The following is a 72089-nucleotide window of genomic DNA, read 5'->3' on the forward strand; positions in this document are numbered from 1 at the left end:
ACAACACATCACACATATATTTCATGCAACATCAACCAGATGAGAAGAAAAGGCATGTCCTCTCTAAGACACATATATTAGAAATATCTATTATACAATGAAGCCTCATTTTTAATTGTTAACAGTTGGGTATTTCATAATATGTAACAATAAGTGAGAGGAAGCACACCTCACTACAAAATTAAATCTCACAACGTACCTTTGAAGTAGGTCTTTTCATTCCCCTTTTACAGATGGATAACATGAAGCATAAACTGTGAGACTTGCACAGGGTCATCACTCAAGTCAGTGAAAGCACTGAGATTAAAAACCAAGGCCCCTGATCCTGCAAAGATTCATGCACATGCTTTAACTACATATGCTGTGAGTAGCCCCATAGAAGTGTTTAAAAAGAAACCCTGAAATAAAACCTACAATAAAAGAATATTAAGGTTGAAAAACCAAGCTCTTAAAAGTTAGGAAATGCTAGAATCAAGATTGCTGTGTGTTGCCTTAGCTCAGCTCCCTTGTGAATATCCATACAGTCTTTAACTACATGTTGAATGCTATTTTTTTCCACTGGATCCCTGCCTTGCTCAATGCACAGAGTTGACAGTGCTCAATGAATGGGCAACCAATCTATATTTCTTTTTATCATCATCATAATCATTCACTCTGTTATCCCACATCTTACTGACTGCAATTGTTGGAAATAGGCATGCAGCCATTCTGCAAAAAGGGCCATATTTTTGAAGTCTAATTAACCCATCCTACCTAGCCCCACATCATATATCATTTGAAATCTTATTTTATGCATATATAGATGAGGTATAATGTGGAGCTGTCAAGTGCTGCCATAAGCCTTCAGGCAAGGTGAAACAGTGGAACCCAAAATAAGAAAGTGTCATTGTTTTGTATGAAGTGTTGTTGTAGCTGTGTCGGTACCAGGATATTAGAGAGCCAAGGGTGAGGTAATATCTCTTATTGGACCAACTCTCTCCCCAACAGAAGTTGGTCTAATAAAATATATTACCTCACTCTCTACTTTATTTATTTTTGTACAATTACAGAGACACTGCAACAGGACTATGACTACAGCCTTTATTGTTTAATTTTCACACCTTAGTGTGCTGTTTATTTGTCAAAGCTACCAAATGACAATGTATTAAAATATTTGTATTGGTTTTGCAAGGGAATTCCCGCCCTCCCCCCAAAATGAATAAGTTGTTTGGCATGTGGCAAAAATGGCAAACAACAACATTTTGCAATATACTAACATAAAATGTTTTCACATGGCATTCTTAATTTTCAAAGTATCTCATTATAGGTTTCTATATTTTCAATTGCAAGTTGCTGACCAGATCAATCTCACTCTGAAAGCTGTGCACCAGTAGCAGTAGATTGCGTACCCATAATTTGTTCTGCATAGTGGGTAGATATAAATGTATGTGAACTCCTAATGTAACACTTCTCTATTTGTAAGCTTTTGTACATATGCTGTAGGATCTAGTCTGCCTGGTAGAAGGTTTTAATTTGTAATTGCTGTCATGCAGTACTAGCCTTTGAAATATTCTAGAAACTAAATTTTTTAATTCAGGTCAGTATTAGTGTCAGAGATGATTGTACAGAACTTCATATTATGAATATGCAAAAGCTATTACAGAAAGTGCCCTAACAATAATTAGTGAAGATAAATCCACAGACAAGTCCTTGTTTCAGCACTGAAGAGGGAAGAAAAGCATGTTACAATTCTTATCAATCATGTCATCAACAATATGACAAACCCATTTGACCATGAACCATATCCAGAGGTCCTTATCAACATATCTACTGGACTGTACATAAACACCAGATGTACAATAGTCTCTGCTGAAAATAGCAGATGTTGGTTCACTTGATTCTGATGGACCACATAGCTTCTTCAGCCCACCTGGCATCAAAACATTTGCTGATATGATCAAGACGACCAAATATAAGTCTAGCAAGGGAGGGACAGTCACAGCAACTATCAGTTCAGAAACTGTTTCCCACAAAGAAACTATTCTTAGAAACTCAATAGGACCTGTGCCTATGTCCATCTTCCATTTTGATGGAACAATGAGAAGAACACACAAAGCTAAATTAGGGCATCATCTGGAAGCTCAGGCTGAAAGAATCCATGAGCTAAAAAATCATAGTGCACATCAGAGATGACATGACTGTAATACAAATGATGGCTGGGGACAAATTCCATGCATTTGATGAATTGGCTGCTGAATACTCGAGGCAGATCCTAAAAAGATTTCACAAAGCTAATTCTGTAATCAAAGTCTGACAGACATGACAACATAACTTTGTGAAAATCTGCAGAAAGACAGCACCGGACAGGATTTAAGATTGGATGCAAGAAATACCAGGTGATTGGTGGACACCTTATGCCTCCATGGAAAATTTCTAAAAATGTCACCCAAAAAGCAGTTACTTGTAAAATTCCTCTATGGGTTCAAATTGCACCTGAGAGCATAGGACAGAATACTTCCTGTATTCTACACGGACCCAATGGCATCTGAGCTTCTACAAGATCTTATTTGTGCCTGTACCAGTAGGGGTTGCTGCACAACCAACTGTGTTTGTTCTCAGAACAATCTTCTCTGCACAGAACTGTGTACTTGCCAAGGCAATGAAGACTGTAGTAACTCACATAGTCTTCAACAGCAATCATAATGATGAATAAGGTGATGATATTGCCTAGAAATGTCACCATATCTATTACACAACAATAATACCTATAAATATTATTATTAGATTTTTTTTACCCTTTAAATTGTTATGATGAATTGAGGTCACAAATAAATCCAATGTTATGTCTTGAAATAATACATAGAGTCATTAAACTATCACAAGAATGCAAATATTTAAAGTGGTTATTTTAATGTGTTGATGGTGTCATCATTTAGTTCAGTTTCTATGGTAATGGCACCACTTGACAGCTCCACATCATACCTCATCTTAAAGTAGATATAATTAGCTTTCAAATAATGTATGATGTGCATCTGTGTACAGAGGATATAGTAAGTCAACTAAATATATGTTGTCTGCTGCTTGTTTGAAAAGTCCTGCTCAGCCCAAGAGTCCAGGGTTAGACCATGATCAGCTGCTCTGTGAGGATGGTGCAGCTGTTCAGTCAGAACATATGAGCTGGGAGATATGGAGTATGCTCAGTGAAGATGGACTCTCCAGAGAATTTAGCTGTCAAACTTTAGCAATTCTCAATTGAGCATGTGCGAACTAGGATTTGCAGTGGCATAAAAGTTGGCCAACTTTGGGTGAATTTCATGGGGACAGCAAAAGACTGATGTCATCACATTACAGCCCCACTAGTTCTACTCCCAAGGTCAGGTCCTTGCTCCAAAGTAAGGATGTGTTAGAGCTTCTCAAATGGTTGTAAGACTTTCTAATATGGTCAAAGAAAATATTTTCCCTTAACTTTGTTTTTGGAAAAAGCGGAACCATTCTAATTGCAATGGGCATAGGTGCCGACTCCGTGGGTGCTCCGGGGCTGGAGCACCCACAGGGAAAAATTGGTGGGTGCTTAGCACTCACCAGCAGCTCCCCGCCCCAGCCCCCCACCCCAGCTCACCTCCGCCTCCTCCCCTGAGCATACCGCGTGCCTGCTTTTTCCCCCCAGCTCCCAGCGCATGCACTGTGAAACAGCTGTTTCACGCGGCAAGTGCTGGGAGGGAGGGGGAAAGAGGGGGAACGCGGCACTCTCGGGGAAGAGGCGGGGCTGGGGCGGGGATTTGGGGAAGGGGTTGGAATGGGGGCAGGACAAGGTGGAGTCAGGGCAGGGCCAGGGGCAGGGGGGCACGAGCACCCACCGGTGCCAGGGAAAGTTGGCGCCTATGGCGATGGGTCATGGGCCTGGTCTGCTCTGCACTCAACCTACTGCAGCAGTGCCTGTCCCATGGGGCTGGGCCCAGCTCCCCACTCCAGATGTTTTGACCTGGCATATGGGTTTGCAGAGCCACTCAGGGCTGGCCCAGCTACCTCTCCATCAGAATGGAGGGCAGATGGTGCAAACAGGAGTGGCACTCTGACCCTGTGTGCAAGGTCACAACATCACTCACTCAGATTTGACCTGGCTGGCCCGTCATCAGGCTGGAGGAGCAGCCAATTCAAACCTGAGTGATGCTGTAATCCCATGAACCAGGATGCAATGCCTGGAACACCCTGTGGGACAGGAGCTACAGCTGTGGGGTGAGCTTGCTCTCCAACCCTACCCCAGGGGTCTTCCCTCTGCACTGGGACAGTATTAGGATTGTTGTAGTACCAGGGGAAAAGGTGTTGCTGCGAGTGGTCAGTGCCCCTTCAGCTGAGTGAGGAGGGAGAAGTTGACCTATGATTTTGGGAATCCCCACAAATTTGGGCTGTGGGTGGGTCACAAAAAAGAATTGTGTTAGTAAAAAAAAGTTTGTGAACCACTGATATAGTTAAAGCTGACCTGGACATCAAGTGATATCCCATTATATGAAATGTGACAGATCATATAACTGAACTGTCTGCAGACTCAGGCAGATATGACTACTTTGGTGATACTCTCTTCACCCCCCACCTCCTTTAAATGAAAATTGAGAGTCTGGAGCACAACTATGTGATAAAACATGGATTATGTGACAAATCTGGCAGCTATGGATTAATACAATACATGGAACCCTCAGTATAATCTAAAACTCTCCATTGCAAATCTGAATGTTTCTGTGTGGTCAATCAAAGAAAAACACTGACAAGATCATTCACTAGATCTGAAAAGTTGGCTTCAAATGTTTAGTTTGTTACTTTTATTCATATGTAACTGCTGTACTGTCAGAGTAAAATAATTAGAGTAAGAATGAAAGTAATTTTACTGCCTGTAATACGACAAATTCTGTTGTTCTTATCTTATGTAACAAATGGCAAAGGTCTTTATAAGAGAAATGAAGAGCAAAGTAAATCTCATGTATAGGGATTACAGAACTATTTTGTTATCAGCTGCCATCAGGACTACAGGGAATGAATTCAACTTCATATTATCACAATAAAATGCAGAATAAAATAAAATGTGCATTTATGAACCTTGTCTCTTGGTGGTTGTTTCATGTTAATGACTTTATTAGCTTAAGTGCCTTTGGCATTTTGGAGTAGTACTGCAATTACAACAAACTCGGAGCTGTAAGTGCCCAGCAATTTTATCAGTAGGAAAAGCTTTTTAAAAGTTATCATCTTAATGATTTCAGCCATTCAGTGGGAGTGAAAAATGATTCGGGGGGGGGCGGCGCATGAAGAGCAACTATTAATTATGTAGTTATGTTTTGTAAAATAGTTAGGAAAAAGCTCAGTTACAAAGAAATGAGAAATATTTTAAATTTAATAAAAATGTGCTTTCTCAAATCCTTTATAATCTCATTGGAGTATGGTAGCTGTGCAAAGCCTGTTCACTTTTAACAAAGAAAACAAAAGGTGACAAGTAAAATGTGCTTAATGGGCAGCTTATTAAACTAACGTAAGAATAGCAACACAATTGTACAACACCAGGCTAAGGGCTACAGCTGTTTTTTTTTTTTAGCAAAGGAAGCAAGATCATTCTGATTTCTGTAGCAAAGGAATTAACTTCATGATTGTCATTTTATTTGTCAATACCATTCTTTGTTAAGAAAGGCAGGCTTGGTAAAATGTGAAGAAAAGGAGATGGAACATAGAATATGTTGGCTAAAGAAGTTTTCTCAGATGCAGTAAGCTATTCTGGCCAAGTTCAGTCCTTGCAAATGGAACTTAATTAAACTGAAGGGAATTGCACCAATTTCTAGCAAAGCTGAATATGACACTGTGAGTAAAAATGAAAGTGGGAAAGCTATTTGTGGTGAATTCAGGCATCCCCTCCCTTTGGTCTCATCTGATTCACTGAAAACAGACTCAGATGAACACTTAAAGTCTAATCCATCAACCAGCTTTTGTGTGTGTGTGTGTGTGGGGGGGGCATTTATCCATGAAATATCAAATGGCAATGCTGCTGCATCACTTTCAGTATAGTCCAGCTGTAAGAAAGATCATTGTGATAGGGTGTCTACCTCACACAAAACACGAAGGGATTAAGGTGGCTAGGTAGGCCAATTATCCATCTATGCTGCACCTGGAGGAGGACCCAGGGCATAATAAGGGTTAATTAAAGATGAAGCTCAGCTGGCCATGAACAGGAGCGGCCTGTATAAATCCCAGTAGCTGAGTGAGGCTATAGTCACTGTTAGGGTGAGAAAGCAAGGTTGGAAGTAGCCCAGGAATACAGCGGTAAGGCTAGTACTGTGCAGACCATGACTGCTAGTTATAGGGTCTCTGGACAAGAACCCAGTGAAGAGGGAGGGCCCGGGTTCCCTTGGAGAAGTGGAGCCATTAAGGCGGCAGTGGGTCTGGAGAGACTTTCATGTATGTAATTTTCCCAGAAGGGGAAAGCCACAGTGATCTGGCTGAAGGACAAGCCATGAAGTGGGAGCAGTTGAGTCCTGAAAGAGGGATGGAGAGAGAGAGAGAGTGCAACTGCAAGAAGGGGTGTTGTTGCTCTGGTACAGCTAATCCCCCCGATGTGGCCAACAGACAGTGAGTAGCGCATGATTTGATAATCCTTAGGAGTAATAAAAAATACTTAAAGTGAGTAAAATAATTGAGGTAGGGGGAGGGGAAAAAGAACAGACTAGATAAATGAGCAGTGGAGCCTCTGTAGTGGCTGGAATCAGGTGCTGGAAGCAGGAACTGCTGCATGATAGCAAATCCACAGCCCAGAGGAGAGGGATAGGAGGAGGACCTGGGAACTAAGTAGTGTGTATGTGGCTTACTCTTATAAACACTGAGATCCCTGAAGAATTTGCTCCAGTGTTTGAGAGTGGGATGCTGAGAGAGATTCCCCGTGTGGTGACAAAAATACAAGCGCTATGGAAATCTCATTGGCAATGAGAGGGGAAGTAAGAACTGGACTTGCACAGCTGGTAATAATATGTTGTAGAGCAAAATTAGATGCCAGCTGATTGGCATAACAGTATAGTCAACATAATAGACTCAAGATAAAGATTCTTATAGCTCTGAATAAAGGAAATCAGACAAAATACAATCCTTCAAACACTTGTGCACAAACTCCTCTCAATGCTATTTGTGTAATGTTCAAGAATAGTGAATCAAAGCATATGAATGAACTAGAATTGGTCAGAAAAATGTTTATTTTTAAATGTCAAGTTGTTGGTTAAACTGAAAACAAATATTTTTAATCCTACTTCCATTAAGTGAAAAACAGATATTTAAATTCTTTTTTAGTCATAAACCTGATGTCCCGGGGGGGAGGGGGAAGAAGCTATTTTGACAGAATATTTTTTTTAACCAGTCTTTATGATACATTTAACTAGATATTTGGAATTCAGTCATATTTGTTGTGCAGACATTAAACAGTTGTGTTAGTGATACTAATTTTATGTCCTTTTGGTAGAAGATGTGGATTACTCTCACTCAACATTTAGGGCTGGTCCACACTAAGCCCCCAGTTCAAACTAAGATACGCAACTTCAGCTACGTGAATAGCGTAGCTGAAGTCAAAGTATCTTAGTTCGAACTTAAAGATACTTACCGCAGGTCCACACGTGGCAGGCAGGCTCCCCTGTCAACTCCGCCTACTCCTCTCGCGGAGCAGGATTACCGGCATCGACGGCAAGCACTTCCGGGATCAATTTATCGTGTCTAGACAAGACGCGATAAATCGATCCCAGAAGATCGATTGCTTGCCGCCGAACCAGTGGGTAAGTATAGACGTACCCTTAGAAAACAACTTAAGAAAACTGTTCCCCATAACTGAAGCACATTTTGGAATTTTTCATGCCCATTTACCTAAATGTTTAGGTATGACTAGTCAAACAAAACACTATATAAACTTATTTAACAGACAAATTCATAATAGAATGACAAAAGTTATGAGGGGTGGGACCTTTTATGAAGTGAAATAAGTCCTATGACACATTTTCTAGGATATTGTTAGTCAGACCTAACAACTCTGGTGTAGATTGAATCAGATTGGGTTACCCTTTTCTGATATCTGATCATTTTGTTACCCTATACCAGGGGTCGGCAACGTTCGGCACGCGGCTCGCCAGGGTAAGCACCCTGGCGGGCCGGGCCAGTTGTATTTACCTGCTGACGCGGCAGGTTTGGCCGATCGCGGCCCCCACTGGCCGCGGTTCGCCGTCCCGGGCGAATGGGGGCGGCGAGAAGCGGCGCGGGCGAGCGATGTGCTGGCCGCCGCTTCCCGCCGCCCCCATTGGCCCGGGAGGGCGAACCGCGGCCAGTGGGGGCTGCGATCGGCCGAACCTGCCGCGTCAGCAGGTAAATACAACTGGCCCGGCCCGCCAGGGTGCTTACCTGGCGAGCCGCGTGCCGAATGTTGCCGACCCCTGCCCTATACATTCCCACGTAGTCATTCGGTGACTTATATCTTGGAACCTAGATCTAGTCATTCATTTAAACTATTACTAGAAAACAAGATCACTCATCCTTTCTAAAAATCAATCACTATGCCAACACACACAGAAGACAGTAGCTATACAAACACAGAACAAATGGGTAAATGCATTGATTGTATTAGTGCTCAAGGCAACAGTAATTAAGTGGAAAAATACATCTATTTAATTTGAAGGCTGAGACTGACTTTATAAACTCCAAGACAATTGCTGTTGAAAATCATGTACTTTGCATAAACATATAGGAAAAAATATATTGATCTGTGTAGATGGAACATCAAGGCCAATTTAATGTTAGCTCAACATATTTACTTTTGTTTGCAGTTCTAAATATTTTATGTATGCATGGTCTGACACTCACTGATTTGAATGGGTTTTGGAAAAGGCTATTAGAAAAGATAGAAACTCAAAGTAAAATAGACAAGTAGTTATGGAAAACTTTGTAGTAATGATTGGGGGGGGGTTGGGAGGGTGGATGTGGAATAGATAAGATAAAATTTTATATTAAGAAACTAATCCTAAAGTTTCAGTATACAATGACCACCTTACTGCCTTAGCTATGTTGACAAATGTGAATTTCCTACATTTTATATAGTAGTGCTATATGTATATGTCAAAATGCCTAAACTCAGTCTTTTGTACTATTTATTCTTATGCTTTTATTTTTTTACTCAATTTTATGTTTTAGAAAATTCAGTCAAATCAATGGAATGGTGGAGAGGAATGTGGGCCAAATTCATCCTCCATTATGCTCAATGGAGTTGTGCTAGGAATAAATCTCAAATCGTAGTTTTATGCTGTTATGCTTTTATGCTATTATGTTCTCTGCCATTCAGTGAATTCTCCCTTTAATGACAGGCACAAGGGCTTCAAGACAGCAGAAAAGCAGAACACGGAGAAAGCAGAACACTGCATTTTTGGGCTTTAAAAGAGCTAATTGTTAAAAATGAAATTATAGTTTCTGCAGAAAATTCTGAGAATGAGGAACTAAGTTATGTACAACTTTGTGAACTTGTGTAGCACTGATTTAATCTGAAACTTTTTGGAACGGAGGCCTGTTCCTAAGGAAGTATTTTTAAACTGTGAGAAAACATCACTTCTCCATGTAAATCCTGTGAACTTATGTGAAAAGCGAATGAGGGTTCTCACGCTACTACTTGTCTCTCTGGGCAGATCATAATTATTCAAATACCTAAATTATTTCTTGGCAACATTTCAAATTAATATAGATAACCTCCTATTCTGTTGAGCATAGTCCATTGCTCTTTTTCTCTGATGTTAGTTTCTGTGTCATGGAGTCTTTTGTACGTGTAAAATCAAACACAGGAGTAGCAGAAAGCTGAAACATGCTGCATACTCCAGCATCTGGTACATAATTACTGCACATGGATATTCTTTGAATTGTGATATGACTATGCCATCTGTAACCACATCCATATGTGACAATGAATAGATGACATATCAGGCATAGATTCCATCCAGTTGGATTTCATCTGTGGTGATAAACTTGTACAGGTAAGATGACCGATAAATCAAACCAATGTGGTTTAAGCAGAGTTCATCCTAAAAATATATATTTATCTAATCAGCTTGCTGTAGTGTAAAAATATTTGTAATTACAAAAATAACAAATTCACAATGCTATAATTTTAATATACTTTTACTGACACCATTAATGGAATGGTAAATTATATACCACTAAGAAGAGCTATCAGTTTGGGAGTGGGGGGAATTACAGTTGTTCCTACATCTCCAAATTCTCCTGATGAGTTTGGTAAGCAGTTGCTTCCAGTAGTAAAACTGTCAGCTGATTTTTAGTAGCCTATTGAGAATACAGATACACATTTCTCTTTTATTGCTGTGATAAAAATGTCAGAGAAAAAAGCATGCAGCCTTAAATAGTCATTAGAGACGGCCATTCTTAAAGCACCAAAGGCAGCTGCTTTCATAAGGTAGGCATCAGCATTCGTAGTTAATCTAAAATAAACTTCTTATTGAAATGTTAATAGTTACAGGGGGAAAGGATTTAAAAAAAATACTTCCAGAAGCTGAAAGTGGGGCTCATCTAGAGATGGACTCATAATAACTAAATCATATACACCAACCACTATATTGTCACTCCAGCCTCCCTCATGAAGTGTGCAATTATTTTGACATGCTAAAGGCACTTGCAGCTGTATTTATGGAAAGACTAATAAACTTGATCCAGGTGTGTTTTCCTCTTGGAGGATGATGGGGATCCTCCACATCAACTTCTAATAAAATGTGCTTCTAACTATTCAAGTAGGTGTCAACTAGCTGCTGCATTCAGTGGATGCTTACATAAAGCAGATGTACTTACTACACTTGTTTCCACCACTGTGATGTTCATACACATTCTTTACTAAGTGTGTGTTGAGTTTATATGTACTGAAACATTCTGACTACAGTTTTTTTCCTCTAGCCCCCAAAGACTTCTCCAACAGTGGCATATAGCTGGAGTGCAGAGACCACCCCCAGCCCCATGCCTACACTAGTGGTTGTGGAGGTGGGATGGAGTTTTTGCAACCACTTGGTGAATTTCCTCTACTATCAGGGTAGTCCCTGATGACCAGACCCTCTGACGTAAGGGCCACTTTCTACCTCTAAAGCAGGATAAAGGGGCCAGAATGCAGCAGGTAATTTGTCCATAATAATCCTATTGCTTATTACATGTTAAGCATAGATAACATATGAGACAATTGCTGCCCTGAAAAGCAGACGGTTTAGGACTCAAACTAAACAAGCACACTGGGAGGCCCAGAGGGTGGTGTGCTCTCATGCATAGAGAGAATGGGAGCGGTGATATTTTGTTGACATGAGTTATCTTTGATAGGCCTAGTGAATGAAATGTGTTTTCAAGCAGGGTGAATTGTAAAATTACTCATGTTTTCTGTGAACTATAAAATCCCATAGTTTGGGAGGCACCCAGGTTATTACCCCAGCATTGCCACTGATAACTTCAATATTCTAATTCCTATTTTTAAAATTCTGTGCAAATACTACACACAGGGCCGAGAGTAACATAATTCTAAGGAGCTTTGTTCCTGAAGCAAGAGCACATATTTAGTGAGCACATCTACATTAGGTAATTGGCATGCAGGTGAGTATTTATACATGAATGATAAAATCTTTTTCCCTCTTAAATCAGTTTCTAGCTGAATTTTCATATGCCTTAAAATACATTTTAAATGTGCATTGAGAGAGAATAAAGAGAAATTTCCTGTCAAAGATATAAAGGAATGAAATAGGGCATGTTTTTTTTTCTTTATACAATATTGAGGGAAGAAAGCTAATTAAACATTTAATGAATAAGATCATATCTTTCTAAGTGTGTTACTAAATGTCAATGTATAACATAGATTTGATTACTGAGGGGTAAAAGAAGAAAAACACTTCTATCCTCACTTGAGTTGAGATGTTTTTTTATATGGGATTTACATATGTTTGGGACCAAATCAGAACAATCCATGTATAGTAGGAGAGAACAGACTTTTCTAGTGTCCCCAGGGAGGAGATGACTATGATGTACTCCCTGATCCAAAGTCCATTGAGGTCAATGGGCTTTGGATCAGATATCTTTTGTCAAAAGTGGCCTTGCTAACATCACTGATAGGACTGCTCTCTCCAAAGAAGGTCTGGAGAGGATGGAGATGGTCTAACAGAGGTAAATAGTGTGGGAGGGCACTGTATTTAAGACCTACTGTGTAGAAATTCTTGCTGCTGCCTATAAGTGAAAAGGAGAAAGTGAATGGAGTGTTTACAATTTGCATATGCATGGCATTGGAGTAATTACGATGTTTATGAGCAGGGTATTTTGCATTTATTCTGATCTGGAGATTGGGAAAAATTCATTCTAGTCGTCAGAAGTTACAAAAAGTGTTAGCAAGATGAAGTCTTGAGCTAAGGGGGATTTTGCCATCATGTGGGTGGACAGTGGATCTGCTTCTCCAATATGTTAGAAGGATAATAGCAAGGGGAAGTTTGAAAGGACTAAGATGACTGTGAGAAGAACAGGATCAACCTGGAGTATTTGCGAGTTCCTGAGGAAAAATGAGTGGTGCTTGTTCTAGGATGGACATTACTAAAATGTGCTAGTAGGAACTTTGTATTTGAGGTGGTTAGGAAGGATTTCCTATTGTGATACTGACTCAAATAACAGGGTTTTTAAAAGGAATTATTTAGGAATTGTTAAATTTTAAAGCTGAAGTTCCTCTAGCATATGGTTTTGGAAGGATGCTTGTTGAATAAAGTAGGTATGTTATGAACTTGGCCTTGTGGTTAATATAGTTCTTGCAATGGTTTCAGAAACTCTTGCTCTGGGTATACTACTAATGTAAAATTGTCTCTTGCATATACTCAGACACTGATGGGAAAGAAGACTACCCAGCTTTTGTTACATTTTGTTATGTTTACAGGCCTGATTTCCTAAATATTGTAATTCTGTTACAGCTTTCAGTTCATAAGTACCTGGGTATTCTGCTGATATGGCACCCTTCCTAGAGATCTGCATCCTAATGACTTCATGCTTTGAGGAATATGTGTATGACATGAGAAACAAGCTTACCTTACAATAAATGTTACTCTTCCATGTACTGTGTCCTAGGTTTCATGTACAGTAGCCTCATGCAATAACAGATTCTCAGGTGCACGATGGAATTAAAAAACCTTACACTACAGGAGTTAACACTAAGATGACTTGTGTGTGTAGAACTGTGCAAAACTTTTGTTAAATTCTTACTACTTTTAGTTTTGTAATGAAATCTAACTTGCCTGCTAGGTCAAAATTAAGCTGGGCTATTTCACAGAATTTCAGCTAAAACCAGGCAAATTTGACTGCATCAGTTGATTATTTAGCTTCCAGTTTATGGGGTTGATTCAGCTGTCTGGGAGGTTCTTCAATTATATCAGTAGTTTTACTAACATTTTCTCTTCTAATGAAGACCTGTAGAAATACAGATGTTAAAAACAAAATAACTTTGTAAATCTACCTCTCAACACTTGATCCAGTTAAGTGTGCTGAAGTAATACAAATACACTGCACTACAGAGGTAAGATGACTTATGTATTCCGGAAATGTTCTCCAGTGTCTCAATTTCAAAAATCTATGCTAAATTAGAAATGATCCACAGAGAACACTGGCAGAGCACCTCCTACAAGGAAGAAATGAAATATTATCGTGGGAGGAACAAAGTACCTAGTAGCTAGCCATTGGCTAGCGTATAAAGTGTGAACTGAAGGACATTGGTCCAAAAGAACAGTTTTTATTCTACAAAGCACTTTCTAAATGTAATCCTGTTACACATTTATCACATGTGAAGCAAAGGTGAATTCCTTTCATATTAAATATTCATATCTTATGTTTGATCAAATCGCCACTTCACAAAAAGCAGCTCTTCCAACTGACCCTAGTTGGCAGTCTCAGCACTGAGTCTATGGATTGAATGAATAGGCATAAAAATGCTGTAATATTCTGTATTTCAAGTGAGGTTTGTGGCTCATTAGTGTTGTGATGCTTCTATTGTTACTACCCAAACGATGTAAATTCAGTGGATAAATTCTGAATACACACTGAAATACTGAGTACCCCCGCTATTAAATATGTCACTTAAGTCCATACCATTAACTGACATATACTAGTGAACTTGTACAATTTTTTGTCTCTTCAACCACAAGATGGTATTTCTTTTTTCTCTACACCCTCTTGCTTGAAAAGTGGAGATATCTGAGGAATTTGTCATTTTCTTTAATGGAACAGCAATATATTTTCCTATGCTAATAAATAAATTATGGCTTTCTGGCTGAATGCTGCTTTGACCTTTTAATGTTTTAAAGCTCTAAATTGCGTACAGTATGTATAAAATAAACATAATTAACACAGTTTCTAAAAAGACTCAGCCTACTGTTTTTAAAAGCTTTTAAAGCAGTAGGCTATGTATAACTACTAAACAGCTGAAAACCATTGTGTTTAGCTCAAAATCTAAGATTTCCTAAGAATATACTTCAAAGAAATAAAACTAGTAAAGCAAAAAAGCTTTCTCCGTGTTGGGTCAGATGCTATGAAAACTAAATAGATATGAGTGTCTTACTAATATGAAACATACATAAATCAGCAGGAACAATACCACCTCATCAAAATACCATACATTCTCTTCAGGGTGCAATATTACAATCTCTATCCTTAATTGCTACTTTATTCAAATGGGAATATTCTTCTATTTCTCAACAAAACCCATCCCTCCTCTACTCCCAGGAATAGGTGTATGGCCCAGAGTCATGGGTAGTGGTGGGGAGCAGGGCAGGACCCAACAAACAGCCATACTGTATACGCCTCATGGCTGGATTGGCCATGCTGTAGATCTGCTGGGACCTTCCGGTCACGACAGAGGGATGCTGGGCCAAATTTGAGTGAGTGACATTGAAACCTGGAGCATGGGGTTGCAGCGCACTCAGGTTTGGCCTCCATCAGGATGAGCAGCTAGTCCAAGCAGATCTATACCATAACCAGCCTGCCCACAGTGGGAATACTGTGTGGCTGGCTGTTCTTCTTAAGGCAGCAAGGGCCAAGCTATTTTTGGCAAAGGCCCTGCCTGTTCCTCCAAAGTGAAGACTGGTCTTGGATCATCTTTTTTTAAACTATTTTCATGATCAATATCATGAAATTTGGATTCAGTAATTCTGAGACTAAAGGAGTTACTGCCCACTGAGGGCAAAAATCTTCCTCCCCATAATACTCAATGAGAATGCTCCCACTGACTTCAATAGGGCAAGGCTTTGGGGCTCTTGTTTCAAGCCATAAAACTATGAGTTGTATTTTGATATGTACCCTCCAAGATTTTTTTTTTTTTTGGTCTCTTGGAGATGCTTTCAGCATTCGGGTAACTAGCCCTCCTGTGATGGAGGAAGGCAGTTGAAGTTCATCACTTCAGAATCTCATGGTACTTTCTGCACAGATCACCTGCATAAAGTTTGAGTGAGCCTCCTCAGCCAGTATAAATGGATGAGGCTCAAGAATAACATCCTTGTTCAGTATGTCAGATAAATCCCAGAATGAGCTAAAAAAATCTCTTGCAAAGACAGATACCCAACATTAAAGTGAAAGAATTAATCTGTCAATTTACCAGAGTGAAATAGGTCTCATGGAGGAGAATGTAACTTAAAACTCCTGTCAAGTATCAGGGGGTAGCCGTGTTAGTCTGTATCTACAAAAACAACAAGGTGTCTGGTGGCACCTTAAAGACTAACAGATTTATTTGGGCATAAGCTTTCGTGGGTACAAACCTCACTTTGCCCAAATAAATCTGTTAGTCTTTAAGGTGCCACCAGACTCCTTGTTGTTTTTTTAAAACTCCTGAATTCTTAAGTCTACATTTTGCTGGCTTATCTCATACATAGGTCAAAAATCCTGAACTGTTTATACAGTAACTGTTTTTGTACAATTTGCAAACATGAGATAGTGTCACTTGTTTTGCGTGGACAGTTTTTCAAATGTTATGCTTGAGTTGCCATCTGTAGTTCACACCCCAGTGCATTCTGGCTGTAATTAGGGCACAAATAACAGGAAGAGCCTTAGAGTGTTGGTGGAGCGGGGAGGAAATGAATCCAAGTAGGATGCAACACTCAGTTTGGAATGGACTAGGACAACAATTGTAAAGGTCATCAGTATTACTGAGAGCACATGCTGAAAGGCCTATGCTCTCCAGTAATAGATTCCTCTAAACCCCTAATACCAAAATACACACCATGGGCCAAATTCTGCACTTAGTTACTCCCATGCAACTCCATTAGCTTGAGCGGCATTTCATTGTAAAATGAGGGCAGACTTTGGTCTAGTTTCATTTTTTTTCCCCCTTGAGGCTTATTGAGGCTAAAATCCAAAGTCTGCTTGTTTACCATTGTATAGCTTGTGATGCATTTTTAAAGCATAATTAGTACTGATCATTTTTCTGACAATGTACCTATACTATCATGAAATTAGTACCTATACAATGTGTGAATGACTTTTTTTTTTATTTCAGCCTCCTTTGTCTTTAAACTGTTTTGAAGAAGCCATTTAAATGATGGTCAGAGCTGTAGGCACCTATATAAAGGCATTTCTCTTTACCACTAACCTCTCAGTCTCTTCTATCATAGGTTATATTGATCTGCACACCACTGAATCTTCCTCTTAGGCAGAGTGCGTTGTGCTTTAGGTGGACTTTGATCTCATTTTAATTGATTTGTCTAACTCAAAGGACTGATTATTGAGGTTTTTGCTTTATCCACATATATATATACACTGTAGTTTTTAGCTATCTTACCGCTGCTTTGGAAGTGGTCATTCACTCGGATCTACAATAGAAGTGCTACAGTGGCACAGCCACAGTCCTGCAGCTACACTGCAGTAGTGTAGATGACAGTGATGGAAGGAATTTTTCCATAGCTTAGTGAGGCAGTAGCTAGGTTGATGGAAGAATTCTAGCTGCATCTACAAACACTATCATAGGAATGATGATGATCCAAAAAAGAGGTAATGAATAAATATACTCAGGAAGCAAAGTTAAACAGCCTCTCACCTGGTACATGTGCCAGGAATCTTCATATTGTAAATTTGTTAGCAATGCATTGCTGAAACGGACCTGTAACTTCAGTTATGTACTGAACTAAACACAGCTCTGACTGTATACTTCCTGTGGGTTGTATTAAAAGTTACAAGGTGCATTCATGTAGATGTAACGTTCAACTCTACTTTTTATGCTGGTGTTGGGGTCCACTAGGCATAGCTACCAGGTAACTCAGGGGAGTAGAAGGCCAAAGAGCCGATGAAGCTCTTCTGCTCTGGGCCTACCTGTGAGCCACAGTGACTCCATCTTGTGAACTCTCACCTATTTCTATGCTAACTGCTTACATGCTGAAGCAGAAATGTAAGGGTCAGCTTTTCTCTAGCATACAGCTGCTGTTTTGCTCAGACTGCTGTAAACAGGCCTTGCAAGGCCAAAAGATAAGCAGACGAATGGGAACTTTTCTAATTGTAACTGCTAGAGGAGGGAGGGTGGGAGGAGTGAGAGGGAGTAAGAGGGAGTAACAGAACAAAGGCTTACACAGAAACAGCTTGGAGTATAAAAGGTAAAAGTTGTTTGTATTTGTTGCACTGGATTTGAGACATGCTGGTCTCCTAGTGCCATTTCAGAGCTCTGAAATAAACTTGGCTTGCTTTCTCCCCTCGGTGTCTTTATTGGTGCCAAGCACACTGGGCGACGGACCCTGTTTGCCATATCTCGAGGCCTTTTAGGCAGGCAACACTGGTATGTTTTTTTTTTTTCAAATGTAGCAAGGGTCATCCTTCTCACTAAGGGCTATGGATATACTAAGTCTAATCTCCCCCCCGCCACTTGAGTTATTTGATCTTAAATGAAAACTCAGAACAATTTTTCAAAAGTACAGCATATATTGTTCATGCTAATCACTCAAACAGCTAAACCAATTTTGCCTCAAACTTGCTAGCAGAATTAATCTTTGAGTTTGCATCAAGCATGTGAAATTTCAGTCTGAAAGGAAAGTGGGTGTGGGGTTTTTTGTTTTTGTTTTTTTAAGATAGAGGTGTGAATAAAAAGGTGTTGGCTATTTTCTATTGTCTCCTTCTCTAGGGAATTCACTACCCTGATGCGTTTTCTGGAAGAAACTATACAATGTGTCCACAGGTTATAGGGCTTAGAAGGCCAAGTTGAGTTATACCCTTTGCCAGTCATCTTGACAGGTTTACATAAGGATAAGGCATCATTATTGTATTGACTCACTCCCATTTCTTAGTCATGCTTCACTTAATTCTTTTTATCCAATGTTTGTTCAATCTTATCTTTTAAAGAATGTTTCAGTATCTAACCTGAAATTGACAATTGTGTTCACCATATGTCCCTCATACCACTATGAACAACTTCCCCTGAGGTTTTGTCATTTTAGCTGTAGCTTAAGCAAGATAAGATAGGCAAATGTGGCATTTTAAAGGTCTAGTAAAAAGAACAAAGGATGTTCTAGATTAATATTTGTCTGCCATAGATATATTTAACTTGTAGGCAAATATAAAGAAGGCCCAGATGGAAATGGAATAAGGAATTCTCTAATTTTTTTTTCATTTAAGTTACTTGGAAATATATTGGGGAAACTCCAAAGCAACAAATTTACATGTATTGTGTCCACCCTCCCAGTTCATGTGTTCAGTGCCTTCTGTGATATGACCTCCAGGATTAACTTGTAGCCAGTAAGTGTGTTCTATGCCATAAACTTCAAGAAATCTCAGTCTCTGGGCTAAGTGGGGTCCTGCTCAAATGGCTTTCCTTTTGAAATGTACACAGTGATCCCAATTTATCTCCAGCTGGAGCCAGTTGGAGTTGGCTGTGACATAAAAATGGGAATGGCCAATAGTGGTGAACAGTGCCTTCTTAATAGGGAGCCTTCATCAATGTTGGTAATACTTAATCCTTAACATATTCAAAGCACTATGGTTGCTTGTGGGTGCTCACTTGAACCCATCCAAAATTAAAACTAAAGTAAAGCTAGTTCTGAAACACTGTCTGAATCTGGATTAAAACGAACTTCCCAAAATGTGGAAAAGGTATATATTTGATATTTTTCAATCCAAGACCAACTATTCTCAAGGCTCTGCATCACTAGCTTTGTATTTGAAGGGTGATATACAGTACACCAAACTGTACAAATGAAAATAAAGTTATAGTATATTTGGGGAAGAAAGATGGCAGCTGTTACTCAGAGGGAGTAGCATTAAGATTTCCAAAGTAAATAAAAATTAGACTGGGAGCCACTTAACAGCCTAATCTAGTTAAAGACAAAGCATGACAATGACAAATATACATGGTTACACAAAAACAGAAAACTACAATGCGATGAAAGATCAATTCTGCAATTACCTACAAACTCTGACAATATTACCAACCATAACATCTGCTAACTAATGAGGGACTAATAGTGCCAAGGTTGGGGATAAGAATGCAGAAAGCAACTGACACAGTCTTGGTTCCCAAAATCAGAATGGTGATCAACTGGTATAGCTGTGCCTGGTATCCGGGTCCATAACTGGTGGAACACACAGATAGCCAAAAGTAACTTGAAATTCTCCAGACAGTCTCCAGGAACCAGACTAACCATTATGTTTTGGAAGGAAATGTAGATAAACTCTTCAGGACATTGGAACATGTAGAGAAGCAATTCCAGAAGTGATTGCAACTTATGTATGTCAAGACTTAAAATTAAACTCAAGAAAAAACAACTCCCCCCAAAATTGACAAGATGTTACAGAATCAGTCCACCACACCCATTAAAAAAAAAATCAAATGTCATTCTCCTTTCTGCATGAACAGATTCTGTAATGGATTCTGCAATAACTGTAGTTTGCTTCCAGTCAAGCAAACATGAAGTCTAGATAAGTGAGCATAAGTGGAACTGTGTAAAAGAAAAACAAGCCAAAGAAAACATTAACTCATATCTCCAGAAAAAAACACCAATCTATATAAAATAAAGAACAAATATTAAAAAAGCAGAGTGAGAAGAACAAAAGGAAATGCACATGGATAACATTGCCAAAGAAACTTAAGTGGCTGCTGAAAGAACCTTTTCTGTTAGTAAAACACTAACTGGGAAGTATTGTTAAAAGACACAGGAATACAAGAGGGGAGCCAATTCACATACCTGGACAGTAGTGCCCAAGCCAATGGGGATATTCAGAAGTAAATAAGATCACAAATTGGCAAGGCATCACTTGCATTCACCAGCTCAAACAAGATTTGGTTATTGAAAATGTCAATTTAAGGTACATCTACAGTGCAATTTAAAAAAAACAAAACATGGCGCTGAGTCTCAGCCAGAGTCAATTGATTCAGGCTGCAGGGCTATAAAATCTGTGTGTAGAATTTGGGCTCGGGCTGGAATTCAGGCTCTGAGATCCTTCTTCTTTGTGGGATGTCAAAGCAGTCTCCAGCCCAAGCCCAAACATCTACATGGCAATTTTATAGATCCACAGCCTGAGCCCTGCCAGCCCAAATGTGCTGATCTGGACCATTTACAGCCATGCCAAGGGGCTTCATGCAGTATAGAATTACCCTTCAAGACCAAACTACAAAACTTCCACTCAAACATTATTTCTATTTTCACCTATGGATGTGAAAACTGGAAATCCATCAAAGGAACAAACAGAAGTCTAAATGCCTTCAAAAGCAAATGCCGCAGGAAAATACTAGGTCTTAAATAGTGTGAATTTAAGCAAATACCTTGTCAGACTTCAATAACTGCTTAACTTCAAAATTATCCAAAGAGGATGGAAATATCTGGGACATTAAGAATGTTGCCAGAGCCTCTGTCATGGCAGGCATACCACTCAGCAACTGGAGGAACACACAAAGGGTTGACCAAAAGTATCCCTCAATTGAACAGCACTTAGAGAAGGAAACTGTATGGGACTTATGCATAGAGGACATGCAAAAAGCAACCCAGCATAGACAGGGATGGTAGAGCCTTGTTTGTGCCCACTGCCAAAGCAATATTTGACAGTATGTGAAGGATTCAGATTCATACATCAGAGGGGTGGACGAAAGGGGTATACAGTAACTAGATGTTATCAAATGTAATTGAATTAAAAAATATGGGCATTGTTAAGTATGCAGTCAGGGCCGGCTCCAGGCACCAGCGTGGCTTTTTTTTTTTTTTTTTTTTTGCTGCTTGGGGTGGCAAAAACGCTGGAGCTGGCCCTGTATGCAGTGTAAGGTAATGGTGTTCCTGATGCATCAGCCATCTAAAAGTGGACTGAAAAATGGCACTAGAAAATGTGCTCTGTGGAACAATCCTGTACTGGCACACAAGATGACAAGAGCTAGTTAAATAGTAAAACAACTCCTTCACAATATTTGTGTTTTGCTATAATTCATGAGGTCATAGTATTCATTATAGGTTAGCATTCTGAGGACCCTCCATTATTTATGAAAATATCCACAGGTTCTGAAAGTGTAAACAATGTTAGCACCCAACACAAATTAGTCTTGAAATGTCATTTAGTGTCTCACTTTTAAAACTTCATCCCAACAGGAAGCAAAGCTTGCACTTTTGCCCCAACTAAAGCAAAATGCTAATGAATGTTATTAAACTGGGGCATATGTAATTTGGCCAGACACACACAATGAATAACACAATTTGCAAACACAACCTGTAGTTGAAAATTATTGATCAATGTTATTCAGTGACTGCTTAATGTATAGTAATTTATATTTCCTGAAATCCAGATCAGTTTGCAAATGATTCACTAACCACAAGGGGGCTAAATTCATAACCACTATCATTCACCCAGCTCTAAAGTTGTGTTACTTTTATGTATCAACTATATCCAAACACTTTGTTTGTAGCGCTGTTGAGTGCTGGGCTTTTGGTTTCGTGTTTATTTGCATTTAAGTTACACCATAAATACTATGGAGCAGGGTCTGTCTGCTTGTGTTACAATTACTGCCACAATGGGGATTCTGATCCTGTATAAGGTGAGAAGGTGGTGGGATTGCATGCTGTAAATAAACTATACTACTGGATGCTCAAACCAGATAGGGAGCAGAGGTAATGGACTAGCACCAGGAGCAGATGTGTTCCTGCTCATCCTAACTAGTGCAGACATCTGGCCTCAGTATACTGCTTGTTAAACCCTTATTAGCAACTTAACCTTCAATTCACCTTCCCAGTCATGCCCACTAAGAAATGAGGCAAGTTACTTATGTCAAGCCAGGCCTACGATATGTCCATAAATTACAACAACGGCTGTAATAGTAGTGAACAAACAAGTCCTTCCTCATTGAGGGAGGTTTGGATCCAATTTGAAGGTATGCACTACTGAATATAGAAAAGATTTGGGAAAAAATGAAGGCTCTAAAATAAAATAAACATGGGATTACTTCAAACGAATAGGGTAAACCAGACTCAGAACTGCATCAGTTGTGGGAGTGATATGTCATTACTATAACTACAATAGATACTTGTGGGATGTTGAATAAGCTTCTCTATTAACATCGATAGATTCAGGGATAAAAGTCAAGAGCATGCTTCCAGGTAATTTGTCAATAACAAACCAATAAATCCAATTTGTCTGGGAACATCATATATTTGATGTATATGTTAAACCTTTAATAGATATTTATAAAAGATTTATCCTTCAGGAAAAAATAGGCAGAACTACCCAAAACTCTTTTATGAAACTAAGACAGGAATGTCATGAAAATTATTTCAAGGATCAGAAACATTCTAACTAGACTAGAGTGCAAAGAGGGGCATTACATGATTAATGCAGTAACTCTTGTCTTCAGTATTATACAATGTAAGCTGATACTCACGCTTATATGAAAACATCATTAAAATACAAAGATAAAATAATGAAGTAATTAACAGGACTTGCTCATGTGGAAGCAAGTTGCCCAACAATTCACTTTGTGCAATGTATTCTGGAATCCGCAATAGACTACATAATCTAATCCTCCTGACCCCTAACTTACAACAATAATAATTAAGAAAAGGTATTTACAAGTTTGTTTCCAGGATCTGAGAATACTGCATATACCTGTAACTATTCCCTTGGGCTTCAGAAAAATTGTGTGACGTTTTAGCAAACTTGAAACTCATACTGATACATTGCAGTAAAGACAGCATGAGGGTTATGGCACAGATTAATGCAAGGAAATGTATGTAATCTACAGAGAATCCTTTCAGACCCATGCCCAACAGGGTGTCAATTAATGCCTTTTTATTTAACTGATCGAGATGATACATTTCAGTTTTTACAATTAAGTCTTGCTTTTGTAGGCTTGCGCTGTACCCTTAATTTTTTTCAATTCAGCTTTTTAAAAGTGTGACTCTAATCAAATGAAAATTCTGAATCTTGTCATTCCTTTTGACAGTAATATAATGAAGGCAGCAGTTATATTTCCTGTGTTAAAGGGTTTCCTGAAAATATTTCTGGTGAAGTAATATCTATTTCATTTGAGAACTACACATATATCACTGCATCAAATGTCTATATATAAAATTGTTATAGTTGACTGTACATAAGACAACATGGCAGAAGTATGGCTATGAGCATGTGAAATGCACAACATAAACTTGGTGAGCTCTCTGGCTATGAACAGATCAAATACTTAATTAGATTTAGAAAGGATGACATTATCATAAGATGTTGGATCTTGCATACAATTCTGCACTTTTGACCTAAGTTTATTGAAGTCTGACACTGCACCCATATTCCTCACCATCATATCATATACTAATATCTCTATGGCATAATTCTGATGCAAGATAGGTCATGTGAGATAATTGAAAAGGTTATGGTTTACTGAATATTTGTATGCATGTATCATTTTTGTATCTGAAGTTAGGAATATTGTTTATGTATCCATTACAAATGTGTTTGCACATAGAGAAGGCCCACTAGGCAGAATGTACTCAGTCTAGATCAGGGGTTTTCAGGACAACATTTTGGTGGCCGTTCTCATACTTTTTCCTAACTTATTTATTGCTAGCTAGTAAGTCTGCTGTGGAAAAGTGGTATAAACAAACCTACAAGTATCACTTTTCATAACAGACTTAATTTGTCCCCGGGGCAGGGCTGAGTAAGCCCCGGATGGGGGATCGCAGGGTGCTGGAGCCCAAAGCCCCATGGCCAGAGCCCTGCATCCGGAGCCTGGGGCCTGCCATCGTGCAGCTGGAATCTGGGGATGGAGTCTGAAGCCCCTCAGCCAGAGCCTGCCACCCTAGGGCTGAAACCGAAAGCCTGAGCCCCTGGGAAGGTGGGAACTTACCAGCTGCCTGGTTCGCCAGCACTGTGGTCAGGTGTCTCCAGAGGGTGGCAGGACCCAACCCTGCAGGTGGCCCCAGCAATCAACACCAAGGTGGTGCATCTAGGAGCAACAGGGAGAGGGAAGGGCTGCTACTTTTCCCCCTCTCCCCCAATCACAGCCCAGGAGGCTGTGGCCACAAGAAAAGCCCCTGGTGGCCTCATGCAGCTATGGTGGCTGCATTTCAGAAATGCTGGTGTAGATGGCTAGCTGGACCAAGTTAGTGAACCATTAGGGAGAATGATAGGCCTTAGAAGAAGCTTATTTCCCACCTGAAAGCCTTTCTAAGGATGCTACAAACAGCCTCTGATGCATGGCTGCTATGATACTACAGACACATGTGACAAGGTCACCAGGTGCTGGACTCTGATGGCCACTGATTGGCGGGGAAACCAAGCTTTGAAACAAAGGGGTTCCGGTCATACGCAAAAGCTATATAAGGCAGGGGAGTGACATCATCATGGTTCTTCACTGACTTCCCTGCCAGAGAGACTCCTGGAAACACCTGAGGAACAAAGACTGAACTGAGGGAAGTGCTGGACCCAGGCTAAAGGGATTTTTAGCCTGTGAATGTAGCACCTAGAGATTCCAAGCTGTTAGTGCATCTTGCCTCTTAAGAGCCTGCTGCCTGCTTGGATCATCATTTAGGGTGAGTATTTGCTAGTCATCTCAATCTGTGGTATATTGAGCTTAGTTTGCATGTTTTGTGTATTTGCTAGGTAATCTGGGCTTTGATCTGTTTGCTATCACTAGATTTTAAGTGATATCTTTTGTAGATAATAAACTTGTTTAATGCTTTGTCTAAAACCTGTGTGTGTGTGTGTGTGTGTGTGTGTGTGTAAAAATCATAACTCAGGGCAGAAAGCTGTTGTATATTTCCTCTCCACATTGAGGGAGGGAGGCGAATTTCATGAGCTTATGCTGTACACTCCTCTGTGCAGTGCAAGATAGAATAATTTTGGGTTTACACTCCAGAGAGGAGGTGCATCCCTTAGGAACTAGGTGTGCCTCCCCATACAGAGCTGATCACAGCATCTGTATGTAACTGCAGCTGGGTGTGTCCCTACTTGTATCTGTGCTAATAAAGTGCAGGATGGATCCTGGGAGAGAGCTTGGCAGGCTGGTCACAGCAGTACAGTGTAAAGGAAGCCCAGGCTGGTAGGTCAGGGGGGGCTCAGTGGCAACCCAGTTCCAGGTGGCACCCCAGCAGGAACCCATTACAAAGTGTAAGCTTTGGCTCACGCTCCTCATATAGCTTCCTAAACACCCTACTGGTTTGTATGTTCTGCAGTCAATATTATAATGCTAGTTACATATAATCAAAGTTTCTTTCAGGTATGAGTTAATCCAGGCCTGCCAGTGCTGATACCGGTAATGAGAAGGAGAAAAAGGGAAAGGTGACTGCACTTCAGAATTCTACCTGCTACAGCAGGCTTCCCTGGATGAGATGCAAATTGCTAATGCTTGGCACTAGGGCATTATGAGCACTAGGCAGCTGCAACTTCTTTAACTATTAGACTGTACCTCGTATGTTGTTGTGAGGTGCCAGGTGATAGGAAAGCAGACCTGCTTTCCTAATGCTGCCTTGAGTGCTCATTTAATATACCTTATGTATTCTAGCTCTTCAGATAGCTAGCCCCGCTTTCTTTCTAAGGGCCTGAATCTGCCAATGTTGTGCACATTAGGTAAAATTATGGGCATTTTGAATTCAATGGGAGTTTTGTTATTGGCTCCAGTGGGGCTGACGATTTCACCCATTGAGTAGTATCTTATTTAGCAAGTAGTCCCATATTTATTCTTTGTGAATACAGGTTGTACAAATTGGTCTTAAGGGCAGGTTTCAAAAGAGCTCAGCAGCCAGATTTGGGAACAGATTCGCAAAAGAATTTAACACACTGGGTTCTGATCAATTTTTGAAATCAGTCCATAAGTGTCATAAAGGAAGCTCTTGAGTACTGAGTATTTCAGAAAATATGGTTCTTATTTAGGTGCCAATCTGGCCCCAGTTGTGAGTGTTTAGCACTTAAAAATATGAACCTTAGTTTATTTGAAAACCTGTTCCTGTATAAAATAAAGGGAATAATTTTACAGACTAGGTTGAAATTCTAGCCCCATTGACTTCAGTGGAGTCCCTGACTTAAATAAAGCCAGGATTTCATCCATTATTCTTCTGAAAATGTTCTTGCAATGGACTTGTAAGAAATGGATAGGGTCACATTTCAAGTTGAACAGGGCCTAAAAAAATCCTAATATATAATTTTTGGAGCAATCCATTCTCAAATAATTATGCCCTTTTAATAGTAAATATTTTGGTATGTTTATATTAGTCTGTGTATTATTTGTAATAAAGGCCCTGATTCTGCACAAGATCTGTGGTGATGGATTCCTGCACCTATGCAGAGCCCTGTTTAAATCAAGGGTCTACCCTTGTGGAGTTCATTGCAGTGTCAGGACCATACTATTAGCTGTGAAGAGATGGTATATATAAATTTTCAGCAATTATGTATTTCTCCTAACTATTTTGTTCTGTAGAGCATTAAAGCATGGCTTAGATAGACTTCTTTGAATGTCAAGTATGCTTATCTTAATCTAGCCTGCATGGGATTCTTTTGTTCATTTCATTTTTAAATGTTTATTCAGAAAATCTTCACAATCCATGACCTCCAAGTGTTGTTCTGAAAATCAGTCTAATAAATATTCTTGCTACTTCATAATCCCTATTAGGAAGCAAAAATTCTAACTAGATGGGTGTACTTGACCAGTCTAACTGATATACAGGTAACTACATTAGTTCAATTTCTTTCTTCTTTTTTCTTTAAGATAGAAATGGAAGGGAACATGAACACTGAAAGCCTAACTGCATGTATTCAGTACCCATCCAGAGTAAACAAAATGTCTGATTCTGCCACCCCTACTCGTACTGTATACAATCAATGAGTAGTCCTGTTAATTTCAATAGTACTACTCAATATGAGGAATGGGGGTGGAATTATTCCTTTAATGAGCAGAAATAAATAAAAACCTAGTTTCCAAACAGAAGAACTGATCCATAGAAGTAAATGTACCAGTATTAAATGAATGTTCGCTCAGGAAGGGAAGCTGTACTTTTAAATAAACCAGACCAGCTAGGAGAAATGAACACGCAAATCCTACTGTATGTCAAACGAATATCTAGCAAAAGGAAACAAATGCCTCATGAAAATAATTGACTAATGCTGATTTCATCACTGTCTATAAAATGCAACTTAATATCAAACATTGTACTTGAATCCATCATACTAAATACACTAGCAGACAGCTCACAGGATACCAGTTCAAAATCTAGGGCCAGTTCTTCGACTGGGGTAAACTGGCATAGCTCCATTTGAGACAATTATTCTGATTTACCCTAGCTGACAATCTGTCCCATAATGATTATTTCTGAATGGTGTCATGAATGGTGTCTAAAATTAAACCATAATAACCATAAATATGAATCAGATATTTTATAATACAGTATATGTTACCTTTACACGGGAATGTTCAGCTAATAATACTGCTTGCTTTGGCAGAGCTTTACACTTGAATCTATATTTACATGTGTCTCTCTCCCTACTTCGTCCTTTCTTTTCCCTTGGAATTTTAGGCCCATTGACTTTTGTTAAGCTTTCAGTGGACAATCTTTTGGTGTTTCTTTTAAATGTATTTTATATAGTTTTAATATGGTGTAGAGCATCCCAAGTGACTCACGAGGATGCTTTCCAAATATATTATTCTAACACCTCTATTTGCTATACTATATTCTATTGCACTCTTTTAATGTCTAAACAAAGGGATCTTACAGGATTATAATGTCACTAGCATTCATATACCAGAAAAGAGAGAATGCTGACAGATGTGACACACAAGGGCACAGGCAATGATTAGTTACTTGCAAGGGATCAGATTTCCAAAATCAGTCATATCAATCCATAATGTAGGAGTAGTGCTGGGTGCCCTGAGGAAAGCAGATTTATAATAGGGTTCCAGGCTTCAAGTAAAGCAGTAGTTCTCTCCAAAATCAGAATGCAACATGCTGAGGGACATATTCCTTAAAGTACAGATCCACAAGTAGCTGAAGTATTCATATAAGAAAAGCTGTCTTTTGCATACAGCTGGGTGAACTACTTGATTTCATAACACATAATTTGCAAATCTGTGAGGGAGGGGAGTTGAATAAACAGGTTGCTTGCTGAACTCACGTTGGATTAATAGTGAGGTAGCTTAATTGAACTGAATGTAAGTAATCTTGATTTACTGAGGGGTATGAAGGAAGTGGAGGTGATCGGGGTGGGATTTACAGGGTCTTTGATTATTTCAGGAAGAGGGTGGTAGGTTTTTTTCCTGGTAGTAAGAGGGGAGAGGCCAGCAGAATTAGGAAATTTTGTGGACTTTAAAAAAATATTCCATGGTATCTGACACAGACTTTCCAGGATATCACAACTGTACAAATACTGCTACTATAATATTACACTCTGGGATAATATTTTAAATTGATATGTGCCCAACATCTCTCTCTCTTTTTTTTTTTTTTAAACAACCCACAGTGCTGCTTCTCTAACACTATGGATCCACAGGAGGTCAGAGCCATCACCTCCAAGCCCCAAGGGCTCCATACTTGCTCCACCCACTGCATGGAGCTGGTTGGGAACTTTGTCAGGAAGGTTTTTCAGGTCCAGGATGGAATTTCTGTTGAAAACAAGAGCCATCCCCAACCCTGAATTCCCTGGTGGCTAGGGCACTTATGAGGGATATCCCAATCCAGCATGAACATGGGCTTTGCCTGATTGAGAACAGGGACTTAAACTTGGGTCTCCCACATCCAATGTGAGGGCCTTAACCACCTGAGTGAAGTTTAATACAATTGATCTATTTCTGTTGAAAGTTTCAATTTCAAAAAATAGGCATTTTCTGATTGAAAAAATATATATCTCTAAAAGTTCCCATCCAGATCTATAAACTTTTTCTCTCAGATTTAGCCATTGGAGTACAATAAGGAATTCATTTTTATACTATCAAAGGGACTTAGAAAAATTGTACCTTATTATTTCTCATTTCCATGATAAATGGCTATTTTAGCCAGGAATCTGTTGAGCAATTACTTTACTATTCAAACCTTTCGTGAATAGACTCTTATTTGGATATCTTAGAATGATAAATTCCTTTTATTCCTTCTTCCTCTTGTAAGAATTATTCATGTTCATATTTCATGAATACAGACCTTATAAGAATGGCTTTAAGCATTATAAAGCATATAAAAATGAACCAGTTCACCTCATTTCTTATGTGTGGCCTGTGTAGTTGCAGTGATAAATGAATGTAGTTTTTCAAACAATTATTTTCTTTCATATTCAAATTGCAACTCCAAATTTGTATAGTCTGTTTTTCGTCCATTACCCACATTTTGCAATCTGACAATTGGCATTGGGTTTTTTTTGTTTTTTTTTACTTGCAGTTGATTTTGTCTGCAGCCTGTGACAATTCTACTCCATAGCAAATGACTTGGTGTGTGTTCAGTGCTACAGAATATGAGCTGTGCAATACAAGAGCAGATGACTGATCTGCTAAGACCCACCCCCGCAGCTTAATATTTATACAAAGAAATGTAATTGGGGTCCAATCCTGCAAATACTTATACAACTCCTGGTGTCAGTGGAATACATGAGACTCTAAAAGCACTGCTCCTTGGTGCTGCTGTGAAGGGAGACTGCTTGGGTGTATGTCAAAGGAACGGTTCACTGATGGTCACAGTCTGGCTCTTAGTACTCATTGGAGTCAATGTCACGTCTGCATTCAACACCTTTATTAGCTGTCTGAGCACTAAAACTGACTGGGTGTGGAGACTGAACCATCTTCTCACACACAGAGATGGATCCTGTAGGAAAGATGGATTCATGGGAGAGGCATATGCATATAAGGGTAGATTTTCATTCTCTAACATCTTATTGAAACCTTAGCCCTGGTCTACACTACGAGCTTAGGTCAAATTTAGCAGCGTTACATCGATTTAACCCTGCACCCGTCCACACGATGAAGCCATTTTTTTTATTTAAAGGGCTCTTAATATCTATTTCTGTACTCCTCCCCTGATGAAGGGATTAGTGCTGAAATCGACATCGCCAGGTCGAATTTGGGATAGTGTGGATGCAATTCAACAGTATTGGCCTCCAGGAGCTATCCCAGATTGCTCCATTGTGACCGCTTTGGACAGCACTTTGAACTCAGATGCACTAGCCAGGTACACAGGAAAAGCCCCGGGAACTTTTGAATTTCATTTCCTGTTTGGCCAGCGTGGCAAACTCAGCAGCACAGGTGACCATGCAGTCCCCCCAGAATGTTTCTACATTCCCCCTATCATCTCCGTCCCTGAGGTTATCGAAGATTAGAAGGCAAAAAAAACGCATTCGCGATGAGATGTTTTCCGAGCTCATGCAGTCCTCCCGCACTGATAGGGCACAGTGTAATGCATGGAGGCATTCAGTAGCAGAGGCCAGGAAAGAATTGCTATGTTTGCTTAACGGCAAAAGTATCATGTCTCGCTAGCGATCCTGGCTGATCCAGGTCGCTGTGTCAGCCTTGGGTGGGGGCATGACCGCTTTGTGAGCAGGAAGGCCATAGATATATACATTGCATTAGGTAGCTTCTGTAGCTAGAGAAAACATTCCTGCGCATTTGGCAAAGTCTGTCGCAAAAAAAGATAAGCCCCGTAGTGTAGTGGTTATCACATTCACCTAACCCACGAAAGCCCTGTAGTGTAGTGGTGATCACATTCACGTAACACACAAAACATCACCCGTTCAAAACCGGGCGGAAACAGGTCACTGTTCCTTTTTCTGACTCCCCGCCTGCATTTTTAGTCTTAGAACAGAGAATGACCTGGAGTCACTCCCATTTGGTGCTCTAAGAGGAGGATAGTCATGTCTGTCCAGCTGAGTGGGGCTCAGGGCCAGCTCTGGCTTTTTTGCGGCCGGGGGGAGGGAGCCGGGGGGGAGGGCGGCCGGATGGGAGGGCGGCGAGCCCCGGCGGGGGCTCGGCTCTCCCCCCGACCCCGGCGGCCAGAGCGCCGGGGGCAGGGCCGCGAGCCCGGCTGTGGCCCCCCGCTCCCCGGCGGCCGGAGCGCCGCGCTGCCCCCCTCCAGGTGCCGCCCCAAGCACCAGCTTGGGTGCCTGGTGCCTGGAGCCGGCCCTGGTGGGGCTGAGTGGGACCCCAGCTGAGCAGCTCACCCTGTTGCCAGTGTGGGGCTCCGTCTGCCAACCCACTCAGCCCACTGCCTGCCTAGGGTTCCGATCATCCAGGCAGAGAGCGGGCTGAGAGGGTCTGGTGGACAGGACCCCAGAAAAAAGGCGCGAAACGATTGTCTGCCAGGGCGGTGGGGGGGGGGGCGGCATGTACTCAGAACCACCCGTGACAAAGTTTTTGCCCCATCAGGCATTGGGAGCTCAACCCAGAATTCCAATGGGCAGCAGAGACTGCGGGAACTGTGGGATAGCTACCCACAGTGCAATGCTCCGAAAGTCGACTCTAGCCTCAGTACTGTGGACGCACTCCGCCGACTTAATGGTCTTAAGTGGGGACACACACAATCGACTGTATAAAATCGATTTCTAAAAAATTGACCTATAAATTTGACCTAATTTCATAGTGTATACATACCCTAAGTTAATCATTTTCTGGTTTCGGTGGCAGTCAAGGAGCCAGACAGGGATGTTGCTGACAAAGGGCTTCTCAATAGTGCAATTTCTTCAGATGCAGGGAGACTGCCAGAGGCTAAGGTAGCTTGTTCATTGATGTTGTGACTTTCTGACCCAGAGGTCATCAGTCTTTGGGTTATGGAATGTTAGTCTTTCCTTCAGATGTCTTGCCGATCCAAAAGGCAAGGCTTCTCAGCCTTACCCATGATGCTTATAATGTGTGATCTTACTGTGCTTTGCAGTGCCTCCCTGGAAGGCCTTTGGACAAATGAGGAGTGAGTCCTACCTTGAAGCCATGGAACTTAGTTGAAAAGGGTTTCAGTTAGTACATCTTTAGCTAGTTCTCAAGTCAGCAATTTTTTTAAAGAAGTGCTTGATGTTTGTGCACCAAATAGACTGCATGTCTACAACCCCCTTCCTCCCCCCATAATATCAAAAATAGAGAACACAAGTCCCTGGGCCTGTCTGGCTGAAAAGGTCTTGAGATGGTATGTCACCAATTTACAAAAGATTTGGCAGAAAGCTCTATTAAAATGTATTTAAAAGACTCTATCAATCAAAAATCACCCAGCATTCATCAATATATTTTTAATTTTGCTGATGGAACTTATGACAAGATCTCACAATTGTCTTACAAACAAGACAGACAATCTAGTCATCTCTGTTTAGGAACTGCATAATAAGTCAAACAGCTTTTCTTTGGAAGTTTCCATCTTGAAAGAATAAAGCTACTTTAAAACTTGTAGAATAGAATCCTTTTATAACACAAAATGAGGTCTGTATTCCCATATGTACTAATTCTCACACATATAAGAAAGACGTTTAAATTCTAAATGGGAAGAACAAAGTAGGCTAACAATACAGTTTAACCTGAAGATTAAACAAGCAAAGGTTACTTTTAGCTAAAGGCACCCCCCTTCCCCCGCCCAAGTCCCCCCACCCCCCCAAAAAAACAAAGGGTCACTGGATGGCTTTCAAAACACAAGAAAAATGAACAAGGAACAAAAATTATGTATTGACTGCAAAAAGACCTATCCTTCATTAATTTATCTAATTCTTTTTTTAACCCAGTTCTATTTTTAGCCTTCATGACATCCTATGGCAATGAATTCACACAATGCATAGTCAACCTGTGGAAGTTCTTCCTATTTGTTGTTGTTGTTGTTGTGTTTTTTTTAAACCTACTGCCTATTTTCACTAGGTGACCCATTGTTCTTTATGTGATGGAGTAAATAAATACTGTGTTCATTATTTTAAAGGCCTCTAAGATAACCCTTCAATAATCTTTTTTTCTAAGATGAACAGTTCACCTTTTTAAAATTTCTCCTCCTATGGAAGTTGTTCCATATCCCTAATTATTTTTGTTGCCCTTCTATATACTTTTACAAATTATATATATATTTTGAGATGAGGTGACCAGAACTGCACATGGTATTTAAGGTGTGAGCATACCATGGATTCATATAGCATTATATTTTCTGTTGATCTCTTTCCTAATGGTTCCTTATATTCTGTTAGCTTTTTTGACTGCCACTGTACAGTGAGCAGATGTTCTCAGAGGCCTATCCAAGATGACTCTGAAATCTTTCTTGAGTGGTAACAGCTAATTTAGAACCAATAATTAATTATATATATAATATACACACACACATGTAGTTGGGATAATTTATTTTTTTTCCAATGTGCATTTCTTTGCACTTATCAATGTTGAATTAATCTGCCATTTTGTTGACCAGTCATCCAGTTTAATGAGATCCCTTGTAACTTTTAGTCAGCTTTGGACTTAAATATCTCAAGTAATTTTGCACTGTCTGTAAACTTTGCATTGTCTGTAAACTTTGCCATCTCACTGTTCACCTCCTTTGCCTGATTTATGAATATGTTGAACAGCATAGGTACAGTACAGATCTTTAGGGGACCCCACAACTTATCTCTCTCCACTGTGAAAACTGACCATTTATTCCTGCCCTTTGTTTCCTATATTTTACCCAGTTGCTGATCCATGAGAGGATCATGCATCTTATCCCATGACTTCTTAGTTTCCTTAAGAGATTTAGGTGAGAGACTTTCAAAGGCTTTCTGAAAGTCCAAGTACACACACATCCACTGGATCATTCTTGTCCACATGGTGGTTGACCCACTTAAAGAATTCTAATAGATTTGTGATGCATGATTTCCTTTTACAAAAGCAGTGTTGACTCTTCCCCAACATATCATGTTCCTGTGTGTCTGATAATTCTGTTCTTTACTAAAGTTTTTGACCACTTGCATGTTACTGAAGTTAGGCTTACTGACCTGTAATTATGAAGACAGCCTCTGGAGCCTTTTTGATTTTTAAAAAAATGTTAGTTTAGCTATCCTCCAGTCTTCTGGTACAGAAGCTGATTTAAGCAATAGGTTACATACCACAGTTAGTAGTTCTGCAATTTCATATTTGAGTTCCTTCAGAACTCTTGGGTAAACACTGTCTGGTCTTGGTGACTTATTACTGTTTAAATTATCAGTTTGTTCCAAAACCTCTTTGGCACTTCAATCTGGGAGAGTTCCTTAGATGTCAGCTAAAAAGAATGGCTCGTTTGTGGGGAGCTCCCCCACATCCTCTGCAATGAAGACAGATGCAGAGAATTGATTTAGCTTCTCCATAATGGCCTTGTAGGGTTCTGCCCCATGCTCTGCAACTGGAATGGGTTCTAGTGTGTTATAGCAGGGGGGTTGGGAGTCCAGAATCCTGGGTTCTATCTCCTACTTTTGGAGGGGAGTGGGGTGTAATGGGTTAAAGCAGTCAGAATTGCCAGTGCAAAGTGGTCAGCTTAGGGGGAATCGGACAGAGAGAGCAAGTGGCAGGCTGAGCCAGAGACTGCATGAGAACCAGGGTCAGCTGGAAGCAGGCTACAACTTGGTTCCCCAGAGATGGGGAACACTAAGGCTAAGTCACATCTACCTAGAAATTTAAGGGGAATACCACGTGAGAATATACTTTGTTTCAAGCCACTTCTGTGAATGGTGTGTACATCTGGGGCAAAATGTATCATACTTTGTCTTGGAAAAGCTGTTTGTTACATACTATCACTGTCCACCAGCTCCTGAAAGAGAACTCTTGTAGGTACCAAGTCCATTGGGCCTAGTAGGTATTACGGTGGGCTATGGAGGGGTGCAATTCAGACACCCAGTCAGGGAGTGGTTGGGCTATGGGATCCTGGTCAAAAGAGAGGTGGAGGTATGGGCCTGTCACTTGAAAGGGTTGCACTTGCGGGATTGGAAAAAGGAGTGTCAGAAGGGGAAGCCTGCCCAGGGACAGTGACATGTATCTTGTCTTAAGTTCTTTGGGGCAGGGACTGTCTTTACGTGTTTGTACAGCTCCTAGCATTATGGGGACCTGGTCCATGACAGGGATGCTGCTACAATATAAATACTACAAATACCTACGAGCCCTGATGGTTCTGTCATTAGGGTATCTGGGACATAGCCCAGATGTTCTGAGGACATAGCTCAGAACAAGAATAGTAAATCAAAGTTAAATAAACATAGATTTACCATTGACATCAGTGGGGTATGAAAGAGCCCCATAGAGAATTGAGGGCCAGTTTCAAAAGTGGTTTTCTAAACACAAGTCTAAGACTTATTTTCACCAGGTTTTAGACTCAATTTATTTGTATTCTTTTCCAGAGTAATTACCACACATGAAAATATTCAGATCCTGATTTTACATGCACATTAGCTAGTACTAGTCAATGCTTGTCAACTCCATTCTCTTTAAATTGGAGGCATATGCAGAGTGTTTCTCAGAGAGAGAGAGAGAGAGAGAGAGAGAGAGAGAGATTAAGGGATTTGTCACTTGTTTCTGTGTTTAAAAGTTGTAGGACATATGGAATAAATACTGCCGTGAGCACTTCACAGTGATTGATTGGTAATACGGTGGCTGTTTTAATATGTTCTCCTTTTAAACACAGTGCACATTTACTTCAAACATTTTGCTGTCAGTTTCTGATTTGTGTTCTGTTTGTTATGGCTAGAAGCAGAACTTTATGGCCATTAGCAAAACCAGAATGAGTGCAGCCTGTTATCGCGCTCAGACAGTGGGTATGACATAAGTAAAGCAAGTATTAGAAGTATGGACTGCCAAGAGAGGACAAGGTTGATATTCCTTTTCGCAGTCAAGGAATATTAACATCTGGGTAAGCAGGAATTGAATCCAGAATTGAAAACACAAAGTTGGCAGTGACCTTTTCAAATCTTTGGCAGAAGAGAATTTGTTTATTTGAATGTTTTCTGTGTATCGGAGAGCAAACAACTTTGCATTACTGAGCCAATGAGAGGATGAAAATTGAAATGGTAGAAGCTTTGAGCTGTAGGTTGTGTCAGAGCCCAAATGAACAAGAATGGAAAGGATTTGCCTTCAAGGTACCATTTTAACTACCTTAAAAATGCAGTGTAGTCCAGACTTCAAAAAATACCTCAAGTACCTGTAAGAGGTTGATTTAACTCTTCAACTCTCCAACGCCAAGTTTAGTAGGCCTGTGTGTATGTTACAATGGTGTGCATCTGGTATCCACTGATAGTTTTAACCTTGAATCCTGGGTAGGCTATGAGTTACGGAAAGTCGTAGGCAACACGCTATGTAGTATGAGAAGATTTAAAATGTTAGCAGCTACTAATGCTCTTCCAATTAAATGTTTTATATTTCAGATATTTTATATGGTTAAATATTATGAATGATGCTTTGATGTTCAGCTGAGAGCAGTAAGGTGGTATCTCCCTTCCTGCCCTGCAATTCTGAGGGCCTTCAATGCTGTTGTGCCTCACAGCCCTGATACCAACAGCCAGCATGCAAGCGCTCAGGTCACATTGTAGCTTCCACTGCCCATGATATATTTTTTTTTTATTTTTTTTTTTTTTGCAGAGTGATCCCAACAATCCTCCAAGTCCTGAGTTTTCCCAGACTGAACACTCAGAGAAGCTATTAAATTCATGGCTCTTTTTAAAGAGTCGGTACACTACAGCTTATTAACTTAACTGAGGTGTAAACACCCTTCCTTTCAAAAACACTACTGAATTGGTTCAAAGTAAAAGTAAAACAAGTTTACTAAAGGAAAAATGTCATAGGTTTAAGTGATACCAAATAGAAGGAGTAAAGATAGATAGTTATAGCAAACAAAAGTAGATATATGCTTCTAAGACTAAAACCGGCTTTCATAAATTAGTGTCTTGTTCAAAAAAAAAAAAAAAGTTTTCACCAACACTCTTTTCCAGCATAGCTGACCAGATCCTCTGGCCAGGACCCAGCACATGGAGCGCAAAGTGCTGGGCTTCTTTGACTACTCAGGTGAAGGATAACTTCAGGGTTTTTTCCTACTTTCTTTGTAGTCCAGTAAGCCTTTGAAATGTATTCTTCTGAAATGTATCCCCAGATAAAGTTCCTTCCCCCTGCTGGGTGTGAATGCCATGCTGTCTCTCCCCCCATGCCAGGTGATTTTTGAAATGCAAGTAATCTCTTCCTGCAACCTCCTATACAAATTTGGTCACACCTGGTTTGAGGTGTCGGTCTCTATCTTTTGTCTGAAAAAAACTGTTTATCAACTCCCCCAGCATGCCTGGTTTAAACAAATGTTCACATTTCCAGCATATATCTATAAAATCCTTTGTAGATTACTGTACATATCACACAAGAATATTAATGATCAATGAGTTAGTTTTCCAATGATATATGCCACCTTTTGGGTAAATATAAGGACAACAGTGTGCCAATTGGCACTGGAGAACTCTTACGATCATAGGTCCCAGCCAGATTTGGAGCTCCATTGTGCTATGTGCTATGCAAACATATAGCAAGAGATGGCTGCTGCCCCATAGTCTACAATACAATACATCACTTAAATAAACTTATCTTTAAATTGTTTTATTTGAGCTATATTTCTTTTGGAGGGAAGAAAGACATCTCTAAGTGGCATGGTAAGAGGAAGTAGAAAATATCAGCAGCTACAGTAAGTTTAAAAAAAAATTCCATTGGAACATGGGGAATAGGCTCTTCATAAACAACTGTGGCGGCCTCTATCCCATTTCTGTAGAAATAAATTTTGGATTTGAATTAAATAAGATAGCTGTGGGTAAAGGAGAATGATTGTACATAAAATATTTTCTCATCACCTGAACCATTAAGTGATTTTAAAGATAGGAACAAATAAAAGATTGGTTAAACTATTAATGTAGATTTGTCAATTGATATTTAGAGGAGATTGAGAATGTGATGTGAGTTTCTGATGTTGAAAAGGGAGTGAACAACATTTTTAATAGAACTTAAACAGTGAAGATTGAACATGTATGATACATATAATAAATCCACGAGTAAAAAAAGAAAAAAACATTTATCTTACAGGTTGAAGTGTGAGACAAAGGAATTCATAGAAAGCTTTTAAAGAAATATTTACAAAAAATATATTGTGGGTTTTTGTTATAGGGATTGTAGGTCTGTCTGACACTTAATACCTGGTAAATTTCCTATAGTAATTAGAAAATCATTTGATTGGTGAGATACAATAGATACGTTGTTAAATCTGGGTAAGCAAAATAAAAGGATGACTGGTAATATTGCTACTTCTGGAAATTTCTAGCTTTTCATGGTTTAAGTTACTGTAAACAACGAAGTGCCTGTCTTCTCATTGTTGCATGTGGGAGTTATGCAGGTAGCTCAGATTAACAAGAATGGAATTGATTGTATACATCTTCAATGCATTTGTATCAGTTGGCCCCTTGAATAACATTAGCTCAGAAATTGAATTACAGGAGAAGTGATATTTCTTGATTATTAGCTTGTTTCTCTTCCCTCTTCCCCCTCCCCACCTTCTCCCCCACCATAAACTGGGATGATGGAGTAAACAGAGGGATGACCCAGGATCCCATTCCTTCTCTTAAAAAGCTCATGAACTAATATATCTTTCAGCATGATGAGTCTCTGCTTCTCCCACCCTGATCATTAATTTAAAAAAAAAAAAAACATAGATAGCAAACATTGAGATGAGGGGGTGCTGCCACTGACAGGTGGCATCCCCTGGTCCCTCTTGCACTGCAGTATTCAATGAGTTCAAGAAGTTTGCTGTTCATTTCTACCTCAACATTTGTGAAGTTGGAGGAAATATCTAACTGGATGACCTGAACTCATGGACTGTTAGGGTGATGCATAGCCCCATGATGAATCCACCCAATCTTCAATTTATTCTAGCTATGGGCTTCTTCTTGTTGAATGCTCAGCACATCTCCCAACAACATTCCTCCAAGAGACCATTTATCATATGTGGTAGCTGGGCAGGGCAGAGTCAGATTCCTCCCTAGTCAAAGGGCAGAGTAGGGACACCTTTTTTTGTAAGGGTGACCTAATCTTTCTTTATATGCTTCTGAAAGGATAGATGTTTATGTTTGGGGCATCCTGTGCCGTATCTGACACCCTATACCCCATATTCACCACTTTTATATGGTTATATTTTGTAGAAAGTATCATTTGAAAACTCAATCTGTTGAATATTATTATCCTGTTGAAATGTATGTGATACTGCATGTGAAATTGTGAGAAATTCTGTGATTTTGCTCTGATTGTTACCCAGAATTATTACATATTTCATAACCCAATTCCTCAAAGATGAAGACCCACTAGCACACCAGCAAAGTGCCAAATAACCATTACCTGCTTAGTCAGAGACTCACCAGCAGGGGTGTTGTAAACAGGATGTTTTATAATTTATCTGAAAGCCCGTTTGGAACTCACATGTGCAATGAAACTGCCTACTCACAGGACCCAGGAAGGATTTTTCCAGAACACAAGGGTTGGGGTATAAAAAGGTGTGGTGGGGGGAATGCCTCCAGCCACTCCTCTCTCCTCCTTCCATCTCTCTGCTCATAACAGCCACTCTCAAACTGAACAATTAGGAGGCATTGGTCCCTGACTGGAAAGGGAGGCAGCCTATGAAACTTACTGCATTTCATGGTGAGACAAATCTTTTGCTTTTAAGCCTAATAGCCTGATAAAGTTTAGGAATTAGCTTGCATGTTATCCTTTTATTTCTTTTGTAACCAATTGTGACTTTTATGCCTTGCCACTTACATTTTAAGTGATTATATCTTTCTTTACTTAATAAACTTGTTTTGTTGTTTTATCTAAACCAGTGTGTTAGAAGGGACCTGGGAGATGGGTCAGAAATAGGAGGGAGTATGGGCTATAATGGCAGAGAGAAAGGAGGGTCAGGGCAAAACTAGGAGACAAGATCAAATCAGTATCGTAGATGCCTATATACAAATGCGAAAAGTATGGATAATAAGCAGGAAGAACTGGAAATGCTAATAAATAAATACAACTATGACATTGTTGGCATCACCAAAACTTGGTGGGATAATACACATGATTGGAATGTTGGTGTGGATGGGTACAGCTTGCTCAGGAAGGATAGACAGGGGGAAAAGGGAGGAGGTGTTGCCTTATATATTAAAAATGTACACACTTGGACTGAGGTTGAGATGGACATAGGAGACAGAAGTGTTGAGAGTCTCTGGGTTAGGCTAAAAGGGGTCAAAAACAAGAGTGATGTCATGCTAGGAGTTTACTACAGGCCACCCAACCAGGTGGAAGAGGTGGATGAGGCTTTTTTTAAACAACTAACAAAATCATCCAAAGCTCAAGATTTGGTGGTGATGGGGGACTTCAACTATCCAGATATGTTGGGAAAGTAACACAGTGGGGCACAGACTATCCAATAAGTTCTTGGACTGCATTGCAGACAACTTTTTATTTCAGAAGGTTGAAAAAGCTACTGGGGGGAAGCTGTTCTAGATTTGATTTTAACAAATAGGGAGGAACTCGTTGAGAATTTGAAAGTGGAAGGCAGCTTGGGTGAAAGTGATCATGAAATCATAGAATTCACAATTCTAAGGAAGGTGTCATAAACATACAGCTAAGGGTAGCATAAAATCCCTCTTTACCCTGTAGAGGGTTAATTCCTCTTTTACCTATAAAGGGTTAAGAAGCTCAGATAAGCTGGGTGGCACTTGACCAAAAGGACCAATAAGGGGAGAAGATACTTTCAAATCTGTGGGGGAAGGTTTTTTGTCTGTCTCCCGGAGTCAACAAGGAAACAGGGCAGTGAAAATACATCTCCCTAAGCCATATCTGAACTAAGCATCTAGTCTTGCAAAAATAGTAAGTAATAGCAAAGAAATGCATTAGATTACCTTTTATTTTAGCTTGTGAATTTTCCCTTTGCTAAGAGGGAGTGTAGTTCATGGATGGCTGGGAGAGCATTCATGCCTTCAGCTGGGAGTGTTTTACATGCTAGCGGCTGTAAATGAGCAGACCTGGAGGGGTTGCTAGTCACTAGCAAAGCATCCAGGCTGTAGAGCTAAGGGGAGGCAGCAGTTCAAGCTGCACCTTGGGCAGTGTCATAATGGCCTGAGCATGTTCTCAGATCACATTTTCATTGGGGCTTTGCAGCTAGAGAGCCCGTTGGCTGGAGAGGTCTCTGGAAAGGAAATTAAGAAGCTTAACTTTTTTATTAATTAAATACTTACTATAATGCAGTGGTCCCCAAACTGGGGTGTGCCCCCAAGGGGAGTGCAGAAGAACATTCAGGGGGGTGCCATGAGACCCAAGCCAGTCCCTCTAGGAGGCAAGGAGGGAGAGCCACCCATCCCACTCTGTCCCCAGCTCTGCTTCAGCCTCAAGCCCTGACTGTGGCCTGGACATGGCTCCGCTCTTGGCCACTGCCTTGGCCCCTAGCCCCAGACCCAGACCCTGCCACAGTTCGGCACCTGGCCTGGCCATGGCTCCAGCCCCAGCTTTGGCCCCCAGTCCTGAGTGCAGGCCAGCTCCAATTGTGGCCCTGCTCCATCTCCTGGCTTCTAACCTTGGTTCCTGGGAGTGGGGCAACTTAAGTTCAGGCAGGGACCACTCTAATGGAAGAGGTTGGGATGACAAATGTTTCATTCTATTAGCCATTTGTTAAACTCTCTTCAATACTGGACTACTGCCATTAGTTTCAAAGTCTTATATTGGCAGAAGTGCCCAGTGTTGTTGTCAAAGCTGAATCTCCACTCTGTCACTCCAAGTCAGAAGTGGGGGCCCACAAGGATTTTAAAAATTAATACTGGCCACTCCAGGCTTGTATTACACTCTCAAAGTTACAGCTTTTCCTTGACCTTGGCTTGGTAAATGCTGCCACCACACAAATGCAAAAAAAAAAAAAAAAAAAAAAACACCTTTGAACCCAGGAAGGAGCACTTGGGAATTTCTCCCTGTGGGGTACCCTCAAGCCCTTTCACCCCCCCTCCAGGAAAGGGCTGAGAAAGAAAACAAAGGAAACTAGCTGTGGCTATTAGCTAATCAAACAACATGCACAAACCTCTTAGGACACCAAAAAATCCAATCCTGTTCTTTAAAAAAAGTAAATGTTATTAAAAACAAAATGGGAAAAACTACATCTGGAACTCAGGCTTTTTGCTAAATCTTAAAATAAACAATTACAAAAATTAAGTACCCAAAACAGCTTTCTTGGGGGTTCAGCTTAAAGGTTACAAGCAAACAAATGCATCAGGGGTTAGCACAGAGGAGATCCACAAGCCTTAAAAAATAAACAGAAATAATCCTGATTGCATCTAGCTAAACATTCTGATCTACTTACACATTTGGAGTTCAGATAAGTAGCTCTAGGAATGATCTGATGATTTATGATCATACCTGGCTTAAAGCTGCTTATAGCATGGCTGCTCTGTCCCTCCAGCCCAGAGAACAACAGACAAAGGGAAAGTTTCTTTCCCCAGTTTAAAAAGTTCTAGTCTTCCCATTGGCTCTTTTGGTCAGGTGCCCACTTTTTTTTTCTTTACCTTTAACCCTTTCTTTTAACCCTTTACAGGTAAAGCAAGTAAAGAACAGCTACCAAGAGGGATTTTACAGCTAACTAGCTGGCTGGGTGTCCATCAAAGGGAGCTATCCCCCCACTTTATTTATCACAGTTGTGTTCCAGTTGGGGCTCTGCATGTTTGCACACAGGGAAACTTTCAGACCAGCTTGTTAGTCATGCCCAAGTCCCTTAGTGCTCTTGCTGGGAGAGCAGTTAATGCTTTAATAGAGCAGGTCTAGGCCATAGTTAAGGAGCTGATCACCTACATCATGGATCTGCAACCTTTGGCCACGGCCCACCAGGGTAAGCCCCCAGGCGGGCCGGACCAGTTTGTTTACCTGCCACGTCCGCAGGTTCGGCCGATCGCGGCTCCCACTGGCCGTGGCCATTACAGGCCAAAGGGGGCTCGGGAAGTGGTGGCCAGCACATCTCTTGGACCACGCCGCTTCCCGCAGCCCCCACTGGCCTGGAGTGGTGAATGGCAGCCAGTGGGAGCCGCGATCAGCCAAACCTGTGGACGCGGCAGGTAAACAAACTGGCCCAGCCCACCAGAGGGTTTACCCTGGGGGGCCGCGGGCCAAAGGTTGCTGATCCCTGACCTACTCAGTGAAATTAGTGTACAGCGGGTGATATGGCAATACATATAAGCAAATCATGGATGGGTATTTAATACAGTGTTGGTGGCTGTCAATGATCACTGATCAGAAAGGCTGCTAGCAATGGCTGATTCCTAATGAGTTCTTGGATTTAATTATTTTTATTTTTAAAAGGAAATGCATCATTTTGGGGACAATGTATTCTGAGAACTCTTTACATGACACAGCTTCCTTTCCTGCAACATTTCTCCTGAGCCTAGAAAATGCATATGAATAATGTGAAGGATTTCCCTTGTCCAGATGGGCACTACAGGCATTTCCTAAATCTTGCATGTTTCCTAAATCTATGTTGGTTCTTACTATTACCCAGAGGGGCACCACATAGACTCAGCCTGGCTTCAGGGCTGAGGCCTACTGCAGTAAAGGAACACTTTTTTGTATTAAGCAACAGGTAGTCATGGCAACTGCTGTGTAACATGAACTACTATGACAGATGCTCAGTCTGGGAACTCAAAAAGCTTGGGTGCCCAAAATCAGAAGCTAGGTTATCAGAACTCCTGCTCCATATACTCTGAGATCTGAGATTTTCTCCAAACCCCAGAGCATTCAAAACAAAGTACTTGCATTTTCTGCAGCACATCCAAATAGCCCCCTTTTCAAAATCCCCTGGAACCAGGATTTAGACAATGGCACACAACTCCTATGAGATTGTGGCAGTATACAGTGGAGTTTTCTGTTATAGTGTCAGTCTTTGGTAAATTTAAATTACAAATTATTTCAGTCACTAATAACCGACTTTTACTCAGAAGGCTATGTCAGAAATGTTGTTGTGTTTGAGATTGGTGAAGCACACACAGTTTGTAAGCTGTACTTAGCAAAGCCACATATAATTGAAATCATATGAAAATAAGAGTGAGAAGCATAGGGAAATGCCCTCCCACCCCCAGATCATGCACACTTTTAGCTTTAGGCTGGTACAAGATAAAGCAATCCCACAATGTAGACATACTTAATGTTAGTCATACTTACAACCTTGTGGGGGCTATTAGATACAAAGATTGAAGAAACAGTCAGTGGAGCACACCAAGAGAAGAAATGAAGTTTTGGGCTGCTGCCGCCTCAATCACTCCCAGTGTCGCACTTCTGAACATTCAAGCATCATGTTTTATATCCCCTTTTTTCATACCTTTACATATCCCTGACCATTTTTATGTAGGGTTCAGCCCCTATTCCATATGTGGCCTTCCGGGTACCCATAGTTGGGGTTCAGATTGCTGACATAAATGATTTGCATCAATATGGTGTTGAAATAATTCCTGTTTCCAATATGCTGATGGATTAACCTCATACTTACACATACTAAAAATTCTCCCCAAAAGCATTATTTCATGCTTCTGTGGTGTACTTGTTTATCACAAGCTAAATATTGCTAAATCTTATAACATTAGGACTTAGTCATGCTAATTGCTTTGCTACTAAGGCTAGCTATCAAAACCAACAGGCCAACTAGAGTTCAGCTTCTGGCCAAGCCTACTGTTGTTGTTGTTGTTGTTGTACAGATTCTTAAGTTTCCCGACTTTCATGTCTTGCATCACAGCTCCAATAGCTTTTATTTTCCCACCTTAAAGCATTTTAATATGCATTAGCACATGATATAACATTTTGTACCTTAAGACCAAGTCAGAGGTTATAGGTCAACAGTGTCTTTCAAATTAGCTGTATTAAAAAAAATGGAAAATTAAATAAAGGTGAAAAAATATAAGGAAGAGGGAAATGAGATTTCTCTTGTCAAGGAGTGGAGAGAGAGAGACCATGGAGCCTGTTCTTAAGTCAATGTCAAATTATGTCAAGGGACTTAGGAGTTTGGTACTAGAAGTGGGAAAAAGAAATAGAGGGAAACAAAGGACTAAATTTTGCTTTGTTCCATTGTTATCTGGAATAACCTCACTGATGTCAATATAGCTGCTCCATATTTATATCAATGTATTTAGGAGCAAAATTTGGCTCATTGTGTATTTTGGACTTACCCTGACCATGGTTTTACAAATGAAGATACTACGCACTTGAACATAACAAAAATAAAATGTTGCTATGGACCAAATTCATTAATTTGTATTTAGTTTCTAAAAACAGTGTATATGAAAAACTAAACCACTAATTTCTGGGGAGATTGCTATTCAGATAATTTATAAAGAAAAATTGCTTTATAATCCGTAGAACAAAATAAATTGCTCCAGGAGGAATAGCTTTCAAAGACCTTGCATGTCCGATTTTTTTTTTTTAAATCTTTCCCTCTAAACTCTGATATATACTGGAAAAGTTCTTTGACCCAATCAGGGGCAAATAGCCAAATAAGCATTTGTTCCATAAAAATCCAAGGCCTTTAAACTACAGATAAGTATAATGTTCACAAACATCACCCTACCTCACATCACAATAAATTGTTTCCTTCATAATTAAAGTATCCTAGCCATGAATTTTGTTCTATTTTGGGGAGAATGTATTAGCCAATGGGGAACTAAGTACATTGCAATTAAATCTCCCTTTATAAAGGCATTTGGTGTAATTAGCACACTTCATTGATTGGGAATTGCTTTACAGATCATAGGGTAGCTATGTTTAAAATTTTAATTAGGTAAATCTGCCCACAGCGTGGCTCTTCCAGTTTAAACTTAGATTAGATTCTAGTGTTTGTTTATATGGGGGGGGGGGAGGAAGGAGGAGGGAACAGTACAATGCTTCTAAGGGGTGGTGTGGAAAGACACACACACACACACACACAGAGTACTTGACTGAAGTAAATAGTGTTAAATTACTACTTGATGCTGATTTTTTCCATTTCTTAATATTCCAAACACTTATTTTGCCAGAACTGACATCTTGTTTGCACTTAACTGAAACATTCAATTTTCCCAGTGAGTGACAAGTGTTTTAAATTTAAACCACATGCTAATAAATTATACATTAAAGACTAAATAATTCTTAGTGTGAGAAGCAGGTATTTTCCCCATACAGATTATTCTCAAAACAAGACTCACATACAGGGAAACAGCAGATTTGCAAAGGAGAGAATAATGGATGTGAATGCAAAAGTGTGTGGATGGGAAAATGTTAGACACAAAGCTCATGTATAGGCTTTTGCTGGTGTAAGGATGAGTGACATCTCTACTAGTACGTACATACACTCCTATGGAAATACAGATTATATGCTTAGACTTAATGGGCCCATATCTGCCCTCCAATGTGCATTTACAACTTCTGTTGCTTTCATGGGAGATGGAGCAGAGGATTCATAGAATCATAGAATATCAGGGTTGGAAGGGACCTCAGGAGGTCATCTAGTCCAACCCCATGCTCAAAGCAGGACCAATTCCCAACTAATTCATCCCAGCCAGGGCTTTGTCAAGCCTGATCTTAAAAGCCTCTAAGGAAGGAGATTCCACCACCTCCCTAGGTAACCCATTCCAGTGCTTCACCACCCTCCTAGTGAAAAAGTTTTTCCTAATATCCAACCTAAACCTCCTCCACTGCAACTTGAGACTATTAGTCCTTGTTCTGTCATCTGGTACCACTGAGAACAGTCTAGATCCATCCTCTTTGGAACCCCTTTCAGGTAGTTGAAAGCAGCTATCAAATCCCCCCTCATTCTTCTCTTCTGCAGACTAAACAATCCCAGTTCCCTCAGCCTCTCCTCATAAGGCATGTGCTCCAGGTATAAACAGCAGGATTTGGCCCAGTACAGAGATATAATCCACCAAAAGTACAGACAGATGTCTAAATGCCTTTGAAAGCAAATGCCTTGGGAAAATAGCAGTTATTAAATTGTATGAATTTATAACCAATACCAAGATTCATCAGCCTCCTCTCCAGAAAAGAAAATTAAATTTCTGGTCTACGTGTTAAGAATGAAGCTAGAATGACTTCCCTGGCAGGGGAGCCATTGGGCAACTGAAGAAACATGCAAAAGGGACTGACTGAAGGAATCCCTCCATCAGACAGCACTTAGAAAGGAAAAACGTATGGGTTTCAGTAACACAGAGGACATGCAAAGGGCAGCCCAGGATAGACAGTAATGGCAGAGCCTTGTTCATCACCTAAGTGACACCTGATGGCACAGGAAGACATCAACTTTAGATAAAGACATATCCCTATAGTAAGTAACGGCTGATTGGTTTGTGAACTTTCTTACAAAGTATGAGCGGTACTGATGAGCTAAATGATCCCTGAGGACAACAGGAACAATTTACAAAGTTATGCATGGGAGGCATGAGCACTAATGCTATTTATATTTTGTGAATAGGGCATTGAAAAATGTAGTCTGTAATGACTGTTGTAAGAACAATGCAGTCATAGCAAACATTAGGAAGACTGGAAAACGTAAAGGCTGAGAGCCTCATATGGTCCATTAAGATCTGTCCTTGTAAGTCAATGATATACCAATTTATATATAAAATATTGAAAATGTAACTCCTTGCTCACACTTTGTTCACACTCTTCAAAAATATTCCCTTAAATAATCCTGTAGAGATCTTCAGCTAAGACCTGGCATTCCAGTTGACCATGTTGGAAGCTTACTTTGCAATAAATTTCAGGACCCTCTGTTGCTTTTTACAGATTCAGACTAACACGGCTACCCCTCTGATACTGAACACTAATCTATGCAGCTGTGATTATAAGCAGCAGTTTTTTAGGGTTTGTTTTATGTCCTTTCAGACATGTCCAAACAGTTTTACATTCATATAAAGCCTCGCAAACTCAACTGAAAAATTAGGTCTTTAACATTTTTAAGATTATTATCTATATTGATATTATCATGGCTGTAAGCCATTGAATGGGTATCATATTTAGCAACAGTACTGAAAGGACCATTAGTTTTCTGCTATATATATTGTGTGTATACTGTGACTATTTACCCAATGCTGTAACAATGTGTGATTTGAAAATTAAATGACAAATTCTTCCATTTAGTACATAAGGATAATACTTTAAAGAGTTGCCATCTTTCTTCCTGAAACTGTCTGTCACTTGTGGGTGTTAGGCTTCTTGGGCTAGATTCATAAAGAAATTAGATGTGTGACACTGAGCATTGCCATGCCTAATTTTTAGATGCCTAGAAAATTATCAGGATTCACAAAGCCTGAGTTCTGTGCCTAGGCGCCCTATATATGGGCAGAGAGAGGTGCCTTAGAATGAGATAACAAAAACAGCATACTAGTTGGCTCCTTGCCTAAAACAGACAATCCAGGGGAGGGGTGCCAATCCCCAGTCCTATCTTTTACATAGGTACCTAAGTCTGGGCTGAAGGGAGGATAAATAATTTTTAAAAGTCATTAGAGCAGTGGGACTGAATCTATCACTTCCCAGAGGCATGTGCTAACCACCAAGCTATAAATTCATTCCCACACTTGAGCTTTTTCTCTCTCTGGCCCAATGGGTCTTTAATTAGTTAATCCACATTGGAACAGCTTCAAGAAGCGAGACTGAGGTTGCCCTATGTCAGAATATCCCATAGCTTCATTATTAGGGCACTCCTCTAAAAGGGGGCAGAGCCCTATTCAAATCCCTTCTCCCCTGCAGGTGCAGGGGGGACTTGAATTGAGAAACTCCCACTTCTTAGGTGACTACCCTTGTCATAAACAGATAGTTAAGGGTTAATGCCTCTTTTACCTGTAAAGGGTTAAGAAGTTCACCTAGCCTAGCTGACACCTGACCAGAGGAACCAATGGGAGGACAAGATGGTTCAAAAGGAAGGAAGGAAGGAAGGAAGTTCCCTTTGTCTGGGTCAGTTTCACTTTTGACTGGAGCTTTCCCACTCCGGAATTCAGCCTTTTATCAAGTAGTGAGTATTAGTGAAGAGAATAAATAGGTTTATGTTTATTTTCTTTTGTAACTTGTCTTGTGCAATTAGGGAATAATCAAATTGGGTATTCTTTTGTGTACTAAGTTTTTGCCCAGGGGAACATCCTCTGAGTTTTGAATCTGTTGTCTGTGAGAGCAGCTGGTATGCTAATCTCTCCCAAAGGGTTTTCTTTTACTTTTCCTTTCTTTAATTCAAATCCTTTTTTTTAAATAACCTGATTGATTTTTTTCCTTGTTTTTAGATCCAAGGGGGTTGGATCTGGATCCACCAGGAGTTGGTGGGAGAAAGGAGGGGGGATGGTTAATTTCTCCTTGTTTTAAGATCCAAGGGGGTTGGATCTGTGTTCACCAGGGAATTGGTGAAGAAGTTTCTCAAGGCTACACAGGGAAGGGAATTAGTGCTTGGGAGTGGTGGCAGCAGACCAGATCTAAGCTGTTAATTGAGCTTAGGGGTTCACATGCAGGTCCCCATATCTGTACTCTAAAGTCCAGAGTGGGGGTGAAACCTATGACAACCCTTAAAAATTATGAGGGAGGTTCAGCACTTTCTCTTCTCCCCCAACCCCATCTGTTTTGTGTAAGCTTGGCTGGAGGGGCCCAATCTGATAAGCAAGTTCTGGGCATGCTTACCAGATTGGTTCCCCCAAGCAACTTAGGCATAGGAACAACTATCTTCCCTCAGTTCATATATCGCTTTAGGTATGGGGCTGCAGTGTGCAGGGGAAGAGGCAGAAACACTGATGCCTAGGGGACTTTTGTGTCCCTCTCCCTCTGCCGCCCCCCCCCCCAAATAAGGGTGCCAAGTGAGTTTAGGTGCCTAAAGGATTCGGCATAAGTTGAGGTAGGTGGCTTTGTGGATCTCATTGGGGCCTGAGTCTGGGATTTTAGTGCCCTAAAGAGGCAGGCCCCTAAGTCCTTTTGTGAATCTAGCCCATCCTGTGTTTTCAGAGGAACACAGTCACAGAAATAGCAGCAACAATGGGGCATGAGTCTTTGATTTTTGTCTTTGACTGAGAACCCACTTCTTGTTTACTATCTGTCCGAGTGAGCTGGCCCTTTAACAGGAACGGAGGTTTGGCTGCACCTGTGCCACACTTCACTTATTCCCTTTACCTGGGGAGGCAAGGTAAATCATGTAAATAAACTGGCCTGCTTGAGTGAAGGATGGATAGGAGGAGTCTGTGGAGAGGCAGAGCTAACTCTGGGGAGTAGTTTGTCTAGGAGAGCAGAGGAAGACTTCAGGAAAGAAGGGTGGTGAGATATGGGAGTAGAGTGTTTTTATAAAAGCGGGTGCACAGCCAGTAGGTCTGGGAATATAGGAAGAGGTGCTGGGTAATAGCAGGCAGGTTGAAGCTATAGAGGTAAATGGCCTGGTTGTTTAGGGTTCCCAGTCTGGAAACCCATATACAGATTGGATGTGGGTTCTTCCTATACTGCTACGCTGTGTGAAGGTGACCAAGGGAACATGACAAAGGAATTGATTAAAACCCAGGAAGGTTAGAGCTGAGCCCAGAAGTGGATTGAGTGGAAGAAAATGGACCCTTGAAGAAAAGGGCTGTGCCTGGCATGGGGCAGTTATTGTTTGTTTAGACTTCTTGTGACTTGACTGGAGGGCTAAGTCATCTTGGATGATGATGTTAGATTGGAAGGGGGGGAAATTCAGATGTGACAGAGGGAAACTGAAGCAGTGGATGGGTCTTAAATTTAACCAGGTAGGCCCCTGCTACATCATCTATTGAGGGTAAAAGACACTGATGTATACTGACTTTATACAGTGACAGACTTTAATGAACTCTCCTAGAAACAGATGAAGATCCAAAAAGTCTTAATATTCTAGTAATCTTTTTATTTATTTGTATTCCACTATCTCATAAATGCCCCAAACTGAGATCACAGCCTCACAGTTCTCAACACTGTACATGAATATAATAGTTCCTGATCCAGAGTACTTACTATCAAAATGGCCAAAGGGCTGGAGGAAAGTATTATCTGTATTTTTAAATATAGACTTAAGTGACCTGCCTAAAGTCACAAAAGAAGTCTATGGCAACACTGGAAATTGAACCCTGCACTCCTAAATCCCAGTGTGTATTGAGGCAATGTCCAGAAGCTGCAGTCAGGATCCCAGGATGCTAAGCTTTGTGAGTAAGTAATCCCTACCTCAAGTTTATACCTTAGGTCAAACTAATTCAAAAAAGGGAAAATACACAAAAATTACAAGTCTAATATTTCCACTGAACCCTAGGAATTACTGAAGAGATCAGAAAACATGGAGTTCATAGGATTCTGTATCTCTTAATTTCTCCAGGCCTCTCCCTTTGACATATTGCATCCCAGGTTAGCTCCTAGTGTCATACTTCTCTTACTCTGGCGGTTGTTCATACCCTCAACTATTCCATGTTCAGATGTTAAGATGCTTATTGCCAGGTATGAAAGCATTTCTTACAGTGCTTATTTTATAGCCTCCCTTCCCTGTCCCTAAACCTATTGTATCTTCCAACTTTATTCAGCATTTCATGGACCTGTTCAAACTTAGGTGAGTGAAAACATCAAAAAGTGCATATAAAATTGTGCTATCCTCACACCAAGCTCTCTTCTCTGAAGTGTGTTAATGTGTAAATCTTCATTATTCCTATAATGTGACTTTTTTCCCCAAAGATGTTCATATTCCCTTTTCTCCACCACAGGATGACTCTGGCTTTTCTTGCTGAAGAACTATTAACTGACAGTTAAGGTTTCACTGTCATGGCTTAATGTTTTGACACAATTATCTGTACTGATCTTAATAGTACTTAATTTGAATGATCAAGAAAGTAATCAGAATCAAATATTTCTCAGCAGACACTATCCATCCTTCAGAACATCACCGTATGTAAGAAGGGTCTCTGAGCTTATGGAAGTAGTGTACGTTGCAGAGACATAAATGCCATCTTCTGGGGACTCTGTGCTATATCCTTGAGTTGCAGTCAATAGGAACTTGGTCAAGTCCTTTAACCTTTCTGTGTCACAGGTTGCACATTTGTAAAAAGAGTGTGACTCCTCCTCAAAGTTTAATTTGGTAGACACTTTGAAAGTGAATGAAAAACACTATATTCATTGAAAATAGTAATGTGTGTGTGATGCTGAAACTTTTTTCCATTATTTATATGAATAATGTACCTATCCAAGACTTGGATGTGTGCACAATTAACTCGTTTAAATACAGAGAAACCATCTAGGACCAATGTTCATGTAATAGACCATCCTAATACACCAAATATAAACTTTTTATCCCCCTCCGACTACATGCCCACACACAGATACTCCAACATGCTCCCAAGAGAGACCCTGGGGAAACAAGTAAGCTTTGAAAAGTCCTCTGAAGGCCAAAAAATTTCAGCTGTCACACTGAGACAGGAATTGGTTCCAAAGTCAATGATCCTGTTGTTGGCCTGCTCATATTTAGATCCTAACCAATTAGAGCTTAAATTAACCCACACCTGGAATTGTATCCAGAAACTAATAAACTATAGTCTGCACCAGCTTCCAATTAAAAGTCTCCCAGCAGGAAAAACCTCCACTAAAGCCTTTCCTAGATGGGCATGTTTATTGGTTATACCAGGGGTCGGCAACGTTTGGCACGCGGCTCACCAGGGTAAGCACCCTGGCGGGCCGGGCCAGTTTTATTTACTTGCTGACGCGGCACGTTCGGCCGATCGTGGCCCCCACTGGCTGCGGTTCGCCGTCCCGGGCCAATGGGGGCGGCGAGAAGCCGCGGCCAGCACATTGCTCTCCCGCGCCGCTTCCTGCTGCCCCCATTGGCCCAGGACGGCGAACCACGGCCAGTGGGGGCTGCGATCGGCCGAACCTGCTGCGTCAGCAGGTAAATAAAACTGGCCCGGCCCGCCAGGGTGCTTACCCTGGCGAGCCGCGTGCCAAACGTCGCCGACCCCTGGGTTATACTAATAGTTACACCAGTATAACTCCCCATGTAGACATGCTTATTCTGGTATAAGAGTGACTTTTAGTTAGTGATATAAGCTAAATAACAGCAACAAAGCACTCATATACAAAATTAAATTTCTATGTGGGAAGTTATATTGGTAATAGCTATAATGTTTTAAACTCTCACCTTACGCTTTTTTTAAGAAAAAACGAGAAAGTTTAAAAAAAATACTGCATAGAAAAAGGACACAATTTTCAAAGTCCCATTTTCAAAACTTACTGGGGCACTTAGGAGTCTAACTTTTGAAAATGGGACACAGGCTACTAAATTACTTTATTGCTCTTGAAAATTTTACTCATGGCCTAAGTGGGGTATCACATTCTATGCTAGCTAGTTTCTAAGTATCATTTTTGTATAGTCCTAAGCAAAGACCACTGCAATAATTCAACTGGAATGTGACAAACACATAGATAGAAATGGCAACAGTCTTCTAGACACATTGTAGATAGAATTGGCAGTGTGTTTTATTCTATCAGGGTATGGAGAAGTAGTTGAATAAAGATTCAGGGTAACCATTTGGCGGTCTTATTGGATAACAAAAGACAGGTGCAAGCATTCAGGTGAGGAGGTTGTTATATTACCTGTTTCCTCCATTTCCCCCCCCCCCCCCCAACCCACCAACATGTACACATGTTGTCTGAGTTCAGCCTTCAGGAACTCCCTCATTCAAAAACCACTCCTGGTCAACCAGTGGGTAAATTGATCAACTGCACAATCAATATATGGTGAAACAGAGAAATATCACTGTGTGTCATTCACATACCCATACAGTCTCTTAATAGTCCCATATACATTTTCAAAGATGGAGTTGGTTGATAATCCCATTTTGGCACCCCACCTGAGATTTCTTGGGATGGAGGAGCAATATCCCAATAACACCATTTGAGTCTTATCCAAAAGAAAATAATGCAGTCACTTAAGAACAACTCCCCCTACCACAATACACTGACAAATCCTCATGGTTGGTGGTTGTTGGAAAGATTTTCATCTAGGAGCTAGAAGGATATTGCCAGCTAACAAGCAAACCCCTTTCAAAACAGGAGCTGAGTGACTTTTTTAAAATGGTGCAATAATATAGGGGAGGAGGGTTAAAGCAAGGAGGGTAGTGGGTGGTCTTGGTGATGGTGGCAGCAGTCTTTGGTGAAGGCTGGCATCATTACTAGAGTATACTTAGGGTTGTAGTTCAGTGTTTGTAGTGGATGATGGTGGTTCTAGTGGTAATGTGTGTCTGGATGAGTATGTACGGTCAGATACCTTCATTTTTCATATCACTGTTTTTATGGTTTTGTATCGGGTATTCTTTGTGTGTTTAGATCAGTCTTAAATGACACACAGCATAGGGTTAGTGTATTAATATTAATGAAAATGGGATTTATTATCCCATGAATGCTTCTGTGACTAGTAATGGAGTTAATCATGTGCTTCAAATGCCTCAAAGGAACCCCATAACTTTTACCTGACTTCAGTAGCTATAAACAACAGGGTGGGTTAAAGAGAAATTCTAAATATATCATTGATCATAACTTTGTCTGGGCCAGAAGTTGCTTTTCTGAAAAATGTCATTTTATAGTTTAGTATGTCATCCTTGCTGATTTTTATTTTCATACACAATCTGTTCCTGTAATAAGAAGTTTGCCTGATTGTTTGTCAGCTATTTTTCTATGTGATTTATTTTTGAATTAGTTCTACCTCAAAACCCCCATGTTTATATCAATCACTTTGTTCCTGACTACTCTCAAGAACCTTCTAATCATGTGGAGGTGCTTTTTCACAAGTAATAGACCAAGCTTGACTGACCTGTATGAGAAACTATAGTCATACGCCCTAAATATGAATTGCTATAGTTTGAACAATCCACCTGTTCTCTCCGTCTGCCCTGAACTATTTAATGGCAACCTGTTTCTCATTCTCACTTTAACACACTGCATGTGCTAAGTAACTTAGGACTCCAGTTCCATGGACAGTACTATAACTTTTTTTCCTCAGATTCAATGTTTTTGTGCACCGACAACATTTTCATGCATATTTCATGGTTCTTCAAAATATGAAACTCTTATGAGTAACTGCTAACAACATTTCCTTTATTTCCCCAGTGAAGTCAGCTTTACAGATCTGTAATAACACATCTCTTCTTGATCCTTCCTGCAGTAGGCTTTCCTGTTGACGTTCTCTCTGCTCTTAGGATACATATCATATCATTAGTGGAGCAGCAACATCTCTTCCAAGAGCTTTTTCTACTCCCTTTACTATTTTCTTTAGAATTTGTTGTAATTTAACTGGTCCTTTTCCTCATTAGCTTCTATGATTACTAACTGACTGTTTACATTGGGATATCCATCCAGACTTTTTAGCATCAAATTTTGTTAAACCCCTCTCTCCTCCTGGGTGTGAAACCAGACTTCATTTGATGACAAAGTATAGAATTTCTTCAGATCTCCATGTTACAGTTAGTCTTCCCACCTTCCCATTTGTTTTCCTCATTAGTAACCATTGACTCTTAGCTAGCTATTGAATTATAACGTACATAGACCATGGTAGGTATTTAAATTTAGAAAACACATTAATATGAACTCTATACATGAAGGTAATTATTTGGATGTGGGAAATTAATAAAACTTCATAGGCTGAAGCAGTGTTCATAAAGCACTCAGATACCTCCTCCCTTCTTAATAATTCTGATTTCCTCCCTGAATCCCCTATGAGACAGTCAATATGAATAGATGAGCCTTGCAACATGTCTTGAGGGTCAACAAACTAGGGGTCTTTGGGATCAGTGTAGTGGAGCCAGGACTCAACTGTTGTCTGATAGACTACTGAGTAGGCCTTTAAAAACTCCAGTTTATATTGAATAGGAAGCTTTCTTATGCTTAAGCTGTATCTTATGCAGAGTTAATCTTGGAAACTAGAACTGATACTAACTGAAGAAAAGCTGTCTTCCTATGTTTGCAACCAGTTCTGGTACCTCTCTGCTGCTCAGAACATTGACGATATGTAGCACCGTGAAAACTGATCTGATATTTCTAATTTTTCACTGCTGCTATTCAGAATGTTGTGGGCACTGTTAAACTGACTATCAGGTGAGCTTCTCTCCTACAGTTTGTGGGTAAATTTTTATATTTTTATATATAATATATTATACATGCACCCCCCCCCAAAAATAGGATTCCAGGATTGTAATTCTGTATATCACTCTGAAGCTTAGAATGTCTGTAGAGTCAGCGTGAAGCAATGGAAATACCTATAAGTGTGGTTGAGACTCTGAACAGAAAAAGCTATCACCAGATTCAGTCATCACAGGGGTCTATGGTCTGTTACTGTCCAATCTGCAAGTCTTCAACCATTTTGACCTTACAGATTACACTCATGTGAAAGCAAGGCAGATATCCATGCCATGCCAACAATTCTAGACTATTGTGATATCAGAGGTAACTCAACTAATCCCTACCCTTACAACCACTGAAATTGTTGTATTAAATTAACTATAGCCTATGAGACACACTGCACAGATGGAGGATTACTTAGCTCATCTGCCATATTTATTCAAAACTACACACACAACCTAACCAGCATACATAAATCCAAACACATAGAGACCCTCACTACATCACACATCTCATTTGCCACCTGCACAAATGAACACAAAACTCCCAGCACAACACAAACAGCACACACAATAACCTAAAACATCACTTTGAAGCCTAGAATGTGTGTTGACTCAATGTGAAGCAATAGAAACAGCTACAAGCATGGTTGAGAACTTTGTGTTGAGAGCTATTTGTAGCTTTCTTTATACACACATGAAAGCCTGTGCAATTGCTTGTAGTGAGCAACAAGCAACCATTAGGGAGGAAATGGATCCAACATTGGACATCTCAGAAATAAGAATAGCAGACATGCCAAGTGATTCTGAAGAGGGAACAAAACAATATTTTATTCACCCAAATCTAAAAGTGGAAAGCAAACTGAGCACAAGAGGATGAAGGCCCTGCTTCACAAAGGGACATAGGCATTGTGACATTCAGCATTTCAATGCTTAACATTTTTTTGGCAAATCACAGGAGCAAAACACAAAGCCTGGTTTAGGTGTGTAGGCTCCCCATACAATGCATTGGGAGAGAGAGGCATTTAGAATGGTATCCACAAAAGCCATCATGCTGTGTGAGGAGCTTCCTAAACTAGCCAATGGAAAATATTGATGAGAAGAGTGTCCTAAGCCCTGCCCCTATCATGGAGTTCAGTGCCTAAACCTGGTCTGCAAGAAAGTGTCTATCTCTCTGCTAAGTGATCTACAAGTGGGAAACCCTCTCTTGAAGTCAGGCAGCTTAGGCACTTAAGTTTCTTGCAAGAACAAGTTAGGTGCCTGCCTAACTCCACATAAAATGACCAGAGGTGGTCAAGTACTTAGTGACTGACTCTGGAGGTTAGGGCACCCATGTGGAAGATAGGAGATCCAGGGGCCAGTCCCCTTGCTCCAATGACTCTTTAAGTATTTATTCACATACCCAGAGGCAGAAACTTGGGCACTTAGGGAACTTTTACTGCAAAAACTTGGACACTAAATGAGTTTAGGCCCCAGCTGGGTTAAGCGATAACTGTACAAAGGTTTTGTGGATTGTAATAGAGCCTAAAACTGGGATTTAGGCACCTGTACCATTGTGGGTCTTAGGCAAAAGACCCTTTGAACGGGCTAGTAACAGAAATAATCTTCCATTTAATAGCTGACATTAAAAATTTGCTGAACCATGGAATATGGCTTTGTGATGAAGTAATTCAGCTCTGTCGGCAGTTGAGGCCAAGTATGGAGGCTAGAATAAACTGCTTTGCCTGTGGTAAGGGGCAACCAAAACCAAAGGACTGGTTTTTTTTTTTTTTTTTTTCCTCAGTATATGTTTACATAGAGGTGCAATTTCCTGTATTGTAGAAAATATAAGGACCATCTGAACACAAACCTAATGCAAGTAAGTGGTTAGGGCTCTCACCTGGGATATGAGCCTGAGGTTCAAGTCCTGGACTTGAATGTGGGTTTCCCACGATGGAGGTGAGCACACTAACTACTGGGCTACTGGCTATTTTGGGTGAGTCTCTCTCTGACCAGAATTTCCATCCTGGATCTGACAAAGCTTCCTGATGTTTTTGGATGAATCAACATTTTAAAAAAATGAAAATCAGGCAGCCAGCTCTAATAAATAGTGTCATTGTACTGAGTTTAGTGCTGTAGTCAGTCTGAATTTGCTTGCTCTACACTCATTTGGGGAAAACATGACTTTTGCTTACCCCTTGAAATGCTTATATTTAGTAGCTGTGCTATAGTTCATCCTTCACCTGTAATTGTCCCAGAACTTATCCTCAGCCACAATACTTTCATGACTAGGTTGATCTCCTCCCGAAACCTGCTATTCCTAAAACCAAAATCATTCTCTTCCCTGCTACTATGGTTCTATTGGCTCTCTAAATACAGATCTGGGTCCTGGGGAGAGGGTGTTAGAATTCAACACTTTCCAGTGTAAGCAGCACACCACACTGATATCGGAGTATGCAAACACACACCAGAAGTACAGACACCCAAATACTCGTGTATCCTTCTAATCTGAAGCAGAATAAAACTAGGCAAAAAGACAATGTCAAGATGATTTAAAAAGAAACACTTAACAGATTACTTCATCACTGTATGTACAGAACACAACATCCTGTTGACAAGAACTCCTGAGATATTACATACTCATGTCCCTACCCTTCTGTCTCCCATTATACACTGTTCTTTTTTTTTATCACATTTTTCCCATGAAGCTTCGGATTAAACAATTCTAAAGTAATAACTCACTGTCTTTCTTTTGGTCTGGTCTTTCTTTCTCTGCCTGCCTTATTTTCCCTCACATTCATCTGTGGTGTATTCTCACTTCCTCCTATCTAGATAGCTTCCTCTATTCTTTCTCTTCCCCTTATTTGTTCCTCTCTGTCTTCCACTTTCACATTGTCCTTTCCCTCCTGTATCTATCCAGCGGTTTAACCCCCACACTTCTCTTCTCTCCTTCCTCTGGGGTTTTTTGGTCCCTTGTATTTATCCCTCTCCTGCTCCCCCAGGATTTCTCTACTGTGGTATCTCTCCCCATGGAATTCCTGGGGTCTCCCTGTCCCTTTCAGCCCCCTCCTTGTAGACATGAGGATCTCCTGTGTCCCCCTCACTTCATATCACCAGATGTTCCCTCCTCACTATTGGTGGAGGCATGGTGGGAGAAAGGGTCTGTCTTTTACCTGCTGCAGCTTACTACCTCCTATTACCCATGGGAATTCCTTTTGCTTCACTGCAGTCTCACTTAGAGGTAGAAGGAAGGGATCTATCTGATCCCATTCCTGAAAATCCCCCCCGCTCCCACTATCTTGCTTCACACACGGTAGAAGATTTTCCTTGGTGTTCTCTCCAGACGTGGGTCACTAATGTACTAGATCAGGGGTCGGCAATGTTTGGCACGCGGCTCGCCAGGGTAAGCACCCTAGCGGGCCGGGCCAGTTTATTTACCTGCTGACGCGGCAGGTTCGGCCGATCGCGGCCCCCACTGGCCGCGGTTCGCCGTCCCGGGCCAATGGGGGCGGCGGGAAGCGGCGCGGGCCGAGGGATGTGCTGGCTGCGGCTTCCTGCCGCCCCCATTGGCCCGGGATGGCAAACCACGGCCAGTGGGGGCCGCGATCGGCCGAACCTGCCGCGTCAGCAGGTAAATAAACTGGCCCGGCCCGCCAGGGTGCTTACCCTGGTGAGCCGCGTGCCAAACGTTGCCGACCCCTGATTTAAAGAGATACTGAGTAAGGACAATGGAAACAAATGATTACATACAAACAAAAGGTATAAAACACTTTAACAGGCCAAAATCCTAAAGTAGTTTCTCACCTATAGCCATCTTCCAGCACAACCAATCTACATGGCTAGAATCCATTGTTCAAGGATTAAAAAAGCACCATTAGTTTTGCTCCCTCAATGATGAACCAGAATGTGTCACTAGTCCCCCAATGTTTTTTCTGGTGTGCTGTCCCTATGTTTAACTCGGGTCCTCATGTTTGACTTGCAATGCAAATGCAGCTTCCACTGTGTTTGACTTATGAATACTTAAATTACATCAGACAGGGGTAGGTGAATAGACCTGCTTCATCTGGGAGAAAACCTGTCTGTCTACTCTACCATGTTACATAGTTTAAAACATATATTTTAGTAGGTACACACAACTCTGTGAAATGTATGTAATGATGATATTTAAAATGATACTAATGACCAGGATGACACTAGTTTTCATTTGCTATCTTACAAGACACTATTTATGAATAAATACTAGGCAAGTGGTGTGTTAGATGTTATGAGTTTTTCAGGCCTGTTAGGAGTTGCTGACACAGAGTAGTGAACTCTTTTTGCCAACTGACACCAGTGGGACTCTGTCACAATATCTCAGTAAGGATGAAGGAACTCAAAAAAACTTTCCTTTATTCTCTTCCCCCCCCCTCCAACCCCCACAAAACTTTTCAAATTATATGAAATTTCACCACAAAAAATAATCTTTGAACAAATTTCAATTCAAACCATTTGGTCAAAAATGTTTCAAATTAATATGAAATTAAATCTTTTTTTCTTCATTTTGATTTCAATGAAACTAAAACTTTGATTTCCTCCCTTCCCTTCTTATTCCCCCTTCAAACCCCATCCTTCTGAAAACAGAAAAAAAATCCTTTCAATTTGAAGTCGATTTTTGGATTTGAATAATTTTGTTCAAAAATCACAGAAATGAACAGAAAAGTTGAATTAACTAAAAATAATTCATTTAGTTCCTAATCTTTTTGCAGAAATGAATTTCCATTTTTTTGACCTGCTATGTCTTTTTGTCTGTCTCCATTTTACCATTGACTGGAACCCAGATCTGGCAATAGATAGAAAAATTGCCTATATATATCCAAAAAAAGAAACATAATTCATATTCCCTTGTTTTTGGTAGGATACCACTAATTTGAAGAGCATATGCAAAACATCCTATACAAAGGAGACTTCCCTTTGCTTCCTATCTTCTTTCATCTACTGCCTCTAGCATAGATTTCCCTTTGTAACAGTCCAGCAATCATACAGAAGACACTAGACAGGTTAATCCAAGAGTTTCTTTCTATTGCCAGGGCAGATGGGAGAATCATTCAGTAACAGCAAAGGTTGAGAAACACTATGCAAGAGAATAAGTCAAAAGGTTAAGATGAACATCTTCAAGTTGACTTTCTGTTGATTACGCTCATGTTTCAGATCAAAGTGACTACATCTGAATCCAGAGATGCTACCTCTGTTTGATCTTTTAAAGACCAAGCTATCTGAATGCTTTCAAAAATGATGACAAAAGGTCAAGAGACTAGTGGCCTAGAAGTAAAGTAGCTTTTGAAAACAAGTGCTAGAAATCAACATTTAAAAAAAAAATCCTCAGTGTTTTGTGGTTGGTTTTTAAAGTCTTGAAAGTAGTTTTGAGTAGATGTCTTAAAAATGGTTCTCCACACTGAAATACCATGTGTACAACAAACTTGGAGAGGTTTACACCTCATGTACCTCTAGCTGCCTTTGACTCTCGCATTTGAGCCAACAGATTTTTTGACTTTCAAAGTATTTCACCTGTGCTTTGTCAGGGTTCCCTCCCCACTCTGAACTCCGGGGTACAGATGTGGGGACCCACATGAAAGACCCCCTAATCTTATACTCCACCAGCTTAGGTTAAAAACTTCCCCAAGGCACAAATTCCTTTCGTTGTCCTTGGACGGTAGTGTTGCCACTATCAAGTGATTTAAACAAACATTCAGGGAGGGGCCACTTGGAGCCATATCCCCCCAAGCCCTGCACCCCTTTCTTTGGGGAGGGGGGGACTTGAGAATAATATACCAACCGATAGGTTAACAAAGTGAGTACAGACCAAATCCCTGGTTTTTAGGGCACTGCACTGAAAATCAATCAGGTTCTTAAAAGAAGAATTTTATTAAAAAAAAAAAAAGTTAAAGAATCAATTAGGATGGAAGATAACTTTACAGGGTAAATAAAGATTTAAAACCCCTCTGATTCTGCTTTCCAGTTACAAAACAGGAATAAAATTACCTCTTAGCATAGGGAAAATTCACAAGCTAAAACAAAAGATAATCTAACACATTTCCTTGTGATTACTTACAATTTCTGTAATTTTGAATGTATCATTTCAGGATCTTTTTAGGAGATTTTTTTTCCTGCCCTGGTCCCTCTCTCTGTCCGAGAGGGCACACACAAAGAGAGCACAAGCAAAACCTCCCTCCCCCCCCACCTCCGATTTGAAAGTATCTTCTTTCCTTATTGGTCCTTTTGGCCAGGTGCCAACTAGGTAAAGGAGGGATTTTATGCTACCCTTAGCTGTATGTTTATGACAGCTTCATACTGTCTCTTTAGTGCAGAGTTCTGGAGGGGTCAAAGAAAAGGAGTTTACTTGAATGGTTTGGTCACTGGATATCCTGTCAGAAAGCTGTCAGATTCTGAGGTGGGCATGCTGCATGCAAAATGTTGTATTTGACTCCATCTTCTCCAGAGTTGTAGGGAAGTTGGTGGGTATATGCTTCTGAGGGAAACATGACTGGATGACTTCACTCTCCCCTTCCACAAGTTTTAGAGCTCTTTGCCTATTTTTCCAATTCCTTTGATTCCATTTATCAGAGCAGGGGAAAATGAGACCAATGAGGGTTTTTTTTGGGGTGGGGTGGGGTGAGTAGGTATTCAAGATACTTGACAAAATGAAATAAACAGAGGGTTTCAGTTTCCTCCTGAACTGTATATCTAATATCTTTCATCACCACTAAATTAACATGTAAGGGTGTATTTAGAAACAAACCTCTGAGAAAAGAAAGGTTTGCTGGGATATACTAATAAAACAATAATTAAAAAAAAAACACCTCCTCCTCATTTGGAGGACAAGGGGGTTCCAAAGCATTTTAGAAACTATATAAAAGGTTCACTTAATCTATCACTGAAATATAGCTGCCTTTGGGTGATGTGTGGCAGCTGTTCAAGATTCACACACACTACACTGAAAGTTGACACAATTTATGATCAAATCATGCAATGCTGAGAGGTTTGTTTTTCCCTGAAGTTGATCATGTAATTACACGGGAATCTCAATTTTAATTTTTAAAAAAGTAAATTTCTAGCCCTTATGAGTTTCAGAGGAAAGCTTGCAAATGTAACTTGAGGGAATTTGGGGATGACAATACTGAGTCAGTGGACAAAACCATGTATCCAGCTGAAGCTATGGGGGGAATTTTGTATTGGCAGAATGTATGTATTTGACTTTGGGATTTGGCTGGGAGACTGACATTTACATCTCTACTCTTGTGAAAAGTGCCAAGTGACATTTAATGAGAATAAGTGTCCAGGCTCTCGATTTTACAACCCTGGCAGCAGTGCGCTGTTTAACACCATGCTGGGACAGGTTTAGGCCTGAGTCATAGGAAACAGTACTACTAAAATTATGAACACCACTTCCGGCAATACACTGCACTTTACTTGGGAACCTCCCATTTAAGTACTGACTGGGTTCAATCGCGCTTAGCTTGTGAGAGTTGACAAGATTACATTTTGGGATCAGAGGGAAGCAGGACAGAGTTCTGACCTGAAGAAGAGCTCTGTGTGGCTTGAAAGAATGTCTCATCAACAAAAGTTGGTCCAGTAAAAGACATTACCTCACCCACATTGTCTTTCTAATATCCTGAGACTGACATGGCTACTATTACATTGCATATGTGTAAACAATTGTCACTTAAAATAGATTTGAGTGCACAAATCTGTATTAGACAATGCACTTTAGTTTCTAAGCCTCCAAGCTTTCCAATTGTTTACAATTATTTATTTGGTTTAAAATTCATTTCTAGGTTTAGGGAGGAAAATAGTAGTCTTATGAGTTGTTGCTTCTGTGTGCGTACATTTTTTTTCTTAAACTCTCAGTGAACAATCACCTTTTTGCTTCAACTTCAAAATAAACCAATAGCCTCACTGCACAGCTAGGTGAATAACAAGAAAGATATTTTCAGCTTAGTGCACACTTTATGAATAAAATGTGCAGCTACGTGAACAAAGACATGTTGCTTTTACTGAACTATAAAAGTCCTTCTCTGCCCTTGAATTCAGATAGAAGCTATACAAGTTACAAATGGTTCAAACTTATGTACTTCCAGTTAGTTTTATTTAAATAGAGTAGCTTTAAAGATAAGGCCCCCATAGTGGGTTTGGGGGAAGGGAAGAATTGGATGGATGTGCATGTTTCTTTTTGCAAAAATGTCATGGTTTTTATGTCTCTGCAGTGAGTGAGAACAAAGGATGTGATTATTTCCATAAAGGGAAATCAGCTACTCTAAAAAAGAGACACACGAGGTTTCAGAATGAAACAACAAAGTAGTAAGTCAAGAATGGATGTTGTAAACAGATAATGGTGTTTGATCCATCCGGGAAGTAAAGTGTGTGAGAGGGTGAAAAGAGTCTATTTTTTTCCCTTTTACAAGAGTTACAACAGCCGTATATTTGCACTCTAAGAAGGCATAGAGACATGAGTGTAACTAATGTGAGTTATCCATGGTAAAATATCTGGCAGGCAGATGCTAGAAGATAAATACATTAATCATCTGTCTGCTTACTGCTGATTTTCAGTGGATATAGCTACAGCAATATGTTTATTCTCTACAGGGTTAGGATGAAGATTTGATCAAGATGGGATTTGCTTCTGAACTCAGTTGTACCATTGAAATATATAACAGCATGTGTTACAGTAGCACTGCACTAGAATACTTTATATATTTAGCTAGGAAAGCAGGCTTAAGTGATTTTAAAAGGAAATAGGGCAGGTACCTTCTAAAAGTAGAAGAAAAGTCTCTCAAAAGTTTTGAGACAGTAACCAGGCTGAGGAAAGGTAAAGCGACAATATATATTCGAGAGTATTTAAGTCAGTTAAATATTCATACAGGTTTCAGATTTGTAGGCAATTAATCAAAAAAACCCACATATAGATGAAGGAGAGAGTGTGGTATAGTAGTTTAAGCAGAGGACTGACTTTCTGAGTAAACTCTGGAAAGGCTCTTAGTTCTGTTTCAGTCTTTCCATCTGTAAAGTAACTCTGTACTAGAGAGAAGAACAACATATTTGTATTTTCATCTACTTCCTCTAATACTAAGATGTTTACTCAGCCTTGAGGTTCAGTGCCGGTGTTCCCCACCATTATTGCTCTATCACCTCCAATACAGCAGCTAGACTCCAATGAGTAGCTGAAAGCTTGTTACTTCTATCATGTAAAGCATCAGTAGGAGTCATTGGAAATCCAGACAATGAACAAGTGTTCTAATGAGATACCTATTGCCATCTCACAATATTAATCTTGCAGATCAGTTTGTCTGGATGTCAAGACCTTTATGGAAATACAGCTAGAAAACTCAGGAAAGAATCTCCTGTTCTCAAGTAGGTCATCTGCATAACAAAAATACTTCATTCTGACATCGCAATTTTCTGTCAGCCCACTGGCTCAGAAGGTCAAATATTCTCCATTATTGCCAGGGATTAGCAAAAATTTATGGGAATAAATTGTCACTTCCAATTTGGCAGCCAGTTTGCCAGGATCATTCCATTTTTTTCTGAAGTGACTTTTATATTAGGATAACAATTTTTGTTTTTAGGTTCTTTTTAATAGCTGTATTAATACTTAACTCTATGCTCTTTATAATTAAATATATTGATCTTAAATAGCACTTTTCACTGCTTCCCAGGTTAGGCTGGTGTCTGCACTGAATTTTTAGTCCAGTGTTCATTATAATATCATCTATTGCCATGGAAATTATTATGGTGTAACAGACTTATCTTTAGTGCATAATGCAACATCCAAGCAGGAGGTCAGATGGAAAATGAGGGGGAACATTAGTGTTTTAAATATAACTGGTAGTATCTTAAAATATCTTTCATTGATAAAATCCCTACTGGAAACACACATTAAAAGGCAAAATAATTTATTTAGATTCTTTTTATCACTGGAAAATCCCATTAAATATGATTATGGTCAGGACATTGATGTAATTAAAAATGACATTAGAGAAAATTAAACTATGTGTATTTAAATATATTAGCTTGTAGATAATATGAAAAAAACCAAACTATGTTCATGAAAGATGGAATTGAGATATGGTGTATAAAACTAGCCACAGCTATGGAGCAAGACATGAACCAACTCATTTTATGACATTATGAATGAAAACTGCATTAAAATTATTTTAGCAGTGGCATCTCTCTAGTTCAACTTGCACACACTTTTAATACTGGTGCAGATAGGTGCTAGAATAAATGTTGTTGCGAAAGAGGGAGCTGTATCCACATGTAGTGGGCTTGTAGTAATGTAAAAATATGACTGGAGAAAGACTGGAGAGTCAATAAAACCAATTACAGCCTGCAGTATTGCTAATGTTCTAAAAAAAGTCACACAGGGCCTCCCAGTGAGAGTTGCTTTCTACAGTAGTAATTGCTTCCCAAGAGCACCAGTACAAGCAATAAGATTGTTGTACTCATTTGGGGTGGGGATAAAGCATATGTTTGCATGCATCCCCTTCTTTCAGCATATTAAAGACTTACACCACAAGTTATGGTCAAATACTAAGATGCCTTTTATGTATTCAGAGAAGTAATTCAGTGGCAGTAAAACCGAAAAGTATACAGCCTTTTTCTCAATTTCTTTTTGATAAAAATGCTTAAAAATCCATCACATCTATCAAAAAGACAGAAAATAGAACTTGCTAGAACAGTTGGTCTAAGATTATTATTGTAGAGAAATTCTTGATATTGCGTATGAATTTAAAGTCAATCACTATATAGAATATTTCTAAACAGAAGGGGGCAGCTGGGAGGCAAAGGGCCAGAGGAACAGTATCTGGTACAGAATGTAAAGATGGAAGTTATGGTAGTAAAAGTTTATACCTGTTGTTTGAATTGTCATTGTCTTTTTAGATATACATTTGCATGTCGCCTCCATGTGGATTAAGTAATTCATGTTGATTTAGCTGGCAAATCGTATTGACTTTGCATTAATTGACAGCACTGCAAGCACAAACTAATATTTGAAACCCAAGCTGTGGTTGTTTCTATCTTGCACATCTATGTGTGAACTATCAAAATTTTGGAATTCTGCACCAAATGCTTACATATACATCTGTTTCTACAAAGTATATTCCCACTACTTGTGTAGCTGTCGATAGATAAAAAGCTTGCATCAAATGCCTATATATTCTTTGGTGAATAATATTTCAAGTATCTGTATACAAAATCTATATATTGGATATGTGTATTTTACATCTGTACCTGTATGTCTCTGTAAATACCCCTAGAAACACGAGGTTCAGATCTCCCTTGCACCACATCTAATCCAGGAAACAGACTCTGTGTTGCTGTAACATAGGAAAGTGTTTCACTGAGCCTAGAGAACATTCTAATGGTCCAAGATGACTGGAGCGCAACACATTCTAGCCATGCCCTTTGCTTGCCTCAGAATGCTTTCCATGAAAGGGTGTGTGGCATGAATAGTATAGACCTTTCTATGCTGGCTTTACGTTACATGGGATTGCCCTACAACAGAGCAATTTCCATCTTCCTTTTACGTCTATTCCAACAGAATTTAGCTTGACTTGAAGTTCTTGTGTAAACAGATTCTAAAATAAAAAGAACTTGACTGGCAAGTTTATTGCATGAACAAAATAGAAGGCAGCTCATTTTTACACAGGTCTATGGACTCTGTAGTGCTGACAGCAGTAAAAAGTCATTTCTTGTTAGAAATTAAACAGCTGTTTTTCAGAACATGCACATCTGATATGTGTAGTAATAATGTGACAGTTTTACAGGCACTTTTGTGACCATAATCTCATTAACCAAGTCAGTTATCTCCTAGTATGAGTTGACATTAATAGGCAGTGAAAGTAAAACATTCAGAGGCAGGTAGAGTAAAATTAGAAAAATACCAAAACCTATTTTACTTTATCATCGCATTGTCAGAACTGACTTTTAGCACTATAAACAGTGATGATAGTGATGAGATTTTATCTTGTTGGTCTGCAGAAACTTGAGCTGTGTGGTATTTGACAGATACTAGAAATGATAGGGTTAATGACATAAACGTTAAATATCTGTACGCTCAGAGAAATTACATGGAAGTAATGACTTCTGAGCTGATAGAAAAGGCTGGTTGGTGTTTCGTGCTGTTTGGGAAGATGGTTTAAAATAATAATGGACCAAGGTTGAGTGGCTCAGATTGGACAGGCACCAAAGTGTTGAAATGCTGATCTGAACTTTATCCAAACTCTTTGAAACTCTTGAGTTTGCAAAACTTGACTGAATAAATCAACATACTAGACTTTTTTTGGTCAGATCTAGGGTATTTCATATTTCTAGGAGGGCCTGAAATACATTAAGAAAAGGCTTTCTTTGTGATATTTCAAAACTTATATGTCAATATCTGCAATTTCAGTCTGAGCCAGAATCCAGAAGTATTGAGGCACAGGGGAAAAAAGAGAAGTAGAAAGAAATATTAACCAACTCTTTTTGTACCTCAAAAAGCTTGATCTGGGTTGTGTTGGACTTCTGGGAGAATTATTGAATGGGATAGGAACTACTTTCCACATCCCTAGTTATAACAGGTTATATATTTGTAAGTGTTTTATATAGTAACAGACTGAGACCAACTTATTTTGACATCTGTTTAAGATAATAAAAAGAACAAATTTAGATTTGCAGCACACAGCCTTCTTTGCACAAGGCCCCAAATGGTTGTGTTTAGATAAAAGATTATGAATAACAATAGCATATCTATTGCACACCAAACCTTTTCATTTTTTGACACTGAAAAGAAACAATTGAAATTTAATACATAAAAGATATTTTGCTTATATTGAATATATTACTAATTCTGCATTTTCTGTAAATAAGGTTATACCCAGGATGGTTCTGTTGCGATTAAGTGGAGACAAACTGCTGTCATTGGCTCAAATATGATCTCTGAGGAATGACTGTGTTTTTAGACAAAATAATTGAGTAAATTATCACCCATCCTGACTGAGGCCCCAATCATGCAAGCACATTTATATGTGCATAACTTTACCCTCATAAGTAATGCCTATACAATCAATGGATTAAATCTTGGCCTCCCTGAAGTCAGTGGTAAACTTCCCAGTGACTTGAATGGGACTAGGATTTCACCCAATGGGACTATTAACAAGAATGAAGTTGTGCACATGCTCAATGAGTTTACAAGATTGGGGCTTTAGTACAAGGCACAGTGCTTCAGACTGCAAGTAGTCTGTTCATGGTGTTTGAAAGTGGATGTTTGTATTCCTTTTTCTTGATCTCCTTTGAAAAATGTACATTATTTATATTCACTGAAATAAAATTGTTCCCAAATGCAAAATCTAAATTAAAAATCAAGGATTTGGAGCAATCAAATTTTTGAATTGCTTCGCTCCAGCTCTGCTCCAGCTCAGAGCAAAAACCTGCTGCTCTGCGCTCCAGCTCCAGGCTCAGCTCCAAAGCCCTGTTTAAAAATATCATTCATCTGTCATTAGAGTATGCTACAATAAAAAACACGATACTTTTTTTGGTTTCATTTTAGCAAAGAAAGAGTTTTACAATTTTGAGCTTTCAAGGGATTGCAATAGCAATATAGCAAATATTTTCTCAAAGGACAAACTCTTTTGAAGAAATGATTGGGTATATTATCACTCTTGCAGTTTTATGCAATCTAAAAGTATAAACTTTCTTTTTTGGGAGGGGGAAATAATAAATCATGTACATGGTTGTATACAATGTTTTATTCTTGTTGACCAACTGTTTAGATTCCACAAGAACACAGCCATGGGAAAAAGTGAGTAATGCTGACAACAGATGTTCTTGCTTTTCTTCAGAGTTTCACAGCTTATGATTCTAAACAACAAAAGCTATAAAGACTCTTCTTTCTATTTTTATTATCATAGAGAACCTGTTATCTAGGAGCAATAATGGAAAAGTAGGTGGTTATCTTAGTTTTAGTGACTTCAGAATGCTTTTAGCACTCTAATACATGTCAAACCCCAAATGTCCTACAAACTGAAGCTAATAAGTTATCTTTCCTACAGAAAATTACATTCCATCATCGCTAAAGATGAGGTTATGAAGTTCCATACTTATGACTGAAAACTTACTCTTGTTTGTCATCAGATGGATGTAGAATAGCTTTTCTCACACCTAAACAAGAGAATTCTGTTTATGCCAGGGATCCCAGTTAATTTAAGATCAATCATATACATTTAATAAAACTTGAGTATTACTTGCTTTTAGGGTAAAAATTCCTAAACTCCTAAGCTTACACTCCATCTTACTACTTTAAAAAAAGTGGTATGATATGTACAGAGAGCCTCTAGGCACAGGAAGATGTAGTTCACAGCAATCACTGTCCCAGATATAATACTGATATTAATAGGTATGCTAATTGGCTTTGGGTAAAATTGATTTTATTTATATTTGGGGGTTTTGTAGTAGCTGTTAAAATTGATCCTTTTTTTTTTTTTTTTTATTATTTAGCAAACAATAATAGAGATTAGGAACATAGCAACATAGCGCAACTAAACCCACAAACATAGAAAAGAGAGGTTTATTTTCCAAAAGCTCTATGCCACAGGACCAATTGAGTAAGACAGAGGAGTCTGTAGATGTAACGATCCTGTATATACACAGGATATGCATTGTGTAGATGATATCCTCAATATCCTACACTCTTCTTTTCTTCAGAGATCGCATCAAGGTCCATTGCGGCTAGCTCAGTGTTGTGGCTTGTTTGTTTTGCTTTTGTTTTTAAGTGTTCAAGGCTGCAATCCACTTCATAGTCAGGGGCAAATTCTGACAAATATACATGCTAGCAATGAAATCATCATTTATTGCAACATGGGGTAGGGAACAGTAGGCTACACTGAGGCTCTGTGGTAGCTCTTTCTGTAGGAGGTTTGGGTCAGGATTTCTACAAATTGTTGTGGTTAGGTAAGTCTGCAAAGAAGGACCCTGATCCTGTGAATGCTTAAGCATGTATGTAACTTTGTTCAGGTGAGTAATATTACATATGTGCTTAAGTGTTTGTAGGATTGGAGCTCTATGTGGCTCCCTTGGTCAACTTCTGCCCCTGAGCACACAGTAAATCATAGCTGTGCTATTAGTATGGGAAGGCTTCTGTCACAGCTTCAAAGTGGCTGAGCAACTACTCCACACGCTGGATCTAGATTTGAGGTGATTATTATATATCTCCCCCAAAAATCATTTTAAAGAGAACAGTGTAATGAAGAACCTTTCCATTTGAAAGGTTATCTAAATTAAACCCATAGCCTAAGTATTTCCTTTTTTTAAAAGGTTTAATTTGTTTGTTCAACAATGTTTTAGATTGTCCTGGTTGAGTTGCGATTAAGGCTTTGTCATCAATTCAAAGAAATATATTCACATTATTCAGCATATGGACTTAAAATTGAGGCTACAGGAAATGGATTTTGCGTACCTGGCATGCATCGATTTTTATCCTTTCAGCTCTTAATTTGCAGTAATTACATTGTTAAAAGATACAGAATAAGGAACATTATAGTTTAATTAGTGTGTAAATTGCAGCTCTACCCTGGCCACCTCCTGCAAATCCTCTTTCAGTTCTTCTTGTGCAAAACTTGCACTGT

This window comes from Terrapene carolina, unplaced genomic scaffold (assembly GCF_002925995.2).
Source record: "Terrapene carolina triunguis isolate 2854851 unplaced genomic scaffold, T_m_triunguis-2.0 Scaffold32, whole genome shotgun sequence".
Classification (NCBI taxonomy): domain Eukaryota; kingdom Metazoa; phylum Chordata; order Testudines; family Emydidae; genus Terrapene; species Terrapene triunguis.